This window comes from Azolla caroliniana, unplaced genomic scaffold (genome assembly GCF_043228905.1).
Source record: "Azolla caroliniana isolate FFs.n. ecotype wild unplaced genomic scaffold, voAzoCaro1.0.p SCAF_5, whole genome shotgun sequence".
Classification (NCBI taxonomy): Eukaryota; Viridiplantae; Streptophyta; class Polypodiopsida; order Salviniales; family Salviniaceae; genus Azolla; species Azolla caroliniana.
The window spans coordinates 6321850-6393938 of record NW_028230440.1 but is presented as its reverse complement, the minus strand read 5'-3'; the positions used below and the strand labels follow the sequence as shown (position 1 = coordinate 6393938).

Sequence of the window (72089 nt, the reverse complement as noted above, 5' to 3'; positions counted from 1 at the left end):
CATCAATGACTACTACAGATGCGGGACAAGGAAGTTTTCTTAAGGATATCTGAGAAGCTTGGGCAAAATTTCGATCCATGAAACATGAATTAGCTCCGGAATCTAAAAGTGCTAGGACGGGTACTGGGGGAGTACTTTCAGTACTAACAATGACTTGGGCTAGGAACACATTGCTAACTTGCTTGGAAGGAATGGAACCACTAATGGGCTGTACAGATCTAGGGTTGTTATCTAACCAAACGGCTCCTATTTTGGCTGGACTCAATCGTTTAACTCTTCATCTAATTGACTAAGGATTTCAAATTTATTCGAGATACTTGGGCTATTAGTACTATGAATACTATCAAACACTCTATTAGTACTATTAATACTATCAGACACTCCTAAGGGAAGAATTGACTCGGGTTTAGTACATGCTACAATTTGATTTACCTGTCTTCTTGGCCTATGGGGACAATTGATTGTGATATGCCCTGGTCCACCGCAATAAAGACATAATCGATTTGCACGTCGTTGTTACTTTTCTTCTTCCGATAACGAGCTGCGTCGACGCATGGTATCGATCTCCATCGGTGTCGAAGTATTTGCTTGAGGTATGTCTCGTGCAAACGGTTTAGCCGCGACTGCGGCGTAAGTGGGCTCCGGCCTAGCGCGTGGTATCTGTAATTGACGTTCCAAACGTCGTTCGAAAAGGCGGTTGTCACATCGGACTGCTCGACTGATTGCCTCCGTAAGAGACTTTGATTCTTCGGGGAAAGTTAGAAGTAGATCTTTGACATCGTTTCGCAGGCCATAGCGAAACTACTCCATTAGTGCTTGATCATCCCAGGGTATGTCTGAAGCGAGTAGGCAGAAATCCACCGCGTAGGCAGAGGCTGGACGATCGCCTTGACCCAATCGCCGGATCTTGTTGATCGCCGTCCTGATGCTATCGATGTCTCCAAAGCAGGCTTTGAACTCACTAATAAAATCTTCAAAGTTATTAAGCAAGGGCGATTGTTTTTCTAGAAGCGGAGCAAACCATGCTAAGGTTGAGCCGCTAAGCAATGTGCCTATTAAGCCGACTCGGGATGCATCAGTGGGGTATCGGGAAGGATGCATTTGGAGGACTAATCGTACCTGATTAAGGAATCCCCTGAATTGCAATCGCGTTCCATCAAATTTCACAGGAAGTCCAATCTTCGGCTCTTTATGAAATCCTTGGGGACTTGATCCTTGTTGTTGCAATGCCGCTTCGAGTTGTTGCACCCGTAACGCTAACTCCCCATGATGTTGCTGCGTTTGTTGCTTTTCTAGAGCGATTTGTTGCAGATCCCCTATCAACTGTTGGTTTTCTTGTTCCAAGGCAACAAATTTTTCTTTTAAGCATTGTAGCTCGGAGAAAACGGATTGATATTCTTGGGCGCTAACAGTAGCCATAGTATAGGGAAAAGGGTAGGAGGAGAAAATTGGTTCAAACTGTCAGGAATAGTACTAAAGCAGAGATGGAATTAGTACTAAAGAAGAGCAGTACTATTAGTACTAAGGGGACGGGACTGCGTAAGATTCCCGAGAGAGGAAGTGAGAAGAGGAGAGAGAGAGAGAGAGAGAGATAACGAGAATGAGAGAGAGAGAAGGATGATGACAACAGCTCTTATATTATGTGAAAAGATAAGTACAATCGGCTAAGAGGCTTAAGACTGGCGTTGAACCAATTTGGTTCAAAACAATGCCTTGTGCCTCCTTTTATATTGTTTTTAGGAATAATCCTGAAGCTTCTAGAATGTTCTAGAGAGATCTGGAATATACATCAATTTTCTATGATAAAGCATAAATGAAAATAATATCCTACAAATTACAATTCATAGTCTAATGGTAAGAGCTCGACCCATGTAGCATAAGGTCATGGGTTCGAGTCTTGCCATATCATGACAGCCAGAACCCGGCGTTGTTCGTCTTCGGGGCCTCGCCACCTCCGACCCGAATACCAGCCGACGCCGAATAGTGGACGGTCTCCGCGTGACGAGCCGCCGCCTCCTCCATCAGCCTTTTCATACCTCCTCACTCGATGTTCAGGTCCAAGGGCCTTCGGGTCTCGCTGGCGTGCACCCGACCGTTCCATAGGTACACCACGTTGCTTCTCATCGCCTCGGCGAAGTCCCCGCAGTCCTTCTGGATGTGGCCAACTGCGTCACACCACATGCACCTGTTTCCAGCCAGAGGTCGTCGGTCACGGGCCTGTTCGCCACCGTCCCTCCATGCTTGGGCGATCTAGAGATCTTTTATCATCCGCGTCAGTTCCTCCAGAGCTGCTCCCCCGGGCGGGCCCTTGACCATGCCGGTTGAAGCCGATCCGGTCTCGAGCCAATCTCGGGTCTCTTCCCTTCGCGTTGGTGGTGTTGGCTCGAGCTTCCTTGCTGCGACCGAGCCCGCCCCTATCGATCCTTTGTCAACCCATTCCCAGCGTTTGTCGAAACGGCCACAGACCCTCTTCACCACGGCCCAGTCGGTCGTCAGCCCGTCATCAGTCTCCAATAGGAGGCCTACTTGCTCCTGATCCCGCTCGTCAACTGACTTAACAAACAATAGGACACGACTTGTGTCCAGAATGGTCCGGTCAAGCACCGAGAGGCGCGCGAAGCGTTCCTCAAACTCCCGAAGGAGCACCGACGCGTTCCTTCCTTTGTCGGGGGTCTCCACCCACTCCATGAAGTCCCGCTTCGAAAGTCGAAGCGCATCTTCAAGCCCGTATTTTTCGAGGAGCCGACCTTCGAACTCCTCCCAAGTCCGGCTCTCGGCCCGTACCTCGAGCACCTCCGTATGGATACCCGGCATCGCCACTCGAGGGAATCCGGCTAGACGCCTCTCTTCCGGAATGTCCCTCATTACCATCTCAACTCGGTAGGACGCCAAGTAGCTCGTGGCATCCTTCCCACTAAACCGGTCGATCGTACCGACAACCGCCTCGATAGCCCTATCAAGGGCGCCGGTGCCTTCGCGCGCACTCACTATACGGTCCACAACCGAAGCCATGGCTTCTGCGAGATCCGACCCCCTCATCTTCTACTCCTCTACCGCCTGTTCACGTCGGGTTCACCAAATGGTGTCGCGTTGCTACGCGCGTGCGTGGAGAAGGGCGGGACCACGGGGGTCTTGGACTAAGGAGTAGAGGAGAAAAGGGATAGAGAGAGAGACACGCTCACACACGTATAGACAAAGAAGTGCACGGGAACACGCCCCAACAACACAGGAGACACGAGTTGAACGGGGAATAGAGTATAAGAACACCAGTGTATGTATTTAAATATATGTATGCAGACGACGTAAACGGTTACAACCGATCAGGTCGGCTAGACGGATACCGACGCCTGATCACCCATGCGTGCAGGGGAGAAAGATGGAGATTCTGCCGAAAGCACACGGGCGTTCCACGGAGTAGAATCAGCCTCTCGAGAACCTGCGCAAAGGAAAGCTATGGAGAATGACAGAGAAGGGCTTGGTCCCAGCCCGACAGCACTTCGTCCACCTTTCCCCCCGCGATCCCCCTCTCTTTTATATCTCAAGGAGGGAGACCGTTTTCACCCGTATACATCACATTAATTCTCTGTCCTTTCGGACAGAGATACTCCTCGATTCTCCCTATAGAATATTGCTACCTAGGATTTGACTTTTGTGCCTACCTATCTACTATACAACATGGGGCGTGCCCACGTGTAAGGGCCGGTTCACACACGCTACACACGGTTTGCGCCTGGGGACGGTTTTCCTCACGACAACGGATCGGCAGGTCGCTGACATCTTCACCGAGCCGCTCGGATCGGACAAGTTGCAGCACTTTTCAGAGATGCTTGACATTCAACATCTCGACGTGTCGCACTTGAGGGGGAGAACCATAACGGAAACGGGTAATAGCACCGGACAAGGAGCCGGAGAGGAAGAAAGAACAAAGGGGGGAGATAAGCAAAATAAGGAAGTCGAGCCAACCAAAGGAGAAAATCTCTTAATAGACTAATAGAAAGGAGAAAACCCAAGATTGGAGAAGTCTAGCTACAGAAGCCAAAGGGTGGATTTTATAGCTTTTCACAAGGGTGGTGGTTCCTTTCACACGAGGTGGCCCATTTGTTACAAAGATTCCTAATTGGGTTTACTCTATCCACCTTTTCCTATAGTATTGTTGAGCTTGGTGTCCCTTGTTGGTGCCATTGTCTCTACAATTGGTGTATTGGGTTTCGGATACTTAACAAACTAACGCCATGTTGGGTATAATGCACTATACTACATTCATGGTTTGCACCAAGAATTGAGAGAAGTGATTGAAGTTGGTCTTTTAGATTTCGAGTATGTTGGGTGCACAAATAGTTGGAGCAAGATGAAGGCCCCTTCAAATAGAGAACATAAAATAGCTTGAAATGATCACAATCACAAACCTCAAGGTGTACTTGAAAGATTATTCAATGATCATCCCTCTTTCTGGGATTGATGAGGTTGAGGTCATGCAACCTTACCACCACATACCTATCAAGTTTCCAACATCAAAGTATGTCTTGGAGTTCACGGGAGGAACAATATGGTGGTGATTGAGAATCCAAGAGTGCACAATAAGGGACAATGGAAGTGGAGCAATGTTTGTCAAGTGTAGCATGAAAGGTAGCATTGTGGCATTATGGCCTAACTCTCTCCACTACCAATTTCAAACACTACGAAAGTTTTATGCGATCAACAAAGCATTGATCAAAGATCCTAGAGCTTTCAATGAAAACCAAATTGTGGATCATAGGTTAATGTTGGAGAATGGGTCAAGGATCATGATACATGCCCATTAGGTAGGAGATGGAGTTCTAGGGTTTCAACATCATTGAAATGTAGATGCCCGCATATATGCATTTGAAGTTTGTAAGCTCCCAAGCCCTTGATTCTGTGTTGGCTTTTGGTGGGAAACTAATAATATGACGAAAGTGTGAACCCTTCAAGCTCAAGTTTATATGAAATGAACTTAGGGCTTGAAGGGGGTTAGGTTTTTGGGGAGCATGAATGAGAACTAATGTGCATTGCTTGTACCTATTATTATGAATTGGGAAGCTTCCAAATCCCACAATATGGATTAAATATGTATATTATTGTCTTTGTGCAACACATTTTTTATGATCATTCCCATTGTTTGTCTTTGTATTATGTAGTTTTATGGTGCAGAATCTATGACGATATGCAGCCGACCACAACCGGTTAACTGTGCAAATGAGGAACGCAGAGTGCAAGACAACAGAACAGCAAACGAAACAGACAATAAAGAGACAGAGACACAAGATGTTTACGTGGAAAACCCTAAAAGGAAAAAACCACGGGAGCCCACAGACTCCGAACTATTACACTACATATGAGAGGATACAAGGAGACTCGTAGGCAACAACCTCGAGCTTGTCTTCGTCTCACAGACGGCTACAACAGACTTACTTCTAACTCTCACACACTCTCTCTTACACAGTCAACTATATCTGAACATAACTTTACATAACAATGATGATAAATTATAATCATACCTAACTACTTGCCCTAAATATATTTATACTCAAATACACAATATGAGTTATTTACAAATATAGCCCACTGAGGGCACATTGAGGCTATTTACAATTATAGCCCTAAGTCGACTACGACCGATTCGGCTTTAGCCGAATTGATTATTACCTTATTTTCGGCCTCGACCGAATAGGGAATCGGTCGATTTTTCAGCCTCAACTGAGTTGTTGTCGACCGATTCGGCTTACTCTTCTCTCCGACTCATGTTCTCTTTCCCATCTAGAGGAACCTGTTTCCTAACAGAATCTTCATGTATTGAGGAACTAGGTCAAACATTTGAGTTTTGTTTTCCAATCAATATGGCAAGTCCTAAAGATTGAGATGAAAGTTGAAAGTTGGTTCAAAGGAAATACTCGTTTTTGGTTCCCAACAAGGTCTAAAGTGGAAAAGAAAAAGAGAGCCTGGCACCTATTGATAGGACAACCCTTTGTGTACACAAGTAGAAGTCAATGAATTGATACAACACAAAAATCGGTACCCAAAAAGGTTGTATTCCCTACATGTACAAACAATCGATGTTGGGTTGCGAAAGAATATCTTGGCCACACACCAGTATCTCAATAGTAGATGTATGTATCTCATTCAACACTCATAAGAAAACCAAACATCCATTATACATTATTTCAACACCAATGAATTTGCAATTTTTCACATCAATTTATTCATAGTTCACAATAATAAATAAAGGATGTTTTTTGGTACAATGATTCGTGCTCTTCCATCTTATCATCAACGTAATGTGTGCCATACAACATATTTGAGCTTCCATTGGTATATGAGAATGTGCCTCGAAAACTTTCACAATATAAAGATTTATTGTCTAGCATAACATTGCACATGACATTTGAGAACTTGTTAATGTTGGATGCGTGTTCATATTTTGTACCACATCAATATTGAAGAAAGTTTTGTTGACATAGTATGACGAAAGATGTCAAGTCACCATTGAATATGTAAATTATTGTTGGACTATTGCAATGGAAAACTCAAATTCATGATTGTTATCATTTGGAAAAAAGTTGAAAATATCAATGAACCGCATCCTGGTGAGGACTTGAGCGACCATGTGCGGTCCTCACCGGGAACTGGAACACCAATGGGCGTGAGCAACCATGTAAGGTCCTCACCAGACACGAACACCAACGGAAATGAGTGACTGTCGAGACTTGAGAATAGGAGAGAGAAAGATAAGATGACAATAGAAGGTATAGAGAGAGAGAGAGACAACACTAGAAATGGAAAGAGAGTTTATATTATAATTTATAAGAGAGCAAGGATTACAAAGAGTAGGCTAAGGGGCTACAAATTGGTGTTGAACCGAATGAGTTGTGATGAATGAATAGACACCTATTTATAGTCCTTATGGAGTATTCTAGAATGTTCTAGAATATTTTAGATATTTATGATATTTAATATAATCATGGAATATCCTAGAATGTTCTATGATATTTTAGTATTCTATGTAATAACTAATAATACATTTATTATAAGTTATAACTATACATCATATATGTTATTATAATGGTTAAAGGTCTAACATATAGACCAAGATGTCTTGGGCTCGAATCCTTGTAAGGCCAAAATATATGTCTCATGACAGTAGCAAAGGGCTACGCACAAACACAAGGAGTCGACTATGAAGAGACCTTTGCCTCGGTGGAAAAGATGACAACCATGCAGACCATGATAGCGCTTGCTACAGTGAAAGGGTGGCACCTCCACCAAATGGATGTCAAGAACGCCTTTCTTCAAGGCGAATTAGAAGAGGTATACATGGTACAACCACTCGGCTTCGAATCCAATATTCATCCAAAAGCCGTCTGCCGACTCAAGAAGCCTCTCTACAGCCTTAAGCAAGCACCATATGCTTGGCACTCGAAGATAACACAATATTTTCATCGAATCAGCTTCTGAATGTTCTGACAATTCTCTCTATGTAAGAAGCGATTCCGAAAGTCTGATTGTCATCATCCTATACGTGGATGATCTGGTCATTGGAGGTGAGCATCTAGTCGACATCAACAAGGTCAAGTCCCTCCTCTCTAACAAATTCGAGATGACGGACATGAAAGAGCTCCATTACTTCCTTGGCATTGAGGTAATCCAAACTCCAACTAGAATAATGATCTCTCAACGGCACTACATCCTCAACTTGTTATACAAGTTCGGAATGACCGAGTGCAAATCTGTGGCAACCCCAATCGAAACCTCAAACTGGATGTCAACTCCGGCACCACAGAGTGTGAGCCAACTCAGTATCGACAACTGATCGGGAGCCTCATCTACCTCACGATCACTCGACCCGACCTGAGCTATCCGATCGGCCTCCTTAGCCAATTCATGCAAACTCCACGAGATATCCATTTGGATTGTGCTAAGCGAGTGCTGCGATTTGTGAGTGGAACGATGGACTATGGCATTCTCTATAAGTCGACCACACCAATTCAACTTGTAGGGTACATAGATGCCGATTGGGCCGGCTACAAAGTCGATCGACGATCAACCTTTGGTTTCGTCTTCTCCCTCAGAAGTGGAGCCATCTCTTGGAGCAGCAAGAAGCAACCAACCATCGCTCTTTCGAGCACAAAGGCCGAGTACAGGGGCACGGCGGTGGTTGCATGTCTGACTTGCCAAGCTTGAGAGGGAGTATGTCTGAACCGGGTATCAGCCGAAGCAGACACCAAACAAGAGAGAACTGAATACCGTCTGAACCGGGTACCAGCCGAAGCGGACAAGCCGACCAAAGTTGAGCTTGAGGGAGCGTGTTGAGAATCAAGCTCAACCTAGCCTAGTGTGTGAACACACCCTTGAGAGTGTATGAACACTCAAAGGTCAAAAGTCACACCACTACTCTTTACACATTAACTATATGTCATAGAATCATATTCTATGACACATAACTAATGAGTTTCCACATTCCCCATGACTCATGAGCTTCAGTAGTTAATGAAGAGAGAGAGTGACTATATAAAGCACCCTTCTCCTACTTTGTAATAGGTCAGTTAATCTCCTTTGTAATATACAATCTTCTTGAGTATTTTCTATTATCTATCTTGTGTTTCTCTCTCTCTCTCTCTCTCTCTCTCTCTCACACACACACACACACACATCTCTAACCTATTCCGCTGCACAAGAATCACCATCGATTCTTTACTGTTTTCAATGTCATTGTCTCTATTTGTTGGGTTGTTGGGGCGGAGTGTCCTTGTAGGGGCTTATTGGTTTGGGATCCCAATAGTGGTTCCTCATGACCAGTGGAAGTACTAGAAAAGTTAAAGTAAGGTGTAGTTATGGTGTCCACGAACATGGTGGTACGTATTTGGTATTTACATGCCTTAGAAATGTCTATGTTCAACATCTCTAATCATCCTAACATACTATTGCAAAACCCAAGCACACACTTAGGATTGTTTGGATCTTGCCTAGCAACTCGTAGTAGGTCATTTGTCCTTGGTGCATTGGTTTGACCAAAAGTCAATCTCTTTGTTCAATGCTTTGAGATCGCATCTTCCTTGATGTGCATGAAATCCTCTAGGTCAACTCTAGCGAGGTGGATGTGTTGGTTGACCCATTCTCATGCAACCCCTATTCTCATTTAAAGTTATATTTTAAAACCAACCTCCAAGACTATTATTAGTTTGTGTTTGGGTGGTAGAGGAGGTGCACTTTCGGAAGCTTCTTGTGAACCTGGGAAAGCAAACCATTATTTGAACCTATCAGTATACTCATTTTCTTGAGTGCACATTTTTATATCAAGTCTACGGACAAATTACAAAAAAATTATGAGATAATTCTACATAATGGAACCTATTTGACTTGCGTATATATGCATGTACACACATTGTGTGTGTGTGTGTGTGTGTGTGTGTGTGTGTGTGTGCGTGTGTGTGTGTGTGAGAGAGAGAGAGAGTTCCATAGTGGCATCTAGTAAATTAAGAGATATATACAGAGTAATAAAGAGGTAAGAAATCGGGTTTCGATCTCAAGACATAATGCTAATAATGTAACAAATTACCACTAAAGCAAGTTAATTACAATAAAAAGAAATAGAGACAGAGAAAATATGTCTATTTTATGGGTGTTTTACTATATCTTGTCTATGTGTCTTTTTGTGTACTTTGTTTTTTCAATTAATATGATAGATCAATACAACAACTCAATATGACTATAACCATAACCACAAAGGAGTTATTGAATTTTTCCTTGCAATTTTGATATGAGGTATTCACCTCTATATGATGGTTCTGGTTACCCCAACATGATGGTTGGCATTGAGGTTTTCTAACCTCTACACAATTATTCATGTGAGCTCTACATGATGGTTCATGTGAGCTCTACATGTTGGTTGTGATCGATGTTTTTCAATGTCAAACTATAGTTGTAGTTTGTTTTTATGCATAATGGGAATAGTTAAGTGATCCACACAATGCTTTAACTTCACATGTTCATACGATGGCCCTAATGTAGTTATCTGCACGATAGAGGTGATTGGTTATGACCCAAAATCAAGACATGGTTCTTGTTTATTGTTTTGACCATCTGCACAATGGTTCAACATGACAAGGGTGTGGATGTTATGTGGATCTCAAAGAGTTTTTAAGAGAAACTCCCCAAGCTACAATTGTACCAATATGCTTTGTTGTAGGACTAAATAATTATAAGATGAGAATATAGTTATGACCTTCAACGATGATTAGTACTAATTTATAATTATGGTTATACTTAAGGATAATTAAGTTTATTAGAACTCAACTAATCATAATTAATGAATACTTCAAAATTAGCACATATGGCTCACTACTTGAGATTTACTAATGTTAAATCATGATGAAAAATAAGGACAAGGGCTAAAAAAGGATTAAGGTTGGGGTGGTTTATTCCTCACCTCATTAACATATATGTTGTCGTGGGAATTTATGAAAAGCTCACCGCTAGCTTTGAGAGGTGGTTCCAATCCTTGGCAATGGTGCCAAATATGAAGTGTCTTTTGATATCCTTATTGAAAGTTACATCTTACGGTGATGTTCTTTTTGGAACCATATTGAGATCAATGTACATGAACATAGCACTGTTTACCCTTTTGTTGGCAAGACTCATTAGGGCAAGTGTCAATCACTCTAAACCTACTAATGAGTAGGCTAATAACCGAAACATGCGTTAATCCATTGTTACATGACATGACACATTCACAAGATGAGAACTTACCACTTAGGTACAAAGGGACTTTTACAATATTTCTACTCTTGATAGAGGATAAAATAGACAAGAAATCACCAACTCAATCTAACTTTCATTAGTTCACAAAAAGTCGCAAGCTTAAATTAATCATGATAATTACGTTTAGGATTTTTTCTTTTTGTGTTATCTTCTTGCATTTTTCTTGTTGACTAAGAGATGGAAAATTGTTTACAGAATCATTCTTTTGACTAGGTCAATAGTTTTTAAGTCTAGATTAGCTTATTCAACAATCATGAGTATTGTACATTGCAAAAGAAACATGTGATTGGCTTTGAAATAAGTTATCTTCTTTGTTTGCAAACTTGTTTTGAATCCTTTGCTGACATGTCCATTGACTTTGTACTTTACATCCACCATGACCCAACCCTCCACTAACATAACTACTATTTTGATAATTATGCTAACCCTTGTTGGAAACATCAAGGATTATGAAAATTTTAAATTTTTTCTTTCACTTGCCTTTTTAAAATGAGAAAATCATATCTCAATGTTAAGCATCCAAAACAATTACATATGTACTTATTAATTTGATGTTTACTTCAAAATCCAACTCATAAGTTAATTGTAATATGTATAGAATATCAATAAAGCATGTGTATGATGCATTAATGTAACCATCTACGTAGTACCTAGTGATTAAGAATCCATGTTTTGAAATCGTTTCTAAGTTTAATGAAGTGGAAATTTCACATAAGACACACACATCATTGGTAAGTTGTAGAAGGTATTATGTCATAGAAAATAGTATCAACAAAAGCATGCAATCACCTAGTAGACATCTAAACTACATTCCAATATTTACATGATTATGATTCATGAATATCAATTATGTCAGGCAAAGAAAGAGAGGCTATATTGGAACTCACAATTGCCTTGTATGACTATGAGAGCTTAAATGAATTTATTTTCAACCATTTATTTCGTTGTTTACTAAAGGGAAAGGTTGTAGTTGTTGTATGAAAGTCATGTATCATGACTCGTGAGAAAGATGTAACAACTTATATTCATACTTCTAGACTAAGTATAAATCATATATATATATATAATGTCCATGTAAAGAATGAGAATGATATGAAACTATATAGCATCACAATTTGGTATTTATCTATTTATTCATATGGTCCTTGTAGACAATGATATACATAAATGATTTCATACAAAGGGCATTCCATATATATATATAATATAATATAATAGATAGATAGATATTTATATTTATATGCATGTATGTATGTCTGTATTGAATGATAAAGCTTATATCTCCATATTTCCTCGTCTCTTTTTAAAGGAATCAATCACATCCAAAACATAATGATGCCATGTAAAGGATTATAAAAGAAAACAAGAATCTTGACCTTCAAATGGGAAATTGCACCATTTGTCCTCTCTTCATGATCATCCTTCGACAATTATTGGGCAATAACCTTAGTGCTCATAAAGAGTGTGGCACACAATTCATATAAAATGGAAAAAAGAAGTATCAACTGTAGTGAAAGAGTGATTTAAGGTAAAGTGATAATATCCTTGGGAATTTTCATGAGCCAACCAACAACAAATCAAATGTACACAAGGTCTTGTTACATGTTGTGTTGTAAATTTTATCATTTGACATGCAAAACAAGTTGCAAAGACATGTTAGTTGACATGTTGTATTTTCAATGATGAATCATATCCTATTTGAAGTTAAAGACAAAACTCAAGTGGCGTTTTCCATTGTTTCCCCCCTCACTCTCTATCATTTAAAAACAATATCAACAATTGCCTCACTACATGAGATACTGAAGTATTATCACAATCACATTGGTTGCACATGCTCAGTTACTTTACTCATGCACATACATATATGTAAGTTCATTCATTGACTACACATACACACATAAAGTCGTGACGAACACGCTTGGTTAATTTGCACAAGCACATAGATGTAAGTGCATTGGACACACACATTAAAAGATGGATCATATATGATCTCTTATTTTACACTTGTATATAGGCTCAAGTTCATTGACCGCACCACACACGTGTGCACATACTCAATTGTTCATGATTTTCTCACTCACTTATCCATTTGTCACTCTATCCACCAAACTCATATAATTTTAATGTGATGTCATGCACCCAAATCATTCTATCAATGAATCAAAAGTTGATAATGGCAAGATAGAACACAATTTAAATTCCTATATTTTATACATCTTGAAGCTAGAGGACAATGACAATTTTGGCTTGTTTAAATTTTTTAACAAGAGTTTCCGAAGGCAATGCTTGTTACAATTTTGACATCATTTTGTTTATGCAAAATGTATTCATAACTTATCGCAAAGAAATCCTAGTATCACTCACTTTTTTTATCTCCTTCAATTATTTCAAAGGCAAGGATCTAATTCATGTAATAATCATTTCAAATTAGACTTGAATCCATTACATGCTTGCATACATATATCATGTACTTTACAAAGAAGATTTCATTCTCTGTGTGAACTTGACAAACTATTTTCTATTATGTTAGATTGGGTTCATGTGCCTCACCTTATCATAGCAAGGCTTCATTATACATGGGCTAAGTAATGGTTGTAAAGTTGGTTGGGGCTTGCTCTTTTTCTTTTAAGTTGATATCTTCTCTATTCCACTACATATATGATGTCATTTTGATTCTACTCTACCCTAGTTGTGAAAACAATCAACAAGGGAAATAATTAAAGCCTACGCATGAGCATTTTCTCTTGTTAAGCACCTTTTCATCCTCCCAAGACAATGTGGTTACCTCTCTCTCTCAATTGAATCACGAATCATGTTTCCTTTCTTGTGTATTGCTTGAGGAGTTTCATTCACACGTGGACCATCCCGAGACATAGTTACCTCTTCCTCTTCCTCGTCAACTATGGATCCTTTCTTATACATTGATTTTTTTTCTAAGACCCTAATTAGAATGTGGTTGACATTGAACTCGTTGGTACATTTCTCAACTTCCATTTCTTGAGAGTTTAGTTCTACCTCTTGTGATAAGTCCTTGCTCAAACGCAACAATGACATATCTTGGGATGATGAAGATGCTTTCCATGAACCATTCCAAGAATTGCAATCATCTTCGTGGGCGATTTCCACCTTGTTGTTACATTGTGATCCCAACCCTTCACGTGCGCGCCGCATTTCAAGGATTCGTCGATGTGAATTTGAATGAACATGGCTAACAAAAGTTGGACTACATGCAGGCCTATACTCTGGCAAGAGTCGTCCTGATTTGAACCTCACACCACATGCATTGCACAATGTCTTAGGTCCCAAGGGTCCTGCCCTCCATTGTGGCGTCTTGTGGACCAAGCAATGTGAGCACCTTCGAACTACAATTGTGGAGTCAATATCTTCAATGTCAACACAAGTCAAGCGTGCCTTTTTAGGCTTCTTCTTTAATGATGGCCTTCCAATTATTTCCCATTGTTGGAGTGTTGATGAAGTGTTGAATGTGTCATCGTCATTAGATGCAGTCGAGCACATTGTATTGTCCTGCGACACACTTTTGTTCATTGGGATCGGCTTCAATATATCTCTAGACCAAATTCTCCCTCTACTTCTTGCTTTTCTAGACCTTTTGGGATTTTCTAAGTGTGTGCAGATGTAGCTAAAATGATGGTGCCCAATTTGTTCTAGAACTGAAATAGGGCTTCTCATGTAGGTGTCTCTTAGTGGTGTCGAAGTGGACTTCGTGTTATAAGTTGGGGCATGACCTTCGGAGCTCACCAAGGATGCAAGATGAGTGTCCCCTGAGTAAGAGTTATCTTCGTTGAAGGTAGAGAGCCATTCGAGTTCATCAACAAGTTCATCAGGCTGCGAACAATATGACAATAAAACATTAGGTTGTCCTATAGGTTTGTACACAAATTGACTATGTAAACAACCTTCATATACCAAAACACATTGTAGACATACAAAACATCAAGTTCGCTACCATTTCCACACACACACACACACACAAAACCTCAAGTTCGCGACCATTTCCAAACACAAGAAAACCTCAAGCTATCAACCATTTTCACACACACAAATTTCACACATAAAACCTTCCTTCATCAACCATTCTCACAAAAAAAACTTTACCAACCATGTCCACACACAAAACCTTAGCTTCTCAACCCTATCCCTACATGCAAAACAATTACCCTATCCACACATATTCATTGATAAAATGAGCTTAGGAAAAATATGACAAGAAATACAAACAAAATATGGGGAGAAAAAAACAATTCATTGGTAATAAAAAAATGCAGGGGAAAGTTTTTGGAGAATAACAATAATAAAGGAATTGTAGAGAAGAGCACAAGGGAGATGGATGCTTACAGGGATGGATAATCCTTCTTCTTGTAATTTTGAGCTCTTGGCACCTGCACAATTCCTAGACTTGCTGTTTAATTCTGAAACAAAGCTGTGTGGAGCTTCACCTCCATCTCCTTCCTCTCCTTCTCCTTCTCCTTCTCCATCCCCTTCTCCTCCTTCATCTCCTTCTTCTTCAGTAGGGAAATCTAAGAGGTCTTCAATCTCAAAATTAGTGAGATCTTCTAAAGGTTTCATCATGCTTAGAGGAGGAGATGTGGAGGTAACACCAGCTAGATGATGAAGGTCCATGAGGTTACAAGGGGGTTTGTTAGAAAGCATTTTATGTGCTCTTGTTACATTCTGTTTCTGTTGTTGAAGGAATCCATGGTAACTCAGGAGACGAGGAGAGGGGGTAGCACTAGTAGTAGAAGAATAAGTCTCCATTAGAAGAAGAAGAAGAAGAAGAAGAAGAAGTTCAAACAAAAAGGGCAGAGAGACAGAGAGAATGGGTCTTTACAGAAAGAAAAAGAAAAAGAAAAAGAAAAACAGAGTAAAAAAAGAAAATGAAAGTACTCTGTTTTTGTTTTGGAATGAAAAGAACACACATGAAAAGAAGTCAATAAAGAAATGGTATGTAGCAATTATTAATAAATAAATAAAAAGCACTGTATTTATCAATAAATTTACATCTTTTTAAACTTTGATTGTGTGTTTTGTTTTATTATTTGGCCCAACTTTTTCCACCCCAATTTACAAAAAAAAAAAAAAAAAAGGGCCAAATCAAATCAGCCCCAAATTTAGCATGAGATTGCCTCTACATTTGGGGGTAAAGGGCCTTCTGGAAATCTCCCATTTTTCCTTTATTTTCTTCTTTTGCTTTTTTTTTTCTTGCCAAAGTCCATAATACATATCCCTCTTGCTTCTTGACTTTTCGTAGTTTCAATTTTTTTCTTTCCTCAAATTTTTAGGGTTTTTAGAAAAGTTCTTTTTAGCCTTTTAAAAAAAAGAATACTGTGGATTTTATGAAATATAAAACAAATAAATAAAAGAAAAGCAAAACCAATTTTAAAATGTCTAGAAGCCAATGTTTCTTGCTTGGTATGTTTTAAAAAAAAATTCTCCCCCATTTTAAAAATGAGGGCATGGTGATGATTTGATCCCTCTTTCGAAGGACACGACGAAGACTTCATTCGGTTAGGTGTATCGAATAAGAAATGTTCCTTTTCATGTAGATTAAAGAAAATTGAATACTTTTGGTGACTTGGGTACCAACACTAACAAATAATGTTGGATTTCTAATCCCGAGTATGCGCGTTCATGCCGAGTTGAGATAATGGACAGGTAGAGAGGAGCATAAGCTATTTTGAATTATCGAGAACAATCCCAAAAGGAAAAGTTTACTCTTGTAACAACATGCAAACTACAATACAAAAGCTTTTCTCTTCATATTAAGGTCTAACCTCGAAAAGGCGAGGATTGATAAATGTTAGCTATATGGATAGCATGATTAAAGTCATCCATATTGATAACATGATTAAAGTCATCCCAAGTCTAATATCAATATAAGTAGTTGGTTTCAAATGCATCAAGTAAATACCCTTGGAATCAAAAGATATTGCAAACACTCTCTTGGTCGTCCATTGCTCGATACATGGAGTTTTATGGATGCGTCTGCTAAGCAAAATGTGAATGTCGATATCAATGTACATCTTCACATATGGCTCGTACTCACTCATACTTGAATGGGAGTTGCATTAAAGAATGACCTACAATAGGTCACAAGAATTTATAATGGTGAAAAATAATGGGAAACTATTTAATATACTATTTGTTTCCATTTCTAGGTACCCTCTGCCCTTTCTAGAATTGGAAATCCATCTTTAATTATTTAATAGCAACATCCATTTATTAGCCTTCCCTCTCCATTGTTTTGAGAAGCCCAATTTGAAAAGTTAGCGCGAAGCATATATTCAAGATTGGAAAAGTAGGTGTGCCTTTTCACAGTCATGAAGGTCCCATGATATTTATTGTTATTCTCAATATCTATAGATTATTTGTAATTCGTGTATGTCACTTGCTATTTTTCTGACGATCAATTCATCACCGAAGTCACGAAAATAAGGCATTATGCATCAATGATCACATTGTGCTTTCATGTATTCCCTTGTTTTAAAATACAATATCTCTACTCTACTAAGAAGCATATAAAAGTCTAGACTATTAGAATGCGACTTCACAAAACATTTCTAGTTTTCCAATACTTACATACTTTTCTTGTGCATGTAACAAAACAAGCATTGTCAAGATAAACCGTAATGTACTCCACACGACTTTAAATGAAAATTGATTGAGTTGTGCATTGAATGTATCACATCTACCTAAAATGTGTCTCAATACACATTTGCCTAAAGTCTTATGCCACATAAACAGGCAACGGGTATTCAAAGATGTTATCCAAGTTTTACTCTCATCACTATTAGGAAAAGGGGAGGTCACTACAAGGGTTGATTCAACAACAACCTTTACACTTTGGATAAGGTTGCTATATCAGTCCACGATATTGTTTCTAAGTATTATGTGGGTGACGATCATGACTCTAGGTTAAACGAGTGGCATCAATGACAAATATTTATTTTATTAGCCTTGACATCGGCTTTAAACTTCTGTAAAAATTAATGCTTATATTTCTAAGATCTTATGGGTCAACACTTTAGCCATCAATTGTGTATGTTGTGACAAATATTGTGCCTTGTGGTTATGAACGCAAGACTTAGCACTTGTTGACATGTTTGCTTTGTTTTAACCTTTCGTTGTTGCGAATATGCTCTCCTGGAATTATTTTCCATAGCTTCATATGTGTTTTGAGTGTGAATGATTATTCTACCTAGAGGGTGATAGTTTGATATTAATCATTTTCTTTCTCAAAAGGACGCCATCTATACTCAAGGGTGATCAACTAATGTAAACAAATTTGAAGCCCATCAATTTCTCATATAAAAGTAAAAAAGACTAGCATGCAATACCATTTAGATAAAAGGAATGATATAATAGCAACAACATAAACTATTGGAAGACTTGTGTTTAAATCATAGACATAGCTAGTTGAGTGACAGAGAAGAAAAAGATACTTCATAGTGGATACATGTTATTGAGGTTATTATTGTCCTTGGAGGTCAAACATGACTTATGGAACCAATAGTGTAGCATTTTCAAGCAATGTGTGGATTTTATTAGCGACATGTATTTACTAATGACCGTTGCAATTGAGAGTGAATGTTGTGATGATTGAGAGAGAAATCAGATAGGGTTGTGGGAAAAACAGAACGTGGTTTGGTGCAAGATATGTGATATAAGGTGTGCCACATGAGCCCCATATGTCTCCCAAGCCATCATACATTGTCTTTATTGCAAAAACTCATGGGTACATTTGAACCAAGAAAAAACCACAATAGTTGTAGACTAGCAAGATGTGAGTCTTTGACGCAAAACTCTAAGAGAATTGTTTTTTTTTATATAAGATTTTCTTCAATAGTATTAAGAACAAAACGCCTGAAGGCTACAACTTGAACCTAGCAACCAAGAAGGTTACAACTTTCTTTATACATTGATATAAAATACGAGGATGTTTACATTTGTGATATTCAAAGAGTCCATGGAAGTCGATATTGCCATTGAGGCTCTTGAGCTACCATTGTAAACAGGGGCACCTTTTTCCATAAGTGAAGAAGCTTTTTCCTTTTCTTGATCATAGTATTTGGGGAACCCTGCATATTGTCATACTTTTTTTTGGACTACAGCCAGCAAGTTCTCCCATAACTCAAACAACACATCTGAGACATGAATGTCTACCCCATCATAAAGTCGTTTACATCGATATTTCCATAATACCCATAATGTTATTGTGGACATAGTTTTCCAATTTTGGACGGATCGCACCTGCTTTCGAGGTTGCTGGAAAGGACTAACTAATATCAATCTTCCATTATGTATTGTCATTGCCTCATGAACATCGTTTGCCTCATACAACATTAAACCGGAGTGTAATACTCCCCACATCGCTGATCCCCATGAGAATAAGCAACCTACATTTATTGTTAGGAATAAAGACACGACTTTCTTCCATACTTGTTGAGCCAAAGAACAAGACCATAAGACATGCTTGGTAGTTTCTTGAGGTTCATGGCAAATGGCACATTGCCGCAAATTGGGTGTCACATTCCCTTTCAATGTATGACCAACTGGTAGAGCCATATGCACTAATAACCATCGAAAGAGAATAAATTTAGTTGGCCCCTTGAATGACCATATCCATTTCCAATAGGTTCTCAAATGCAAAGTGGAAACACCCCAATTGGTCCAATGTTTTTGAGCCATTGGTATCTTTCCATTATGAGAGAGCAGTAATGATCTTCCAAGGTTTACTGAGTACTGAAAAAAGGGGACCTTTACGATCTTTTCCCCCAAGGAGTGTGACCAAAGCCAACCCCCTGGATCCCATGTTAATCTTGCAACTGGATCTTTTGAATATAACCACATGATATCACACATATTAGCAATTGATGGATAAGGATCAAGGATCCATTTCTTTCTGGTTTTAGCAACCACTCTAACTGGTGCACTTCGTAAGTCCTGTAGATAATTGCAATCAAAGGTATAAGATTGCAATCTATTGTTGTCTAGGACCTGAAAATAAGACACGCACCCATTAGGTGAAACACCCTTAACAGCCATCAATCTATCATTTGCGAAGCATCCAAACCATAGATATTCTTGCCTCGGTTGGAAGGTTGTTAAAAATGAAGAATATGTTACTGATAAGGTAGCCGTCATTATCTTGGCACCATGAACTGATTGTAGATGTACAAGTTGATCTTCTTGTGACATTTGTTAAAATTGAGTCCACGTTCTTACAGATGCAGCTGGCCCATTATCCAATTTACCCCAAGCAAGGTGAGGACGCAGGCCCAATACTTTTCCTGCATTATCCCGAAATAGAGAATTGGCAAGCATAGGTTGATTAAGTAATGCATCCCAGGTAGAAGGTTTGTCCTTTAGCAAAAATGATTTAATTGCATCCCACACTCTTATGATTCCTAGCAAAAATCTATTGGATGCAAGATTTGTCCTTGGTGTTTTCATGTCATTCAAGAACAACCACTTTAAAGAGGGTGACCATACTCCTCCTATCTTAGGAGTTAATTGCATTAACTGATTTAAAAACATTCCTTTCCAGGCTTCTGATCCTGGCAACAAGCCTCTGATAACAAACTTAGTCAAGAGAGCTCTTGACTGCATCAAAGGATCTATCAAACCCAACCCTCCATTAATTTTAGGTTGAATCAACACATTCCACGCAACTTTGGCTACTATAGGAGAGCCATGTTTTCCCCCCCAAAGGAAATTCCGGATCAAGCTTTGCACTTTTGTCATTGCTGATCTGGAAAATAGCCACACAGATGCTATAAACCACATTGATGCCAATAGTACTGTATTTGCTACTACAACGCGACCCGCAAAAGACAATTGTTGGGCATCCCAATACAATAATTTACGTTTTATTGATAATAGCAACGAAGATAACATTACTTCTGGCCTTAAATCTATTCCAACCATACATCCTAAATATCGAACTGGCTCACCACAATGAAGCCATCGGAAAGCATGACCTGGATACCACTCAGGATGATTTTCTGCACCAACCCAAAGGCCAACTGACTTATTCTAGTTAAGTGATGCACCTGTAGCATCTGAGAAAACTTGCAAAGCATTTTGTACCCAACCGAGATTACTGATCTCCCCGTCAACATAGAGGGTTGTATCATCTGCAAATTCAACATCCAGTACAGTGGATTGTGTAATAGGTAATACTAATCCTTTGATACCAGTAGTTGATGATCTTAGGTAGGAGGACAAAGCTTCCCCAAACAAGATAAAAAGAAATGGGGCAAGAGGGCATCCTTGCCTAACAGACCTGGATATAAGAAATAGTGTCTCGTATTCTCCAGCAAACAAAACAGAACTAGAAGCATGCCTGTAAAGGGATGAAACACCTTTTATCCATGCGGCTGGAAAACCTAATCTTGATAGCACTGCCTCAAGAAAGTCCCAATCCACTTTATCATATGCCTTTTCAAAGTCAAGCAACAATACTGCAAGTTGTTGTTTTTGTTGCTAAGCTAATGCAAACATTTCCCAAAACAAAAAGATATTATCAAAAATACTTCTATCTTGTAGGAAGCCACATTGTGTATCATGAATAATAGACGGCAATACAGGTCGTAGTCTAACTGCAATAGTTTTTGCCACTATCTTATACACAACATTAAGCAATGTTATTGGCCGCCACTTGGAGACTTCATCACATTGAGCATCCGATTTAGGAATCATATATATGATTCCTTCTGTCCATTCCTCAGGCATATTACCCGTTGAGAATATTAAATTAACTGCTCTAGTAATGAGAGAACCAATAAAATCCCAATAATGCAAATAAAAGCCAATTACTATTCCATCTTTTTCGGGACAAACATCCTTACCTAAGGATTTAGCCGCAACAAATACCTCTTGAGATGTAAACGGTTGTAATAACTGAGAGGCCATTACATCTGTAACCTTCTGTTCAATAGTTGCAAGAACAACTTGTTGCTTATAAAAATTATTTGTCGTAAAAGATTCAACAGACAATAAGTTATGATAATAATCCGAGACTATACTTCACATCTCAAAGCTATCTGATGTATAGGATCCATCAAGCCGCTTCAAAGAAGTAATAGAAAGAGGTCTAGCTTTTCGTTTAAATTGATTAAAGAATTCCTTATTGACCCGATCTTGCCTTTGAGACCAGCGAGCAACATTACGATGGTAAAAGAAACTTCAGCATGCTTCCTGTTTTTCCTTTAGACTGCTTTTTGCTTGTTGCAAATCACAACATAATATAGATGAAGTTGGATATCTTTCCAAAAGTTGTTGTAATGCAGCCAAAGCACGACGCAAGTTAGCAATCTCTGAATTGCAATGATAAACAGATGCTGAAACTCTTTCTATGAATAGAATCTTTGTATCAAGTATGGCATGAGTCCTATTGCTAAGCAAACAGTCATATGAGAAACTGTATTTTGACCATATTTGTATGATTGACATCCGATGGCTATCCTTAGATAAAATTGCAGGAGGGATACGCAATTGTGTCGAGTATCGCCTCTTAGTAAATGTAACCTGCAACTTCAGAGGGTCGTGGTCAGAGATAGCTGATCCTGGAATAATTCCTATGGATCCACATGCTTCCCAAACAATGCTACTAGCATAAAATCTATCTAGTCGAGACAAATTTGTAGCAACCAAGCTTCCATCTGATCTAGAAAACTGAAGGGATCCTTGTATACGTGAAAATGAATGCACCTTCCACAAATCCAACAACCCATAAGTAAAACAAAAGTAATCCCAACACTTAGCTTCCCATCCTGAAATTGTAGTAGTTATACCTCCCAGCCTGTCAGCAGCATCCTCAATCATATTAAAGTCGCCTCCTACCAACCAACAATCCGCTAAACTCACATAATCAGAAAGAGATAGCCATAACTTTGCCCTTTCGGCCGCAGAATTTGGGGCATAGAGATTCATAAGGCCAACCTTTTGGGATCTTATTTTTACAATCAGGAATTGTGCCCTTTTATTCATAATAGTAGCAGCTGACACAATGATAGACTGCAAATGTTGTTTAATTGCAATGCATAGTCCAGCCTGCCGGCCAATGGGGCCAAAAGCGGGAATCCAGAAGTGAGTCCACCATCCTGGTAAAATAGATCCATACTTCCGAATTCTATCCATACATAAGTGATGCTCTTGTAAAAAAAGAATTGTTAGTCATGCGACATGTGTAAAACTCTAAGAGAATTGTTAGTCATGCGACATGTGTAAAACGATTGGAAGTCCGTCTATATTCAAATTGTATGAAATAGATGAAGTATATATACGTCAATAGTATGCAAAGGGAAAATTGGATGATTGACCAATATTCATACAACCAACAAAAAGAAAATTAAAGTTAAATATTTTGGTAGTGAAGTGTTGTATAAAAGCCGCCAGAAGAAAACAATATGGTTGAAAACAACAAGATTATTATCACAATAAAAGATGTGTGTATTGTCTACTATATCTTCTCTTCCCCTCTATCATATATTTTCATGGAAGTGATCTTATTAATTTGGTGTAAGAATCCACCAATGCAAGCAATAGTATTCTATTGTGGTTTAAGTAGGTTTCCTCCTCATGCAAGTCATGTTACATGGAAGACATGCACAAGGATGCATCATGTAAAATAAAGTAGTGTAGGAGTTCGAGGAAGAACATCATTCAATGGATCTATCTTATCACTTCCTTCTGAATGACATCTGAAATAGAAAGACGACCTTCAGGTAAATGATAGATCACTAATTTGTAGGTACATGGATGAGTTGTTTCCAATAGTGTTTTTCACAACGTTGGGAGATTCCTTGTCAAGGTAGAATAGAATACCTAGTTGAAACTCACAACATTGGCAAAAATAACATATAACCCTTGGCAACCACAATAGAGTTGCACATTATAACATAGCAACATGTGTTTGGCCATTGTAGGGATACAATTGTCACCACTCAAGTAGCAACACACATTTTTTCGAAAAAAATGTTGCGCCAATGCACCAAACTAACCTCAAGTCACCCACAAACCATTAAGCTCAATTATCCAACTTGTTTGAGCATGCGGCCCTTTGCCCACTTTCATTTGGTGCCAAAAAGCTTTAAAAAATAAATTGTCATGTGAGGATAAGCTACAAAGTTGGTTGAGTGATGAATAGAGCAAAGAAAACATGGATTCACCACACAATGACACTAGAACTCTCATCAACCTAGAAAGTTCAATAAATAATCAAGAGGTCATTGACAACTTTGTGCCACCTTCCACTATGACAACCTCTTTCCTACCCTCTACATCACATTCTCTCCATATGAACTTGTCGAAGTACATTGAATTTTGGCCCTCAGATAACCAAACCACTAGCTAGTACAACAAACTCCCAATTGGCCACATTTCCACCTTCAATGTGTTGTATGAAACCTTTTTACTCACATGTCCAATTAGAAGCTCTTTGATTGGGAAGTGCATAACTGCTTTGATATGACACATGAGCTTTCCCACAATACCTACCATATATTCCTCATATGTTTTGAGCAACTCCAGTCTCCTACACGATCTCCCAACCCCGCAATACTTAAAGGTTATCGTGAAGTTTATAATTAGTTAGCCCTTTCAAACAAACATGTGCTTGATGGACTTCACCATCACCAACTTTCAACACCATGATGGAACGGATCTTAGATTTCGATTGGTTTCAAATTATGGTAAAACCCCTCCACAATGCACAACCTAGTGTAACACATCTACATGAGCGAAGAACTAGGAAGACGCCAAAGTATGCAATGCCAAAGTTGAACACTCCTCCATGGACTACCCACGATAAACTCTATATACTTTGGCCAACCAATTTGCTACTAGTACAACATGTTGGTTTGGAGGAAAAAACAACAATTGTGCACCAAGTCTAGTTTGGCTTGACAAATTGTCATGCACCACTTCTACCATGGAGTTTATTCACTAGTTGTGGCATTCTCCTTAGAGGTTCCCCTATACCCACCTACAAGTCAATATTCCTAGGTGTTGTACCTCATGCCGCAACAATTGGCGTCATTGTTCTATTGACGTACAAAGTTCTCTGTTGTCGATTCCTACGATGCTTATGTGCATCATATCCACCAAGACAAGCATAAGAGATTCCATCACGATGACCCATTACTATAACAACTTGTCGAATAGTGAGACATGTCGCCCATAGAAGGCATTCACCACAATCATTGTGATTGTTTGGCTTGTTGACACTATTACATAAAATGAGTTGTTGCTAACATTTTCACTCAACAAAGAGACCATCGTTTTGATGGAGACTGGAATTTATGGTTGAAAGATGAAAATTGAACTTTTTTTTGTTATAAATTTGGGTAATAAAATAAAATGGCAAAAATATTTGCACTTGCTTAAAACTACTACAAATTCTAACATTTCAAACATTGTGTTAGAAATTCAAACACTTCGTTTTCTCAATAGATTTCCATAACTTCTTAAGAAGTACCAAAATTCGTAGCAATTAATTCGAATTCCAGCAATTCATGAAGTGTTGAAAAATCCGACATTAGAAAATCCGACGGTTTTAATCGAGTGTTAGAAATTGTAGAAAAATATAAATGTGTAAACATCTTGGGTACCTTCTTGATGATGTTCTATGTATGAGGAGGGTAAGACTTGCTTTAGTCCACACCCGCCAAACCCTTGCCCCAACACGATCCTCCTGACCATATAAATAACAAGACCTGGGATTTACTGAGGCAATGAAATGCTCGGACAGTGCCGGCCATGTCTGAAGGTTATCTATGGATATTGCATTTGGATTCTATAATGTACATATATGTATATATAGCATTTGGCTGCACACACACACACACACACACACACACACAAAATAATAAGCAAAAAAACAAAACAAATAAAATAAATAAATAAAATAAATAAAATAAATAAAATATAGAAGTAATCATAGTCTATAGATGTCTTGAAAGGAGACTTGGAGCTAGGGATCGGCAACGGTTCGGTTTAGGCTTAGCTGGTTTGGCCTAATCCAAGCCAAACCGGCTAAGCCTAAACCGTTTACAGGATCTCAAACCTCAGCCGAGCCGAGCCGAGCCGGTTCACAAACGGAGTTCCTCTCTCTCTCTCTCTCTCTCTCCCCTCTGTGTAGTCTCTCTGTCTCTCCCCTCTATGTAGTTCCTCTCTCTCTCTCTCTCTCTCTCCTTATATGTTGTCTCCCTCCCTCTCTCTCTCTCCTCATTTGTGTAGTCTCTCTCTCTCTCTCCTTATATGTTGTCTCCCTCCCTCCCTCTCTCTCTCTCCTCATTTGTGTAGTCTCTCTCTCTCTCTCTCCTTATATGTTGTCTCCCTCCCTCTCTCTCTCTCTCCTCGTTTGTGTAGTCTCTCTCTCTCTCTCTCTCCTTATATGTTGTCTCCCTCCCTCTGTCTCTCTCTCCTCATCTATGTAGTTCTCCCTCCCTTACTCTCTCTCTCTCTCTTTCCCCTTGTCGGTTGTCTCTCTCCCCCTCTCTAAAGTTTATAAACGGCTTAAACGGTTTATCCGGTTTGAGCCGGTTTGGCGAGGCTCAAGCCAAGCCGAGCCGAGCTTAAACCGTTAAGGCAAGTTCAAGCCTAAACCGAGCCGAGCCGCCAAGCCGTTTTCAAGCCGGCTAAGCCAAACGGTTTAGGCTTGAGCCGAGCCGTTGCCGATCCCTACTTGGAGCCCTGTTTTGTGAGTGAAGTTAACCACTTACTTGTTTTGTATTTGCTTTGTTTTCTGGCTCAAGAGTTAGGAGCTTCCCTGATCAAAGCTTTGGAAATGGAATGGGAGGTCGATCGTTTTCGTCCTCCTCATATTCTCTCTGCTCAGGAATTCGCCTCCTGCATCGAACCTCGCAGCATACCTGTGGTCAGTAAATTCTTCTTCTTCTTGAAAACATTTGAAACAATATATTGTTTTCTCCCAAAATCTTGTTTTTTGTTGTTGTTGATGTTGGCTTTATTCTGTTTAGATATTTCCTTGCTATATATATGTGTGTGTGTGTGTGTATGCAGAGAATTGGCAAAGAATGGGTGGATTGTTTCGTTGATGCTTTCCGTATGTATTGAAATGATTTATGGATATGTTGATTTTTCATGATATTTTCATATGGTGATGTGTTAATGGTTCGTCATATATGCACGTGTCAATTATTCACGATATATGCTTGAAAAGTGAAGAAAAAATCCAGAAGATGGAACCTCATTTATGAAAATAAATAAATTTCTAACTTCATGTTGGGAAGATGAATGATGCACACCACGTTTCCTAAATATCTTAAGGTGAACAACTTTTGCATAAGCAAATAATATATATGCATGAAGTATGTGTTCACGATGTATGCATTTGTTAAATTGTGCACAATATATGCTTCATGTGGAATCTTTCTATTTTCTAGTTTCTGTTTCTGTTCCCAATGATCCATTTATATTTTTCATATTCGCTTTAATCTGGCTTAAGTTTTTTCATCACATGAAAAACTTTGTTTCCTTGTTAATGTCTATCCAATGCATTAAATCCACCTTTCCTGTCTTGGACCTCTCTTCTTGTTTTTGTTTATATCTTTCATGTTTACTTGTTCTGTGTTTGATGGATTAGGTATTTCTATTATATGAAATCTGTTTTCTTACGTGATGTTTCCTCTGTTTGTTCTTATTCGTGTAAAACCTTGTCCTTTCCTGTCTTGGACCTCTCTTCTTGTTTTTGTTTATATCTTTCATGTTTACTTGTTCTGTGTTTGATGGATTAGGTATTTCTATTATATGAAATCTGTTTTCTTACGTGATGTTTCCTCTGTTTGTTCTTATTCGTGTAAAACCTTGTCCTATCCTATCTTGGACCTCTCTTCTTGTTTTTGTTTATATCTTTCATGTTTACTTGTTCTGTGTTTGATGGATTAGGTATTCCTATTATATGAAATCTGTTTTCTTATGCGAAGTTTCCTCTGTTTGTTCTTATTCGTGTAAAACCTTGTTTTTTGTTCCCATATATAAATGCACAAACTGTGTGGTATTTTACTTCTTTGAAATGTTTTAGTCATTATGATTTTTTTTGTCATATATATATTTGTTTTTGCCATTTATTTGTGGATTAGGGCGTTAAACTTTTTATAATATGTTTCTTGGTTAAATATTCTCATTTCTGTTTATTTCATTATTGTGGATTAGCTGTTTGAAGGTTCTGTCACATCTTGGCCGGCATACATAAAATGGCAACCTCATGATGGTGGACTTGACTATCTCAAGGTAAACTTTCAACAAGAATTCTTTGCACCTCATCTTGAGGTTATGTTCAATGACTCACAAATATAAACAAAGCAGGTTATCCTAGAGAACACCGCAACCCTGAAATAGGAAAAAGTACTTTTAACAAACAGATGCAACATGATTTTACGATCATTTCCATTATCTAGGCCGGTTTACTTGGTTTTAAAATTTATACCAAATATAAAGTTACAAATAAAACCAAATATACAAAGGTAAAGAATGCTCTAAGCATGCACCATCTTTGTGAAGCCATGGGATTAATATCTCTTTTACTAATACTTTTGTGATTGACATTCCTTGAAACTGGCCTGAACAAAATTCGAGGGTAATGATTAAATCTTAAGCCATAACTAGCCTTCACCCAATTAACAATCATTGAACATATGCTTGAAAAGAGAGTAAGAATTTAGAAAATTTGGCACATACACAGATTGGCCCCATTGTTATTTCTTTACTAATTTAACTAGAATAAAAAATTACGAGAAGAAGAGTATTTCATCTAGTGCAACACAAGTCCCAAAATACAATGCCGAAATGGTATCCCAGACCTGTAATGCACTGAATACATTAATATCGAAATCACAAAGAGGATATCTTCAGAAACTCCAGTTTCTGATATCGGAAAACAGTGATCAGAAGCCCTAATTTCTAATCAGCCAACAGAAATTTTGATTTTTTAATTTTGAACATAGCTGATCAGAAATCACAAAAATCAAGTCGCTGGATTTTTTTCCCTGATATTCATGATAAATAATCTGATAAGATGCTACAAATGTCATCCAAAGGATCAAATATCCGTTCCTGTTTATATTATTCAGTGCATTGCAAGTGATGCAACTGTGCAAGTGATGCTTTCAACATCAGATGGCAATTTCTATGGAGACATCCGAAGTCATGAGAGAGTAAGTTTAAATCTTAAATACTGCCAGATCCTTGTTATATCATATCTTCATCGCATGCCCTGTTCTATAATTTTTACAGATGGCTCTTTCCTTTGGAGAATATCTTGATTATGCTTCGAAGTTTATGGATTGTGATAAAAAAGATAAACAATCCAGTGAAGGTCAACTTCTTGATGGAATGCAGTTATATTTAGCTCAGGTAAAGTATTTTGATGTTAGTTTTATTAATATTGTCAAAACTTTGGTTCATATATTGACAATCAAAACTTGATCTTTCAGGTGCCAATATTTAGCAAAGAGCAGCAGGAATCATCTCCATTGAAAATGCTATTACAAGACATTACAATGGTCATTTAATTTTTTAGATGTTTCTAACATTGTTGTAATCTTTGTTAAGTTTCATTTGCTGTTGTGGCCTTTTAGAGAGGCTGACATATCTTTTTTTTTCTGTCTGATGTTTATGCTTTTCTATTGTTGGTAGCCAAAATACTTGAATTCTTTATCCATCACTAATATCAATTTATGGATGAGTGCTCTTGCATCAAAATCAAGTACACATTATGACCCCTTTCATAATGTTCTATGTGTACTTGCTGGAACAAAGCAAGGTAAATACTATTTGTAGACTAAATTTGCAAAACTTGATAATAGAAAGTATACTAACAAGATTCTTCTTCCTCAGTTACATTATGGCCACCTTCTGCAACCCCATTTCTTTATCCTTACCCAGTTCATGGAGAGGCTTCAAATCATAGGTATTAATATTTTTGTAATTGAATAGCCTTGAAAAGGATTTTTTGTTTTAGCGTAGCATATGTTCTGCTATTTTAAAGATGATCCAGGCATTTGTTTTTATGCACATTATATATAGAGAAAAACTATGGACAAGATCCATGAGTTACACGTTCTTCACCAAAATGCCCCTAAGCATTTGTTATTTCCTCAAATGCCATTGGTTGCCCCCCCATCTTGAGCCATATATGTGGTGCTGCATCACTAATAGGATCAAATCCCCCTGTTTGTCAATTATGGTTGGAAAAGCAACAAAAGCTTAGATCATTTCGGGAAATAAAGCAAAATTGATGGGTGTTTGGAGTTTTCCCTCTTATATACATTAGTCATGTAAAGTGGTGATCATTAATGTTTGCCAACGATTTATTCCCAGCTCTGTTGATTTTGTCAAGCCAAATACTCTGTTGCATCCACATTTTGAACAGGCATATAAATATTCTCGAGCGGTAACCCTGCAGCCAGGGGATGCATTATTTATACCAGAAGGCTGGTAAAGTCTTCGTGTTAGTTTCCTATATAATGCTTATTCCATTGTTTCTTTTTCTCTTACAGATTTTATGTTTATTTCAGGTACCATCAAGTTGATAGTGATAGTCTGACAATAGGTGTCAACTTATGGTGGCCTTCAATGGTAATGTCAATGTTGGGCTCTCATATGGATGGATATTATTTGCGGCGAGTAGTTAGCAGGTTAGTCAGATTAAAGAAATGCTTTAGACAAATTTAGCAAAATGCCCCTCATTTTTCATGAAACTCCCAAGATATCCCTACTATAGTCAAAGTTCTTGAAACTTACATCCTTTTTTCTATCCACTCTTTCTCTATGACAACAGAGAAAGAATCTGTGACTACATATTTAACATCCTTTAAGATTCCAGAATGTTCTATAAGATCAAACTGTATATCCTAAAAGGCTGTCTCGTCTTTCAGATAAACCAAAATAAATGTAACTAAATTATTAAACCTAAGGTGATATTCTTGATCGCTGAGCATTTAACATCCTGAATTTCAATAGAATGAAACTTCTGTCTCTGAAAGATCTCCAACATGGGCTGATCCAGTCTAAAAAGATCTCCAAATTAAAGGAAGAACCTTTCGTGCTAGGTATTGATGGTCTGGCTTTATTGATAACAAGAGCTATGAGGCTATGGTGGCCTTCATGCACAAAAATTGCGCAATCTATTGTTAGCCCTTTTGAATGTCATGGTCGGGGTCCAACTTGTGTAGATCTTGGTTGACTTGTAGCATGCGGGGTAGTGCTGGAACTAAATAATGTTTTGAAGGTTCTTTGTTGATGAGGTTTTGTTGTTGTATTGTTGTCCATTAAAAACTTCTCTATTTCTCTTGATTTCTAGCAAAAAAAGTTCCAAGCATCATGGTTCTTTGTATTCCATTACCTTGCTTAGTTCAAAGAGGTAGTGTATCTCCCCCATCATGGCAAACATAGTTCCTCTGATTCCACATCCCAAATGACACAGCTGCCAGATGCATTCTTCCATTGCTTTGTGTGCCATATGCTAGAGATCTTTTGAAGACAAAAATTACAATATATCTGACTTAAGAATGTTACATGTACCATATTTACTTTTCTTTTTACTTAGCAACATTTATTTTGGTTTGTTGTTCTCAAAGACGAGACAACACTTAAGATGTAATCTCTTGTTTGGTCTTATAAGCTATTTTGGCCTCTTAAAAGATGCTAATATATCTTTCTTTCTTTCTAATCGATGTGAAGAGATCTTGAGCTGATATATTACACCATGGAGCACGTGAAAAAGGTGTTTTCATATAAGAGAGCCTGATGGTGAATCCATCTTGTGAATAGTGGAAAAAAGGGTGTTGTACTGGGCCATCTCAATACCAAAGCAACAATATATCAACTTTTATAGGCCCTTCCGTTCTAAATGCAGCTCTGAGGATCAACATGGAAACCGAAGTTGCGAATCCCTTTCACAATTGCAAGAAGGGAATTTTTATTTTTAAAACTTTATTAGGGTATTTTGTGAAAATTGGATAGAGAGAGACATTTGTAGAATGGTAGTATCTTTGGAGTCTCTGAAAAAATGAGGGGCATCTTTAGATTGTTGAAAATAGTAGGGATGAGGAATGTTTTGGTAAATTTTCCAGCTCTTTAAAATTGTCATCAAAGCTTACTTTGATCTCCTTGTTTGTTATTGTATCTACCTTGGATGCACCACAAAACAGCCTTTTAGATTCTGAGAAGGTGAATATATGCTCTTTTTGCACTATATAGTGAGTATATAAATTTATCACTCCACTAGCTAAATGAATGATTGCAATTTTCTTTTACTTCTGATTTCAGGAACGGATTATTGGTCTATCTAAGGCACATTTACTACAGAAAAAACAAGCCAATGATAGTGAAACAGATATTGAAGATTCTTCTATAAAGAGAACTGACTCCGATTCCAGTTTTAAGCAATCAGAACTGTTCCCATTGATCAAGAAGAAAGAAAGTAAATTTGCTGCAGAGAAAGAATGGCATATTTCCATAGACATCTTGACACCTTTACAGAAGCATTGCTTGAAAACCCTTATTTTGTCATGCACATCTGAGGACATGATAGAATATGGAAAAAAATCTGGCAAAGATGAATACATTCATGAAGCTCATGCTAGTTCCTATCCACAGCGAACGATCGACAAAAACTGTAAGATTCCGTTTAGTATTTCAGAGGATGCAACAGCCCACGTTTTCAGCATCCTTGATCCTCTATCACTCAAGCAAGTACTCTCTAGTATGGTGGTAAGTGTGATATCGTATTCTTGTAAGTTATGATATCACATTCTTTTGAGTCAAGATATCACATTCTTGTAAGTTATGAGATGTATGGTATCACATTCTTGTAAATTTATCATCTTGCATTCCTGTATGTTATTGCATGCTTTCTCAACTGTTTCCTTAATTTTCTGTAACTCTTATATACACCTTGTTATCTCCCTAGTTTTCCAACTCTTGCAATTGTTTGTTGAAAGCTTCATAGGCCTAATGATGTCATGGATTTCTTTGATTATTAAGAATGTTGAGAAAAGGTAGGGGAGTTCAGGTTGTTATTTTCTGATAACACTTTTGGATATTTCGGTTTAGGTCATTCACTGCATGTGTTTAAAATGTTTTAGTACCGAGCAGGCTTTCACTTGTTCTCTCGAACTCATATTTCTTACATGAGAGTCGGTTTGAGGAACTACATCTCCAAACTGACTGCTCAGTTGGAAGAGGAGCACCATACTTAAATAGGAGGTGTGGGAAAATACTTCTTTGTGTATCTTCTAGGTTGTGGAAAACATAGTTGCTGACTTAACAATTCTACCAAGTTGGAAGTCATGCAGATGAATGAGATAAAGTAATTTCCAATTTTGTGAATAATGAGCATTTTCTTAATTTACCATTTCCAAGTATGAAGGATACATTGGAAGTTAAAGATGTTAGAACCAACAGTTGAGGAGGCTCAAGAGATGCTATACCATTAGGGAGAAAGAGGATAAAAAGATTTTGTAGACTGCAGGGTTTTAAGAGATGTATAAAAAAAGATTCATGTAGAACCTATTGGCAAGGAAGAGTCTTCCTAGAGAGAAAACTAGCAACACTTTAGTTCAAGATCTAAATGTACGAATAAATAAATCCCAGGATGTTTGGTGTAGGTTTATGTGTATGTGCTGAAACTGGCCTTCACTTTACCCAGAAGGCATCAGAACACAATTATAGCTTTCACCCTACTTAATAATTCCAATCTTACATGAAGTACATACTCATATAGTTCAATTTCTTGTGTTTTGGGCCTGAATGTGGTATTGCAGTTCCATTTTCCAAAAACATTGGAAATGCTTGTTCTCCATAAACTTTCCCCAATGGCAGCTGAACTCTTGACCAGAAAATTCGATGAGATGGATAAACTTTGTTCTGAAGTTGATCAGTAAGTGTCAATTTAAGCTTAATTGTTTTGCTTATTGCGATAAGCTTATAATTGAATCTGCTATGAATGACTGAATATATTCGTATGAATCAGAGCACAGTTTTATAAGTCATTTTACAGTGTCTTTGAGGATCCAAAAATGGCCATGTCATCGTTTCTAGACGGCAAGGAGGCATTTGCAGCTGAGGTACATGTTTTTTTCATGCCATAATATTTGCAGTTTTAATACATTTTTACCAGCCATAATTTTTCACAAAATGTGCGGTGAAGTCAAGTGCAAAGGTAGGGAATATAGTTTGAATTAAATATTTTACATGGTCTTCTTTTCCAATACCACTGAAGTATTCAAAGATGCACATAATCATCAGTAGTGTTGGCAACATGGTTGTAATGGAAGTCCTGACTCTTGGGACTACAAAGTTGTGCTTTTGTAACATGTAATCTTTATGCCAACTTTTATTTACTTAAGAGGTGCATACTATTTGCAGGCATTGCACTCTGTTCTTCAAAATTTCCTTGGGTTGTGATGGAAATGATCACTAGTCCATTTATTTACTGCTGAGGATGGATTTCAAACATTCAACATGGAAACTTTCCACACTTAAAGAGTAACATAGTGTTACTTGCATAAGGTCTGTGTATAAAAAAACATCTGTGCATCAGAATGTTTTTCTTTATTTCTATGAAATATTACTTCCCACACAAAATATTCTGGACCATCATGTTCTATATGTTAAAAAGCAAGCCATTATTCATGCATCCATTATTTGAAGTGTTTTCTGATTCATTTTGCAATTACAATAAATCTCCACCACCCAAATTGCATTGCGTCAATGCAGTTGTTGGTTTTTGCAACTTTTGAAATTTTAGTAAAAAGAAACACTTACATTGGTCTTTAACAATTAAACGGAAGCTTATTGTGACATTTGTAGAAAATGCATAAAAACCATTTCATTATGGATACTTCTATTACCGAACATGTTCTTGCACATAGAAACCATTTCACACATTATATTTAATCTATGATATTCAAACTGATTTCGCTGGTGAGTATAAAAAACATAGCAATTAATAATTGAGGCATGTAAACAGGAAGAACTAGCTTTTAGTAATAATTATATGTTGCACTCTTCATTGATTTTAACACCAATTTTTTGTTGATGGAAGTTTACTTCCTCTATCTGTTGCATCTTTATCACTTTCAATTATGATAATGTTGCTATTGATTGGTGATATGTACAGAACATTCATATGGCCATAAAGATCATCATCTCATCCAGACGTAGGCGCCAAAGTTGGAGAATTACTATTGAGAAAGAATCAAAGGCAATATGATTCCTTTAAATAGCCAACAAAGAATGGCTTTTCGATAAATATAACCGTGGCACAAATCTTGTCTTTGTTTACTCCAATTGGCACGTACGTGAGATTCTGTGATCTTTTAATGCAAAAATCACAATAGAAGCATTATGGAAGGCATCTGCATGCTTAAATACATGCTTTGCTGTTAATGCTAAAGTCATTGTTGAAGGCGTCTTGTTAATTAAACATATAAGTCTTGAATAAGAAGCAATGGTTGTAATTTTCAATATGTGGAAGTCCGGAATGTAAAAGCTTATTTCTCAGGAATAATGTAACAAACATAAATTTCTCCATTAAAGATAATCATGATTTTACTAGAATACTTCTCTAGCTTGCCATAATTATTGAATGCTACTCAAGTTCAAATTACTCATTTTGTTTAAGAACAATGTAAAAGTTTTTGGGTTATGTGTTGGCCTATAGCTTGCTAGATATGGTTCTTATAAGATTATACAGTATTCATTTTCACATTCATGTGGTTCTGTTAGGAAGTGAGGAAGAGTTTTTACCTGATGGTGATATAAGCATTTATTGTTACGTGATAAACCATGGGGTTGCAGTGGATGGATCTGCAATATGTGGAGGAAATTAATTTTATGTTTACTGAAATGGTTCCCATCTTACTTATTGTTGGGAGTGTTGTAATCAAAAGGATATACACCAAGATAAAAGATACAAAACAGTACATAATGCACCAACACCAATTAATTGATGAACATTGTCACCAACCACCAAGCTAGTCAATAATGGAAATGTGCCTTGTAATGGTCTGAGAATAGAAACAATCAACCATGCTATTGATAAAGCAGCTAATTATTATGGTGCCAATATACCATGATTCAATTAATTCTTTTCAGGATCTATGAGAGGTGAAGTAAGAGTATCACAAGACGTCTATTAAGCATGAGTGGGCACTTCAGCCCAAGTTGAAGCGTATTGTGGGCATGGCTATCTAGAGTACCTTTTACTTATTTATAAGGCTTGTGTGGCCCTATTGTAGTGGACACAATCTGTCCGTTTAAAAATGTGTTTGCATTGTCATGGACGGCTTGCTTAGTTAAGATGTTGTTTGTGTGCTTTCGTGGTGGTGACAGAAAACCCGGCCCCACGACAAACATTGAACCTACACTAACACTTCTCTGAAGAATTGCAAAAATAGCACAAAGAAAATGCAGAAAGTATTTGTCCAAATTTCGGTGTGTATTATCATGTATGTGCATATGCTGCTATGCATATATATATATATGCAAACTTACTCTGATATCAATCACTAAATAAATAATTAAAACTCTTTTGAACAGAGAGAGCGCCATGGTGGAGCCACAACAGGACACAAGCAGCGATGGTATTCAGGTCAGGAACCAGAGCAAAAATCCTGCAACTAAAATAAACACGCTCTCTCCTCCTCCTCCACCTTCTCCTCAAATTGTCATGGACTCCGATGGTGGGCGAATGCACATGAAAAGTAATGATTCGCCAGATGCTTCATGGGGCGTACTCATCGCCATCTCTGAAAAAGCAAAATCTAGACCACAGGTGCATTGCCAAACCTTTAGCTCGTTTTTTGCATCCTTATTTTTATTTATTTATTTTCCAATTTGTTCATTAAGTTTTTGCATTTTTTTGTCTATTCAATGCGTTTCTGTTTGCATTTAATTATTCAATCTATTTTTTATTTTTTTCTCCACTTATTCATTAAATATTTTCCTTTTAATGGCTCAATTGATCTATTCTATTTCTTTTTTTTCCTTTTTTGGAGATTTTCTGAGAACACAAGGTTTTATGCATTCGTTTTTATCTTATTTTTTTGATTATACGTTTTATGCATACTATTTGGCATCTTGTAGTTTATTGTTTTGTTTTTGCAATTTGTTATTTAATTCTGGAATTTTTTCTCGCATTTTTAAAATTTTATGTATTAGATGATTTATCCCATGTCTGAAAAAAAACGTTGCACGCAGTCATTAAAATGTAGGTGAAAATTGTGAACTTTCCTGGTAGAATTGCCTGTAAAATAAACTAAATCAGATAGAATTTTTTAAATTTTGTATTAAAATTCCCATAAAGCTATGCTATTTTCTGATTTACTGTAAGTGTCCATAAAATGAACTAAATCAGATAGAATTGTATAAATTTGCTGTGAAATTCCAATAAAGTTATGGTATCTTTTTCTTAATTTCCCGTAAAGCAAGCACATTTTTTGAGCTTTGTAGATACAACAGAATCTTAAATTCTTGTAAAATTTTGCCATTTTTCTGTTGCCAATTATTCTGACATGAAAAGGAGATCTTTTTATGAACGTTATAAAGGAAGCCAAATCGGATTGTACCATCTAATGTTTCTTTTGAATTCCTACAAATTGATGGCCTTCTTTCATAATTTCTTGCATGAAAAGAAAATCCTCTTTTGACCATTTCATTTAATTTCCTACTAACTCATGCATGCAAAGGAACTCTTTTTCTTCCCTTTTTGCCTGATTATATGGTTTATTGAAAGATTGTGACGTAAAGGTGAACACAAGGTTTTTTCCCATCTTCCTGTCATGAGTATATACCACACCTAATGATGTTGAAAGTTGAAAGTTGAGATTGGTTTTCTTTTTACTTAGCTGAGCAAATTTCGTTTCATGCATGAAAACATGGAAAAAGGTACGTAGCTATCAACTTTCCAGTAGGAAAGCTCAAAAGTTCGACCTGACTCTTAATGAGTGAGGGAACCTTTTCTTGAACTTTCGATAATAGCTAATGGGCTCACTCTAACCTCTGTTAACACCTAATGATGTGGTATCTTTTTGCTCATAACTCATGATGTTCTTCTCAACTTTCTTCAATGAGGATTTTTTTGTGTAACAGGGCTCTCAAATTTTCCTACATGACGATGAACATGTTTTTGGGCGACTTGTAAAAGACCCATCTTACCGCTTTGATTCTGTGAATGTGAGTGGCAAACATTGCACAATCTTTCGCAGGAAGCTATGCATGAATGAAAATCGTCAAGGCTCTGAGATAATCTCTGGAGAGAATTGGCTTGTATATGTCAAGGATTCCAGGTTTACTTACTTTTTATGACACCTCTTTTCTCTTAAATTACCATTGTTATCACAATTCATTTAGTTTAAATGATAAAGCTGAAATTATATCTACAGCTCAAATGGAACCTTCATTAATTGCCAAAGGCTGAAAAAGGACAGCCCAGAGGCAAGGATTAAGGATGGGGATATTATTTCACTGGTGAATGCTCCTGAACATGGTGAGAGCACCTTTATATGGGAGAGCTAATATAGTGTGCTCAAATCTTATAGTTGTTTGTTTAAGTGTTATCAATTGTTCTTTTGCTTGCCTTAGTCAATAATCCAATTCTCATTTACGTGATTGATGGTCATCCTGCAGAGAATGCATTTGCATTTTTGTACCAGGAACTCAAATCAAATGCGCAAACTCCCATCAAACATCAGTCCAATGTATTTTCAGCTAATGCTTTGAAGCGCAAGTCTCTCCATGGTAATATACCCAGAAGATTTTTTCTTTTTAATATGGAGGTACTGCCAAGTTAGCTTTGCATAAAATCTACTTGAGACAATGAAATACTGTCCTTGGTAGTATGTTTTCTAAAATAAATCTTAGAGTCATCATATGCCATATTTATCTTCAGATTTTGTCAGATGTTATATTTTTTAACCATGCTATGCATAGAGTTGTTGATCTTTTACTTCTTCCACTGATAACCCCAGCAGAAAATACTGCATATGTAGTTTACCGAGCTTTCTAGTATTTTTGTCTCCCATCTTCCTCTTTAAAATTTTTAAACTTTTGCGGTTTTCTATTAATTTTGTGTTTCTTCTGTAATTTTCTAAGATTTTATTGCTAGTTTGGTCTTTTGATTATAATTTCTATATATATATAGATGTTAATAGCAATCATATAAAGATTGTTGCAAGGAGTACTTGAAGAAGGTTAAACTATCAAGCTGCAGAACAATGATCTTTCCATATAGACCATAGCGCGAAGTATATTAATTTTGTGTTTCTTCTGTCATTTTCTATGATTTTACTGCTGTTCATAAAAGTTATCAATGCAAGTTATAATATTGATTCAAGCTAGTTATGTGATTCAAACCAACTTTGTTTCCCATACTACTTATGCTACTCCATAAACCAGATATAGCTTCTACCTATGTATTTATAAATCTATATTTCTAGGTTTGTATTTATTCTGCTATAATCTTTTTGAAAATCTGATGAAATGTATCACAGAGAAAATCAATTGTTAATTTTCACAGATTTGTTTTCTTGCTTGTTTAACCTGAATACATTCCCTGCAGATGGAGAAGGTATTGGAGAGTATAACCCAGGTGATAATAAGCGTAGCAAAGGATTAGGAATAGGTGGACCTGATGGTCCAGTATCATTAGATGATGTAAGACGATTGCAGCGGTCAAATGAGGTGATTTTGTTATTTTTTTGAGCAAGATCTTTTCTATTATGAATGTGACAATTTATATGCATTGTGCTGGTAAATGCAGATGCCTGACTTTTAATTTGTGTATACACGTAGTGTTTTTATGGAATGTTGTGAGGACATGAGGCAATTCATCACAATTGTGTTTTGCATGTAGTTTATTGTTGATCATGTTTTGAACTTCGATTAAATTTCTTGGTCTTCCATTGGCATTAAGGCCTATGTATGGTTCATTAGTTGCACTGTTAGTATTGATTTTTGTTGATTTGTTATTGGAACAAATAACTTACATTTGTAGAGAAGCAGGAGTTACGGAAACAGTTGGAAGCACATCTACTAACCATAGATAAACTGCGGACTGAGTCTCGTGCTACTGCAGCACGGCATGATGCTGTGAGTTTTCAGTCCTTCACCCACATTGAAAGGATAAGTCTTCTCACTTGTAATGTTATGATGGGAGCTCATGTTTGTTTTCAGGAGATCAAAGAATTAAGGGAAACACTGTCGGCTTCTTTCTTGAATCAGATACAAGAGCTCCGTAGTGAGATTGCGAAGAAGGATAAGGAATTGGAAATTTCCAACTCCTTGTGTACTGAGCAGCAAACCCAGCTTGAAGATCGAGATCGGAGCTTAGCTTCTGCAATTCAGTCTCGAAAAGATGCAGATGAAGTGATAAAAAGGTATAAAATTTTGTTCTTGGTATGTGAACTGCTTTTATTGCTATTTAGTATAATGGTGTAGTCAAAGCCTGTCATCAAGAAAATGAAAAACTTAACTTAAGTTTTTCTTTTTAGATTCCTTTCCTTCATGTTGGTTTTCTCTTTCTGCTCTAAATCCCACTGGCAAAATCAGAAATTTTTGCAATTTCAAACAGTACACTACACACACATGTGTTATATTTTTATTTATTTTATGAAACCATGACATGTTTTTGAAATGGAAGGAAACTTCTAAATTGTGAAACATTTAATGTGACACTGAATTATCTTACTGAAATGTAACGTTTTTCTGAGGCATGGCACTTGTTTTGCAGTCAGAAGCTGAATATATTTGAATTGAAAGAGCAATTAGAAGATGAGCAGATTCAAAGAAGAAGTGAGAGGGAGAAAGCTGAGTCAGATCTGAAAGCTGCAGTAGAAAGAGTTCGTAGCGAAGCCACAGAAGAACTTAAGCGTCAATCAGAGTCTTCAACACAACAGCTTAGAGAGCAGTTAGAAATGATAAACAAGCTTAAGGAAGCAGATCAAGAAAGCCGTTCTCTTATTGAAGCATTACGCCATAAGCTGGTATTGCAGAAAATTTATGAACCTAATGTGTCTAAACATTATTACATTATAGAGCAGTTACAGCCATTCTCTCTCTCTCTCTCTCTCTCTCTCTCTCTCTCTCTCTCTCTCTCTCTCTCTCGCTGTATATGTGTGTGTGTGTGTGTTTTGTAAAGGAAAAAAGTGTCTGTCTCTTTGGGTTCACAGGATACTACGAGAGAAGCCTTGGTAGAAGTTGAACGAACAAGTCGGACATTAGAATTAAGGTTACAAGATGAAGAAGTTTCCTTAGTGGCTGCACGAAAGGTTTCAAACGACTTATATTAATTCATTTGTTGAAAAATATATCATATGCTCTTCTAATGAGGTTTTAATGTGAACATTCTGTTTGTGTGAAGAAACTTGTTGAAAAAGAAAAAGAACTCCAGTCAGCAACGCAAGACTTGCAGAATGAGAAGGCAAGCATTCTCTCTCTCTCTCTTTGGTAAAAGCAGACAATTATATTAATTGTATGTAAAATCCACTTAATTACAACACTTCCTAGTCTCCTCTCCTCTCTCTCTCTCTCTCTCTCTCTCTCTCTCTCTCTCTCTCTCTGGTAAAAGCAGACAATTATATTAATTGTATGTAAAATCCACTAATTACAACACTTCCTAGTCTCCTCTACCTATCATATGCCTATGTAGGGAGAGGGACGTTATGTAATGCTATTAAAAACCTGAATATGCATTTGAGGAAATGATCCCCACATGCTCTAACATCCAAAAATTCCACATGAGAATACCTTTAAGCTTCTTTATATAGACTTTCACCCCATGTCTATTATCAAACATGAAAGCATTACGCATATTCCAATTGTGTTGTAGACCCCAATAACGTCAAAATTGGAACAATATCTCCATCTTATCATTTGATCCATTTTGAACATATTGAGAAAAAACCTATTGTTGAGGTCTCAAACAACAACGGGTTAAAACTTGCCAAATGTTCGATAAGTACTTCCAAATGATACACGCTATAGGACATTTAATGAACCTATGTGTACTATCCTCCAATGGAACGGTGCAAAAGAAACAAGTGCTAGACCCTAGTCCTCGTCTCTTTAAGGCTGAACCTAATGGGAGCCCAGCAATCATGACTCTCCATATGAATACCTTCTCTCTCTCTCTCTCTCTACTCGCTTTCACATGTATCACGTGAAATGTAATATTTTTGGTCTTATAGGTCATGATCGGTATTATATTTATAAACTGAAAGGGAAATTGTTTCTCCCACTTGCACATGTGTTTGTGTACATGCATTGACAAAGATCCGTTGGCAATTGATAAGCAAGTTTTCTTTTCATTTGTGTTATGTTGGCTTTCTGATTTTCAAAGTCTTCTTATGTGCTTATATTGCTTGTACTTGACAATGCCTTCGTCATTATGTTTTCTGATTGAGGAAATTGTTTTATGTTTTAGGTTGCAAAAGAGGAAGCTTTGGCACGGCTTTCTTCTCTGGAAGCTGAAATGGAAACGGCAATTCATGATTTGTCAGTAGAGCAGCAGCGTCTACAGGGTGCCAGAGAACGAATAGTGTTGAGGTAATCTTTGTAAAGAACATAAAGTTTTTACTGCTGGTATCTATTTCTAATTGATTTTATGCTTGTTTATAGAGAAACACAATTACGTGCATTCCATTCAACTGCTGAAGAGGTTGCTGCCCTCCAGCAAAAACAACAAGAGCAATTGAAGGAAATGATGCGTGTTCTCGAAGATGGAGAAGAAGAAGCTCAAGTAATGGTCCGTGAACAATGTAATGGGTTAAGACCAGAGACTAATAAAGTGGAGCTTGACACTGAAACTAGGAGAAAAGATAGTGACGATGCCACGCAGCAGACTGATGAAAGTGGTGACAATGAGACAGTCAATAATGAACAGGAAAAATATATGAGTGATGCAAGTAGCCAGGCCACTGAAAGTAGTGCACATAGTGGACCAAACAAAGAGGCCATGAAACCATGTGAAGATGATGATACTCAAATAGACGAGTCTGTGAGTGCTCACGATTGTATGCCTGAAAATGAACACAATGAAACTGAGACTCAAGTTTTAGGCAATGGGGCAGATGAAAGTGGTCAAAACAAAGATTTTGGAGGAGAGAACACTCAATTGATGGTAGGAGACAATACACAATTGCTAGATATTGGGGTCAATGCAAAAGGTACAATTGATACTGATCTATTAGTGAATGGAAGGAGTGAGAATCTCCATGTTGTTCATTCAGGAGATGGAATCATAGAAGCTGGGAGCAGTAATATGCAAGGTAGAGGAACCATATTCCCGGACAATAATATAGATCTAAAGGAATGCAATGTAGAAGCAAGAATTGTGGATACCAAGCATGAGCTGGGAAGACTTGAAGGCAGGTCAAATGATGAAGGTGGAGATAGCATTGTAGATTCGGAAAAGCGTGTTCCGGTTATTACCCTTGATTTAATGACTTGTGAAGCTGCAGGCAGTTGGGCTTATAACACTCCTCCATCTGTGCATTGCAACAATGTTGTATGGCCTGAAAGTCATATGAAGATTGAAGGAGAAGATATGGGTGTAAGTGAAGTTCAACACCATGATTTTGATGCCAGTCAAGTAGGCGATAGTGCTCTTACCTACAGTAAAAAGGGAAAAGATCTTGGGAATAGCGAAAGCTCTCTAGCTTCTGGAAAAAATACTGCTTGGCATGAAAAGGAACGCAGGGATCTCAATGTGATGCTTGATATCGTTGCTCCGGACTTTAGTCGTTTACATGGATTGGTCCAAGTCATGGAAACAGCACCTGATTCTGAAGAGCACACAGAGGAAGAAGAAGAGGAAGAAGAGGAAGATGAAATGCGTGATAGTGATGATTCAGAAGAAGATGACTCTTCGAAACCAGTAAGCCAGTCTCATTCAGTTTCAGCTAGGTATTGAAAATCTATCATCATGTGAAACATTTGGCATTTACATCATGAAATATCTTGCTGCTGCTGCTGCTTCACCTCCATGTGAATATATATCCTTCCCCTTATGCTCCATTGAAAGTTGCTTTGCTTTTCAGTCACAATTTGTATGTTATTGACTGCACCATACTCCATGTCTTCAAAGTTTTTACATGATTTGTATTACCTGCTTTGCTTTGGACATGAAAGCTTCTAAAGAGATTAAGCTGCAATTCTTATGCCATGACCGTTGTATCACCATGTATACATTATAATCTGATTCCAAAGTTCTCAACTTATCTTCTGCCCCAAATTTCCAAGATCAAATAACTTGTTGATTGTTTGAATGTTGAGTTTTGTTTCCACAATTCTCCTTTTCTATTTATCTTATGTCTGTCTCTCCTTGCGCCAATGTCTTTTGTTTACATGCTAGTTCTTTTCAAAGTTCTACATCCTGGTTTATCTTACCATTAGGAAAATATTTAAATGATTTTGGAAACTGTCAAAGTGAAGAATTACAAAGAACTTGTGGCCACTCTACTATCACATCACAAATTTTCTTGTTTTTTTATAAAGTTATTCATGTACTCATGTTGTGTTCATCCTCTAGTGCAATGGAAAAGAAAGATGGTTGAACAAGTGAAAGATCAAGAGTGTGGAGAAATGTAAAACATGAGGTGGTTGATGGCCAAGCACCATGATGGTTGAGGCATCTATATTGCCATCCAATATTGTATCATCAATAACACTTTTGTTCCTAACATTATGCAATATTTCTTGCCTTTCCCACCTCAACATCGATCAACCACAACATTGTTAACAATTCAAACAAGACCACTTTGAAGCTAAATAGATTGGTTCTTCCCTCCACTTTTAGAGTGTAGGTGCATTCTACACATCAAAACAAAAACACATATGGTGTATATCTTTCCTTGTTGGTATTGCACAATGACATCTATTTTCCATTCCCAATAGTAAGAGTTTGAGATATTAGTATTTAACTTGAGATACAATCAAATGGGATCAATAAAGTTTAAATATGTAATAATTACCAAACGTACATGAAAAATGAAGTACATTTTGATGATCATTACTTGGAGTAATGGACTCCTTGTTTTCCACAAACTTTGCCACCCTAAAATCTACAAGTCGACCCTCCATGTTACAAAATCTTGCAAGATGTTACTTCTATTAACATTCTTGATCTACTACTTGTGGGAAAGAATCATGGTGAAGGTAACATAAACCTTGTGCAATAATAATGGGCATGTTTTTTTTCCCCAAAAATGGAGCTACTTTCCCATTAGTTAGGAGAGATTTTTACTGAAAGACTATACAATGTGGCTTATATATAAATCAGGGAATCATCCCTCGGCCAAGTTCAAGAATATGAGACTATGTACATATCCTCTTGTACATTCTAGTTAATGTAAGTAGGTAGGTACCTAGAGCTATAAACTAGTGACATTCATCGTAAGCCAGCATGAGCCCAATCCTCTGGCCTTCAACAAACGGAGAGAGGGTAGTAGGTGAGTAGGAAACAACTACCGTGGGGGCTGGTAGTTCCTTGAGAAAAATCCCTTGAGAGACCATTGGGGTTGGGCCAATGCCCTCTCTGCAATTCCCTTAACGCCTCCGACAGTTCTATTTGAGAAATGGAGCTGTCGAGCACTTGTTCCGTCTCTTGGGTTACCTTGGGGTGAATGTAGGTCATCACCCTATTAGCCAGCTCCGTGTTCTACATCAAATGCACTAATGCGAGTAGATTTCAATAGTATTGAGTTGCCATCTATAGAATCTCATCGTTGTCCCCCTTTATTGAGTCGTTCGGTTTGCATAGCCCTTGTATGAGCCCACCACCACCCTTGGGAGGCTTGCTTTTGAAGAAATGTTGATTGACTTTGTCGTCTGTTCTAGCCCACCATGCCGCAACCCTTCTAAACAACATTTGATTCTTCTCCAAATGTTCGTTCCCTCACCTTCGCCCTTGCCTCCTCCAGCTTATCTCCAGACCAATTGCAATCTGGGTCTCCCTATAAAAGGTGTTGCGTCACCACCACGACCTTCCTTAATTTTGTTTCCATGGCTCTAACCTACTAAAGGGCCCTCTTGGTTTCCTATTGTAAAAAGGAGGAGGAGAGGGCCAATTTTTTCTCCAAATCCTTGTTGGTCGATTCCCCTACAATGGACTTTGACCATATTCTCTATAGACTTGCTTTCACCTTTGCACTCTTCATGATCTTCGGGGATTTTCACATTCAAGAGATTCCCCTTGCTACCAATGGGTGGGTTAAGGTCTAGCCTCATTGCTTGGTGATAAGATAAGGTAAGTCTTGCCAACATAGCGAAGGATCCCCCCATCTCTTCTCGTATCAAGCTGAAATATATGTGGTCTATCCGTGCGAGACTGCAACAAATACAAACTTGTTTTGCATCCCTCGATTGTACCACAAACCCTGTACCTAGGGTAGTCAAAGTGTGAGTCTTTGAGCAAAAACCTATTCTCTCTTTCTCTTTCATCCTCCCCTTCGTTGTTGTTACAAAGAACACACCTTGTATTACCTTTAGTTTGTTTTGTTCCAAGTTTGAATCATATACTTATGAAAAGACTATGAAATACCTACGCCTTGTTCTTTATTTTCCCCAAACACCCATTAGTATTTGTTGTTTCCCCTAATGCTCTTAGTTTAACATAAAAAATATATACATATGTGCTTTGAGTAGTTACATGATTAAGTAATCCCTCTTTTTCTCAAATCTATATGTGTTATTTGAGCAATTATAATATTGATGATAATTCACTTTTCATATCTTTCGAGGTTGAACAAGTGTTATGTATGTAGCAATGGGCACAGTTCGATTTTGGTTGAAATGTTGAAACCAAGCCAAACCTTTTAATAAATTTTTTAAACCAAACCGTTTATGGAAAAGTTGAAACCAAACCGAACCATTTAATAAAAAAATTAAACCTAACCATTTAAATCAAAATAATTAAACATCTAAATAAACAAACATACATTAAATTAAATTAACATTTAAGTTAAATTTATTAAATCAATAAAAGAAACTTTAATTGAACCATTAAATTAAATAAATATTTAAGTTAAATTAATTTTATCAATAAAAAACCATTAATTAAACCATCAAATTAATAAACTATTAAGGTAAAAAAAAAAAACCAAAAACCTATAAACATTTAAACCAAACCTATAAACCCGAGTTTTAGAACCAAACCAAACCATTTATCGAAAATCCAAACCATTACATTTTTTTGAAACAAATAAACCGTTAAACCATGGCTTAACGATTTGGTTCGGTTTGAGCCGAAACCGTGCCCATTGTTATATGTATGTACTATGTATAATATATATGAGGGTAGGTCATTAATATTTATGAAACATAAGTGAAGGGCATGTTCATGGATGTTAGAAAGGGAATAATATGATCGGATATGAGGTCTAGCTACCCTCATAAATAACAATGGGCCTAGTTTCGGCTCAAACCGAACCGAACCATTAAGCCATGGTTTAAAGGTTTATAAGTTCCAAAATAATTAAATGGTTTGGTTTGGTTTTGAAATAGGGGTTTATCTATTTATAGGTTTAAGTGGTTTGGTTTATAGGTTTTTGGGCTAACTTTTTTTATCCCATAAATGTTTATGTAATTTAATGGTTTAATTCATGTTTTTTATTGATTTAATTCACTTAACTTAAATGTTTATTTAATCTAATGGCTTCGTTAATGCTTATTTATTGAATTAACTAATTAAACATAAATGTTTATTTAATTTAGTGTATTTTTATTTATTTAATTTTTAAATTAGTTTGGCTTAAATGTGGTTAGGTTTAAAGTTTTTATTAAATGGCTCGGTTTGGTTTTAACTTTTCCCTAAACGGTTTTGATTTAAATAGTTTGGTTTACCTTTTCATAAACGATTTGGTTTGGTTTTTGTTTTATATAAATGGTCTGGTTCAGTTCAATTTGGTTTCAAGGCGAAGAAACCGAACCGAACCAGGCCGATTGCTACTCATAAAACAAAGGGAAAAGTACCAGGATACCCCTGGAAGTTTGTCTATTTACCAGAATGCCCCTGGACGTTCCAAATTTACCAAACTACCCCTATGTCCAAAAAAATACACTTTATAAAGTAATTATACACTCAAATCTACAAGCCCTATTTACCAGAATACCCTTAAAACACAAATTTCTTTACTTAAGAGATTCTTTGGGTCCTTTGTACTTACTTTATAAAGTGTATTTTTTTGGACATAGGGGTAGTTTGGTAAATTTGGAACTTCCAGGGGCATTCTGGTAAATAAACAAACTTCCAGGGGTATCTTGGTACTTTTCCCTAAAACAAATTATATCAAAAGGCTAAAGTCTTGACACACAATAGTGCGAGCTAGGCTTTCGTCATGACTATCATGTTACCTCTTCCAAGGCATTAATCATCCTAATATCCATCAGTATTGGATGTCGATTGTAGGTTGGCCATGTCTTGAACGTAGCTTGGGGTTGGTTGAGAGGGTTGGGTTCTTCTATCCAATATATTCACATTTCTTTTACTTCAATTTGGTCTATTGATTAGTAAGAGATTCTTAATAAGTTACCCTATATTTTATTACATGAGTTGTGTTTTGATGTTTCCATAGACTCACAAATTATGAATAGTGTATGCATTCATTTGTATTTTGCTTGAATGTTGATTATCAAATGGGATTCACTTCTTTTTTACTCAAAGATCATATCATGCTTAAGTTGATAAAATCAACTTACTCCATATCACTTCTTGTCTACTCAAATTGAAAGGTAGATGTAAGTCCATAAAGTGGATTGACTTCATATCAATTCTTTTCAACTTGAAGTTCACGTCATGCTTAAGTTGATAATGTGAATTTATTGACTTAAGTAATAATCTTTAATAATGTTAGAAACCATTGCTCGATTTGATTAACCTAAAAAGATTCTTTAGAAGATCATTTGCTCAAATCATTCTAATTGTGAAAGAATTAATTCAAAGACTTTCAAGTTAAAAAAACATGAGATAAACTTGACTTTGGTAATTAACAAAGATGCATAACTATTCATTGCATAAAGTTAGACAAAAGTATGAAGTTTGCATCATATACTTATAAGTTCATTGATCTACTAGTTAATTATAGAATGCAATGTTGTAGTCAGTGGATCCATAGGGACAAGCATTGGTACGATCGGGCCCACCAGGAAAAAACCCTTGGCAAGTAGAGGGGGATGGGACAAGACAAGATTGTGAGGCACAACGAAAGTTGGTAGGTGTAACCTTCATACCAAGGTTGAACCCTGCAAGTATTGATAAATCATAGTAGTCATTTCCCCAACCACCACCAATGGTGATCTCAAATTGACTGACCCCAGTGGGTGGTCCAGTGTTGCATGGGCCACATTCATCTTTGATTGCCCAAAGTGTTGCTGCACGCCAACTAGGTGTGGCAAACACATCCCATGCTTGGCCAGGTGACAATACTTGGCAGCCTCCACCCACTTCATTAGGCACCCAATATCTTGCACATATTCTCTTTGTTGCATAGTTCACCAAGTGTAGGTTCGTGCATCTCACTCCTAACAATACAAAACATTGCACCATTAATCAAAAGCAAAAGTAATCAATATGTGCTAATTGTGAGGGATATTTTCATACAAAGGAACGATTTTAGGGTATAGTTTATGGAGAACTGTAAAGCCTCAAATTTGCTACAATTCTGACATGATGCTCCAACCATTCAGAAACAAATCTTGATTTGCAACTACTCATATTGAAAAGGAAATTATGCATGAATTTCTATCATTTGAGTGTAGTTAATAGATTTTGTAAGAATGGGGTAAATAAAGGTGGCACACTTACTAACTTGGAAAACAAATTAGTAGTTAGTTGTTCTAATAATGATAAAAGTAGCCCGAATATAGCAATAATGAGTGAACCGACCTCAAAACCTTAGCATTCATAGATGTATAATAATGAAAGTGCATCCTACATTGATCTCTGTAACATTAGCTAATATTTATGACAAGTCAGTAGCTAAGCCTATTCCAACACAATAACAAGCTAGTTTTCATATTTTCGAGATAAGAATACTATGTTTTTAATTCACAAAAACGAAGACCATGTGGGTGTGGGTGTTTGAGAGAGAAAGAAAGAAAGAAAGAAAGAAAGAAAGATATATTAACGTCTTCTAAGGCCAAATTTGGCCCATGAGACAAATAGGTTACAACAAAAGATGAGTGTTTATCCAATCATCAAAACTAAAAATAAAAGAAAATAGCTTAAGCTAAGAAAGTTCTAGTAGTGTATAAAACTTTGCACCAAGCCTAATCTCATTTCCACCCAAGTCTCTCAAAAAGAAGTGGGAGGTCAAAAGTTTTTGGTGTGGGTGTGACCCATGGTCCCGATGCATAGAGTGCCCTAGCCATGGCTTCTAGGCGGTGTAGTTCACGTTCCCTTATTTTCGTTATTGCTTCTACATCTCGTCGAGTTGCTTTGAAACCCGGCATCCGAGGGCGTTTGGTTCTTCTTTGATTTTCTGCTTCATCAAGGAGAAGTCCGAGTGGTACAGGTGTGTCGACATTCATTGTCTCCCCCTGTTCCTGAAAAACTTCATTTGTTATATGTTGGTAAACATTAGCAACATTATTATCAACGTTTTGTAATTTGTTCTCTCTGTGGTGTTTCAATTCTAAGATGTATCTACCTAATTTCTTTATATCTAGTGTATCTAATAGTTTAGGGAGGGTGGGAGAGGAACCAAGTATGTCTTGGTATTTTGCCCTTATCTCGGCATAGGTGGGGCATTTGCATGTAAAATGGTACTCATCCTCTATCTCTATGTGGCATAACCTACATATCCTTTCCTCCCTAGGGACTCCATTAGTACGTCCATTCTCAATCTCAAGTTGGTGAGATGATATTCTAAGTTGACCAATGGCAACCCTTAGTGCATGTGGTAAGAATACATCTAGATATTTTGGGCGCGTGATAAAACCTAACTCAGAGAAGTGCATAAAGTGTTCTTTATAGTACGACATTTTAGATGGGAGTGGCTCTAGTGGGGTGATCCATTTATACCGGGTATAAATTTGCCATATTTCTTGGCGTATTACTTTATTACGGTCCTCATGAGAGAGTAAAGTGTTATCATTCGTGTGGTCGTACTTAAGGGGGGGGAGGTTAGTAATGTCTAGACCGTTGGCAAGAAGCCAACTCACCATCATGCCATACCATGAGCTAGTATAGCCGGACTCATACAATGCTCGAGAAGCCTTAAAGGCTTGGTGTGATATTCTATCAAGTGGTTGGTTATGTATCCTGTGTATAAAGACTACCAGTTGAAAAAGTGCTTCTACTAACATAGGGGGTAGAGTGAACTCAGCCCTAATAATGTCATGTGGGACCGACGATTTGCTTCGGAGTTGGCGTGATAACATCATCACCAATGGTCTCTCTAATTGCGTCCACATGAAAGATGGTAGTCCTGGGGCCCAAACCGCTGATGCATACATGAGAGAGGGAGTCACTAATGAGTCAAAGAGCCACCCTTTAGTTCGTGGCTCTTGGAAGTATGCTTGGTGGCATTGTCTCTCGAGGAGTGAGAGGGATGCATGTCCTCTTGTAAGTCTATCCTTCGCTGCTTGTGTCATCGAAAATTTACCTGAGCGGGCACTGAAAGTGACTCCGAGATAGACATATGATCCAACCACCTCAACTGGGCTATGGGAGATAGTTAGGTGACACTTAGCCCTAACTTGGGCCGACGTGTGGAAGATAAGGACTTTAGTTTTCCCTAGATTCACTACCAATCCTCGTTGTGTGCAAAAGTCATCTAAGGCATTAAGGTGCCTTTGTAGGTCGTGTTCGGATTCAGAGAGCAAAACTATGTCATCTGCATAGAGCAAGATACGCACCTGCGTATCTCCAAGGACTACTCCATTGCCTCCCTTACGAGCAATAAAATCTGTGATCTCATCAATGTAGATCCCAAAAAGAGTCGGAGATAAGGGGCAACCTTGTTTTACACCAATAGTGCTAGTGAAACTATCGGATATGCCGCCTGGGCATCGAACACACCCGGACACTTGTTCATATAGTGCGTAGATGGCCCAAACCATGTCATCTGGTATCCTCAAGCTCTTAAGCCTATCAAACAACCGCTCTCTAGGGACCGTGTCAAAGGCTTTGCGGAAGTCCACAAAACAACAATATAGTTTCTTCTTGCGAGCCTTAGTCTGGTCAATTAAGCATCTAAGTGTGAAGATATGGTCAATAGTGGAGAAGGCTCGTCTAAAACCGGCCTGTTCAGGTGCACGAAGATTTAAGGTCTCCATATACTCGCTAAGCTCTGCCTCCATTACTGCACCATATAATTTAGCAAGGGTATGACCTATCATAATGGTCCTATAAGTATTTGGGTCCATGGGGTCCCCCCCCTTATGTCTTTTAATGTCTTTTAATAGGAATAAGCTAATAACTTAATAAGTCAAGTACTTGGATATGAAAGCTATTATTAACAACAGGAATACACATATTAAGAAAAGCAATTAACACAGATTTTAACTTTTTAAGGTACAAACACAAACTATGAGTGAATATTTCACAAGTAGCACCAATATTGTGTATGATAGTTTAAACCTATGTAACTCCTATAAATGGGGCTATTAAGTACCATTGTAAAGAGAGGTGAAGAATAACAAAATGAAGAAAGACAAGAGTGAGGAAGAAAAGGTCATTATTGTTTTGCCTTAAAATTGAGCACTCATTTGAATGCCTCATGGACTTATCTAGTGTTTAAAAGCATGGATGAAAAGAAGTGGCACAATGACGGATTGTGTAAGGAAAGGTTGAGATGCTCCTCTTTCTTTTCTTTTCTTAACAAGTGAACTTTACTCAACCCTCACTCACTCACTCACACACACTATCTCTGGTGAAAACACACAATTATATTAATAAATGTGTGTGAAAAACACTACTTACAATTGGTGTCATAATAGAGTATAGTCTCCCACTAACTACATGGGTAGTGGAACATGGTGAATTGCCAATAGGGAAGACAAATATTCCACTAAGGTAAGAATTTGCACTTCCTCAAATAATGAAAATTGTTGTATTAGTACTCCATGCCTACCATCAAATACAAAAAGCATTGCGCACAATCCCAATTATGACATTATCCCCAATACCTCAAAAATAGGAAAATGATCTTCATCTCTAATTTTGGGTCGACTTATGTGAATTGTGCAAACACCCACTATCTTGGCGTCAAGTAACATCGTGACGAAATTTGCCAATTTTGAGAAATGCAACTCCATATTTGAAAAGCAACCATACATTGTATGAAATGATGAGTACTATCTTCCACTTGAACAATGCAAAAGAAGCAATTGCTCATTTCTAGTCCACATCGCTTTAGAGCTAATCCCAAAGGCAAAACCCCAATCAAAACTCTCAAAATGAAGACCTTCATTACAAGTGGAAATTTGAATGCCAACTACGTTTTACGACGATAGGCATCAATGAGCCTAAACAGAGCAATGATACAAGAGATTAGTAGTCACTTGTAAAAACGGTGTTTGACCACTAAACATTAATCAACCCATGGTTGAAATAAAGGACATTGCATCAATGCAATATTTTGTAGTTGTTGCCAAATAAACCCATAATTGGGTTAGTATTGTCAAAATTCTTTGAGGTCGAGCTTCAACTATACCTCCCACCTCTATGACCCTCGAACGAAACAACTGATTAAATTGAAAGAGCAATCTCTTTTCCAAGCCAACATAATAACTAAGAAGACATAAGTAACTCTTTGCTAAGAGTTACACTGCTTTGTTCTAGATGATGGTTTCCATACAAATAATGAGAGCACTTCTTGCATGATAGAATCAAGTGTTAAACAAATGAAGAATAGGGAATCCTAAGTGAAATACATATGTTCAGTAATTGTCACTATGACGCCTAAATTGTTGTCCTCCCATGTGTTAAACCCTTCTTTTCAGTGAAATATTGAACAATAGATATCTATGGTTGTGATTCTAAACACAAGTCTTGCAATAATGAAAATCTACGACCCATCATATGCATAGATAAGTTCAATATTCCATGTCCCCCTAAGCATTTAGGGGTTGTTGACGATTCCATGCAAACATGTGATTCCTATCTTATCCCTCTTCCTCCACAACAAATATTGAACAACTTGCAAAACAGAATGCAAATCCTTCTTTGTCCATGGCAAAAATGGCAAGTAATGTAGTATCATGGGTTCTATAATACATTGTACAACCTTCAAGTATAGTACATGAAATGGCCAAGATTGTGACTTCCAATACATTAATTTACCCCTTAAATTACTAGACAGTTATTCAATCAATTGACTATTCATAACATTAATTGCTAATGGATACCAGAAGTACCTAAAAATAGAGTCCTTCCTAACAATGAATCCTTGGCATCCTAGACATTCAAAATCTCTTTCATTACATGATATGAGATTGGAGTTCCTCTAATGATTATGTAATTTAGAAGCTAATGCAAATGGGTTACATACATGCTCGTAGAAACATGAAAGAGTCATCAACCAAAGCATGTGCTACCAATTGTCCTCTTGATGGAAGGTGTAGACCCATAATGCCACCATTTGTTGTAAGCCTTAATAACATCATTAACAAGGGATGAGTAACAAAATATGAGGTGACACATATGTGGTCCAAAGCCCATTGTGTGCATTAACCAAGAAACAAAGGACCAATTAACATGATCATAAGCTTTCTCTAGATTTAATTGCATCGTAATCAATTCTTGATGAATGTGTCATGCATAATCTATGCCGAAATAAGGGCAAAATACCAAGACATACTTGGTCCGTCTCCCACCCTCCCCAAACTATTAGATACTCTAGATATAAAGAAATTAGGTAAATACATTCTAGAGCTAAAACAATACAGAGAGAATAAGTTACAAAATGTTGACAATAATGTTGCTAATGATCACGAACATGTAACAAATGAAGTTTTTCAGGAACCTGAGGAGACAACGAATGCCGACACACTTGCACCACTCGGCCTTTCCATTGATGAGGCAGAAAACCAGAGAAGAACCAGACGTCCTCACGTGCCGGGTTTCAAAGCAACTCGACGTGATGTGGAAGCAATATTGAAAATAAGGGAACGTGAGCTACACCGCCTAGAAGCCATGGCTAGGGCACTCTCTACACTGGAACCCACATCAAGACCCTTTGACCCCCCACTTCTTTTCGAGAGGCTTGGGTGGAAATAAAATTAGGCTTAGTGTATAGTCACTTTCGAGTATACTACATATTGTACACTACTAGAACTCTTTTAGTTTAAGTTCTATTTTTTACTTAATTTTATTTTAGTTATGATGACTGGATAAAAACTCTTTTGTTGTAAACCAATTGTCTCATGGGCCAAATTTGGCCTTAGAAGACGTTAATATATCTTTCTTTCTTTTCTTTCTCTCTCTCGTGCATATGAGAGATAGACTTTCGTATTTTTTCAATAGCACTATTGGTGTAAAGCAAGGATGCCCACTTTCACCAACTCTATTTGGTTTATGCATTGATGGATTGGAAGAAATGGTTGCCAAGTTTGTAAAAGAAGAATATGTTGAAGAAGTTGCCATTGGGAATGTTGTCATTATGTTTTTGCTATGTGTGGATGTGTAGTGATTTTTGCAAAAACTTTAGGAGATACACAAAAGCTTATGAAGGCATTAGAAAAAATTTGCATGCATACTAAATTAAGTGTTAATAGCTCTAAAACAAAGATTACATTTGTGAAGAGCCAAAAAATAGATAAACCATGCATTATGTACAATAACGAGCCACTTGAATGTGAGTAAAGCTTCAAATATCTTGGCCTTGAAGTTTCTTTAAATCATAGATGGAATGAATGTGTTACACACCGCTTAGAGGGGGGAAAACGATCATATTATGCATTTGAGAACACATGCAATCATGGAGATATTAAGTGTTGGGTCCTCACGAAATACCTTTTTGACACATTGGTGAACCAATACTTCTCTATTGTTGGGAAACAGGTCCCTCCGGATGGGAAGCGAGAATAACAGTGCCTATAAACAAACTCGGCCGAGGTCGATAGGCCGAGGCCGAGACCGGATGAGGAGTACCCGGCTACGGAGAGCCGGATGATACAGACCCGGTGAAGACCGGATGAGGAGTACCCGGCTATGGAGAGCCAGATGATACAGACCCGGTGAAGACCGGATGAGGAGCACCCAGCTACGGAGAGCCGGATGACGCAGACCCGGTGAAGACTGGATGAGGAGCACTCGGCTACGGAGAGCCGGATGGTGCAGGCCCGGTATGAACCAAATGAGGAGTACTCGGCTACGGAGAGCCGGATGGTACAGGCCCGGTATGAACCGGATGAAGAGACATATTCGTAAATATGTTTCTAAGAGCCCATTGAGGCTACATTTGTAAATAGCCGAAAAGTCATATTAGTATAAATATGGCTTAGGGCAAACCTTTTAGATAGTGTTGGACGTTGTGATTTTTCTTGTTGGTGCAAGAAGTGAGAGTGCGTAACTGTACAGAGGTAGAGAGAGAGACGAGATCGTTGCCTCTGTTGTAACCGCCGCCTGTGGCGAAGATTGTGAGCACAAGGTCGTTGTCTCCGTAAACTCACTGTTTTGTACATTCTTACATAGTGACAGTTTGCAGCCCGTGGGCTGCCGTGGTTTTTTCCCCTAGTTTGGGGTTTTCCACGTAAACCTCCTGTGTATCTTTCTCCTCTTTGTGTCGTGTTCTATTTCCCGTTTTTTGTGTATGAAACGAATCTCGGTTGTGGCCGAGCGTTGCGCATAAGGAACGTTGGGTTCCCGACATCTATGGGGTGGAAGTATGGGGCGGTAGCATCCCTAAATCTACTTGAAAAGAGTTTGGAAATGTCCAAAAACATTTTCTTACAAAGTTTTTACAAGTTAAGAAACAAACGACATACACCCTCCTCGTTGAGACGAGATCACTTCCCATTGAGATCATGGCCATGGAAATGGTTGTTGAATTCAAACTTTCGATTCAAAAAAGTCCCTCACATCGAATTCCTAGAATTGCATGGGAATCAAGCAAAAAGATTCAAAAGACGCATAAAAGCAAAATTTTGTGTTCCGACAATGGATGCAAGATATGGATTTTTTTTTTGGTAGATGAGGTGCAACACACTTGTTTCATGATGCATCACTAGATTCCTTTGTAAATGAGGTCTTTTTGCAACGCCAACGTATCATGACATGGGTCAAATGTGGAGGCTCACGCTTCACACATTATACTACACATGTTACACCTAACTACAAAATCATATTCTTCATGGAATGGGGAAACCATTGTCGTGAAGATGTACGACAACCGTGAGAAAATCGGGGAAAAGGGGGCTAACGGTTGTGTACAATGTGTGTGTATATAAGGGTTTGATGTGCACATGAGTGAGTGGGAGAAGGTATGGTGAAAAGGTAAGAGAGAGTGTTGTCCATAGGCCAAAAATATAAATACATTATGTAAACTCGTCGTTAGGTAGAATAGTAGGTGAGGAAATAGGTAGAACTAGAAATAGTCGAGTTTTTAGCCCTCACAATCAGACGATGGCTCGGCTCTGTCTAAAGAGGAAAACTATATAACCTGAGATATGCATACCTCAAAGGGGAGAGGATATAGATTATTTAGTAAGATTACTATCGTAGCACTGAGCTCTGCACAACCTGTTTCCGGCTGAGTGTCGTGTACTGTAATCGTTGTGAGCTTTTCATTTAATATAAATCTCGCTCTTACTGTTCCTTCATCTGTGTATTCTCCCCGGTACTTGCAACCGAGCTACGTCTATGCCTAACGGGTTGTAGCCCGTGTACGCTCCTCGTTCTCATATCGTCTTCTCAGTGTAGAAGAGGCTTCCACGTAACACGATCCCTTGATATCGATAGCCTGTGGTCTCATCGAAGGTGTTTCCCTAGAAACGGCTAACACAATTTGGCACACCCGGTTACAACTGTAAGGTCACAATGAACTACGTAGGAGGCAAACCCCAGCCGCCATTACGGCGCCCAATCGCATCACGCGGTCTCAGCCATCTGCCCGACGCCCTGAGCTAGTCGAAGGAACTTCCGACTCGGCGCTCACTGACCAATCATTCTAGGAACTATCAGAGGCTCACCGGTTGCAATCCTCGCCACCCGATACCCAGTCGCGAGTTGATTCCGCACCAACCTGCCCGCCAAGCCCTCTAGAGGTCACCCAACCTGACCCTAACCCTTTTTCGGCTTTACTTGAAGACCCAGATCTTGATACCATGCCTTACCCTTACCCACGATATACAGATGGTCCCAACGCGGAATCACACACCCGTGCTTTCGTGTCCACATGGCAGGCCAACGACTCGACGCAACGGTTATCGGCTGCCAAAATCGAGTCCTCCAAAATCGCAGAATTTGCTCTATCCCTCGATGGACCGGTTGCTCGATGGTATTCCCGCTTCGACGTGGGGGAGGTCACAATGTTTCAGCACGTTGTCGTGAAGAAAACCGCCCACAAGAGGAATCGGAGGAACAAGGCGTGGGAAACGGCTCTACACACACGCGCGCGCCAAGAAGTACCTAAGGACGAAGTAGGTACATACGAGGATCCTAGATGGGAAGATTCGGTTGGTATGCAGTCAATGCCAAACGGCCTCTTGACGGGCTATAAAAAGGGAAGAGGAAGAAGAGAAGTGGCATCTCCCGCGGAGAGGACGAAGTGCTGCCGAACCGATTTCGGAGCTTCTCTCACACTCCGGCTTCTCTGTCTTCTGCTCCATCGCGTACCTGTGCAGGTTTCGAGGAGGCTTGCGCTGTTCCGTGGAACGCCCCGAGTGCGTCCTGCAGCACCTCCGACCTGTTTTCCCTTTCTGTGCGTCGCGACATACAGGGGTCGGCATCTGTTCGCTGCCCCGTTCGTTTTCGTTAGTATCTATTTTGTGCCCCACCGTGGGTTGTAACACTTTAGTCTGTTATTTTCTTGCATTCATAAGTACATATCTCTCGTTGTTGCGTCCATCTGCGTCGGCGTGTATTTGTGATCTCTGTTTGTTGGGCCGTGTCCCTGTGCAACCGTCGGTTCTGCGCAATCGGATCTTCGGTTCTGTGTAATCGGGTCTCTCTCTCTCTTACCCCTCTTTCTCTTGCTCTTCGGTTCGAGACCCCCGTGGTCCCTCCTCCTTTCTACACGCAAGGGCGTAGCAACCCCGACATCTTGGTGAACCCGACGTGAAAGAGGCGGCAGAAGAGCAGAAGATGAAGGGGGCGGATCTTGCAGAGGCCATGGCTTCGGCCGTGGATCGGATAGTAAGCGCGCGCGAGGGCACCGGCGCCCTCGATAGAGCTATTGAGGCGGTCGTCGGAACGATCGGTCGATTCACCGGGAAAGATGCCACGAAGTACCTGGCGTCCTACGGTGCGGAAATGTTAATGCGGGACATTCCGGAAGACAGGCGTCTTGCCGGTTTTCCCCGAGTAGCGATGCCGAGCATCCACGCGGAGGTGCTCGAGGTGCGAGCGGAGAGCCGTACCTGGGAGGAGTTCGAAGGTCGGCTCCTGGAAAAATACGGACTGGACGACGCGCTCCGGCTTTCGAAGCGAAGCTTCATGGAGTGGGTGGAGTCCCCCGGGAAAGGGAGGAATGCGTCGGCACTCCTCCGGGAGTTCGAGGAGAACCTCGCGCGCCTTTCGGCGCTTGACAGGATGGTCCTGGATACAAGCCGGGTCCTGCTGTTCGTCAAATCGGTTGACGAGAGGGATCGGAGTCACGTGGGCGCCCTGCTAGAAACCGAAGACGGGCTGACAGCCGACTGGGCGGCGGTCAAGAGAGCCTGCGGCCGTTTCGACAAACGGCGAGAATGGGAGGATGACAGAGCAACCGGGTCGGGCTCAGTCGCGGCGAGGAAACTCGAGCCGGCGCAGCCGGTGCGAAGGGAAGAGACTCGGGAATGGCTGGAATCCGGTTCAGCTCCGACCGGCAGGATCAGAGGCTCGACTGGAGGAGCTGCGTTGGAGGAATTGACGAAGGCGATAAAGGACCTCCAAATCGCGCAGGCCCGAAGGGAAGGAGGCGAACCGGCTCGCGACCGACGGCCGGCGGCAGGAAACAGGTGCATGTGGTGCGATGAAGTCGGCCACATTCGGAAGGACTGCGGCGACTTCGCAGAGGCGCTGAGGAACCGGGTGGTGTACCTATGGGAAGGCCGGGTTCACGCCAACGACACGAGAAGGGCCCTAAACCGAAACGACGGGCGAGGCGGAATGAAGAGGTTGATGGAAGAGGCGGCGGCCCGACATGCGGAAACCGTCCACTACTCGGCGTCGGCCGGTATTCGAGTCGGGGGCGGCGAGGCCCGAAAGGGAAGCAAAGCCGGATTCTGGCCGACGATGCTGGAAGGCCTTGCCGGTGCAGGGCTTAAAAAGGAGGAATCGGACCGTGCGGAGAGACGGGTACGGGAGATGACCGGGTGGAGCGACCCGGTCGAGGAAAAGACGGGCTTCGTGGAAGCCGCTTGCCGGAACTACGAGGCTCTGGTAGAAGAGAAGCGGGTGGGGAAACCCGGGACGACCGGGCCCTCACAACGATACGAGACCCGGTCCGGGCCACGACGGGACGAAGCCGGCGGGACCGGTACGCAAGATAAACCCCAGAAGGGCGGATACCGTCTGGGGACGGAGATAGAAAGGACCACGGACTTACGGAAGGTCCTGGAGGAACGGATCCTCGACAGCAAGGTGGAGCTGTCGCTACGGGAGGTGCTGGGAATCGCCAAGAAGGAGTTCCACGACTCCATCGTGGACTTGGTGAAACGGAAGAGGCTGTCGACGGAGACAGAACCGGAAAGACCGGTGGAAGTGCGGACGACGCACCTGGACGACATGGCGCTGGAAGACGAGTGGGCGGAGAGCCACTATTCGCGGCCACACTGGGCCCGAGCGACCACGGAAACCCCGGTGAAGATCGGCGATGTCCAGGAACCGGTGATAGCTTTGGTGGACCACGGATCGGAGATCAATTTGATGTCCATGGACTTCTATAAGAAGGGCAAATGGCCGATCAACACCAAGCACGGGTGGAAAATAAGGGCAGCAACGCGCGCCACCGAGGAACTGCACGGGGCCTGTCCGAATGTGCGAGTCAAGATCGGCGACGTCGAGATTGACCAGCACTTCTTCGTGCAGGAGACGTCTTCGCATCCGGTCATACTGGGAGAGCCGTACATCACGGCGGCGCGAATGGAGACCAAGGTGCTGGACAACGGTTCGGCCTATGCGCGGGTCAAAAGCCAGGACGGGCGCCATTCGGTCCAGTTTTTGACGGTTAGGCCGAACCACGAGCGTAACCGCGACTCCCTCGGTTCTGATAACCGAGAGGATTTTTAGAGAGGGCTGCCAAGGCGTGGGGCCGCGACAGTCCGGACACCCCGGGAAAACCCCACACCTGTACGATAAAACCGAAGAAACCTTGTACCATAGGTAGGGAATTTTGGTTCTCCGACAGCGGAGCGTGTACGATAGTCGGCATCGGAGGCCGAGAGAAGACAAAGGCGGAGGGGAGACTTCGAGCGTGCGGAGTTCTCGGCCCGGACGAGGGAATCAACGGAGCCGTGGAGGCGGTCTCATTCGACGACACCTTGGGAATGCTGGGAAAGGTAATCGAAGAAGGCCTTAACGAAGACCGGACGGTACCGGTGTGTTCCGGGGAAATGTACGGAGTCATCGCGGACTTCGGTCGAGGGCTCGAGTCAGTTCGGACGGCCCACGTAAGCACCAAGTACAAGACTGTGGACCGGAAGGTAAGGCCAGTCGCGGCACCCTTACCGGAGGACAGCGCGTCGAGAATCAAAGGGGTTGCATCGGACCCTAGTCTACGAGATCCGGCCTGCATAGGACACACCTTCACCGACGAGACGCTCCGAGAGCTCAAAATCGGTGGGGGCGGGTTCCTACTGCCGGCGGAGGAAGACCGGTTTCGGAGAATGCTCGGAAGGCACGGGAAAGCCTTCGCATTCTCGCCGAAGGAAATTGGGTGCGTTGACCCGACGATCGTGGAGCCGATGGTGATATTCACGGTACCGCATGTACCATGGAATCTCAAGCCAATCCCGGTTCCGAGAGCTCACATCCCGAAGTTGATGGAGCTGCTGAGGCAGAAAGTTGATATGGGAATTCTCGAGCCGTCGAGCGCCCCATATTCGAATCGATGGTTTACCGTACCGAAGAAAAACGGTTCGTTGCGCTTCATCCAGGACCTGCAGCCGGTCAATCGAGTGACCATTCGGAACGCAGGGATCGGACCGACCATAGACGAGTTTGCGGAGGCCTTCGCCGGAAGGTCAATTTACTCGGTCGGTGATCTATACTCAGGGTACGACCAGTTCCAGCTAGCCGTGGAGAGCAGAGACATTACGACGATGCGAACTCCCCTCGGCCTAGTTCGGATGTGTACACTGCCGCAAGGAGGGACCAACTCGGTGGCCCACATGGTGAATGCGATGAACAAGGTTCTGAGGGACTGTATCCCGGACATCACCATGCCGTTTCTGGACGACATCCCGATCAAGGGATGCCCGGTGGAAGAAAAGGAGGAGACGATCGGGCCGGACGGATGCCGGCGATTCGTGGCGGCGCACATCGACGACTGCGAGAAGGTGCTGCAAAGGCTAGAGGATGCGAGACTCACCTTCTCCGGGGAGAAGTCGGCCTTCGGGCAGTCAGAAATCATGGTGGTCGGACACCTGTGCGGACCATATGGCCGGAAACCGTCTCCGGCAAAGGTAGAAGCCATCTCCGCGATGAAGCCCGACTGCAGCTCGGTCACGGAAGTACGGAGATTCCTGGGGGCATGCGCGTTCTACCACATGTGGATCCCGCATTACGCACACGTCGCGGAGCCACTGTACGGGTTGCTGAAAAAGGGGCGAAGGTTCGAATGGCTAGACGAGCACGCGGAATCGGTCCGGAAGCTGAAAGAGGCCCTTGCAGCGGCACCGGCACTCCGGAAGGCGGTTTACGGGAAGGGTACCCCGGTATTCATAACGGTGGATACCAGTCCGACCGGGATCGGATGGGTCGTGAACCAGGAAGACGAGGACGGCAATCGGTTTCCGATCCGATTCGGCGCGAAAGTCCTCAGTGAACGGCAGCGAGGATACGCCCAGGTTAAACGCGAACTCTGGGGTATTGTTTCGGCGGTTAAGGCTGACAAAGACTACCTGATAGGGACAGAAGTGATCATCGAGACGGACTGCCTGCCGATTCTCGGTATGGTTTCCGGATGCGCGACTCCGGACCTGGCGATGCTCAGGTGGATAGCGTACATCAAGTCCCTGGACCCGGAAATACGACACATTTCCGGGAAAGACAACGCCATGGCCGACATGCTTTCGAGGGCGAGGTTCGGCGACGAGGGCGGCATGGTTTCGGAAGACGAAGAAGTCGGCGTAGATTTCTTCGAGGCGGCATACGTAACGACCGACGGGATGAGCACTCCGGCGCTTAACGAGTTTGACGCGAGCAAGTACGACGGGGAGTGGCTGCAGATCGGCGGGTTTTTGAAGACAATGACGCCCGATGCGTCATGGACGAAGGACGAGGCCAACCGGATCCGGAAGAAAGCATATCGATTCTTCCTCCGAGATGGGCATTTGTGGAAGCACCCGAAGAAGAGGAACGGCGTCCCGCTCCGGGTGGTGGCGATGAAGGAAGAACAGGAGGAGCTACTGGCGGCCTACCACGACAGCCCTTGGGCTGGACACCGTGGAACATGGGCTACGTTTGAGAAACTGAAGGGGAAGTATTGGTGGCCGGGGCAGTACCGGGACGTGCATCGATTCGTGACAACTTGCGAGAGCTGTCAGATGCACTCCGTGGTCCGACACCGGGACGAGCTTCACCCTACGTACCCTCCGACCATCCACTTCAAATGGATGGTAGACCTGGTGACGATGCCAATGGGGGTAGGACAGATGCGGTACCTGGTCCTAGCGCGGGAGGATCTGACGAACCAGGTGGAAGGCCGGGCCCTTCCGAACAAAACGACCGCGGCCGTATGTCGGTTCCTAATCGAGGACGTGATATGCCGGTACGGGTGCGTCGGGAAGATCGTGGCTGACCGAGGGGAGTTGGACGCCGAGGAAGCCGCGGAGCTGTTCGATCGGCTGGGAGTCAAACTCTCGCTCACCACTGCGTATAACCCGGAGGCGAATGGAAAGGTGGAGCGCGGACACGGACCGATCGTTAAGGCGCTGGTTCGGGCATGCGGAGGCCAGGTCGGCAACTGGCCGCGCCTTCTACCTTATGTTTTGTGGGCAGACCGGACCACGCACAGTTCGGTAACCGGGTACATGCCGACGGAGCTCGTGTTCGGCCAGAAGCCGATCATGCCGATTGAACGGACGATCTCCTCGTGGGCAACGGTCGACTGGAGGGACGAGATGAGCCGGGAGGAGTTGTTGGCCGCACGCATACGACAGCTCGAGCGGAGACCGGAGGACGTGGCACTGGCTACGGAGAAGCTCCGGGTGGCGAGGACAAAGAACAAAGCCCGGTTCGACCGAACGCACCGGCTACGACCGAAGAAAATCGACGAAGGTGACTGGGTGCTCGTCTACGACAGCAGCCTCGACAACCAGCACCGAGCAACGCGGAAGTTCGCACGGAGATGGTTCGGGCCGTACACGGTACAGAGCGCCAACGACAACGGGACGTATCATCTGGCGGAACTCGACGGTACGAGAATAGCGATACCCGTGGCCGGGAAGAGGATCAAAGCTTTCAAGAAGCGGCACGACGACGAACCCGACCCGATTCTCCTGGACAGCAGCGACGACCGATCCGAGGCCGAGGAAGGGCCGGCAGGCGAAGATTAAAGGCGGGCCGGTTTTCTCCGTGCCAACTTAACTTGGCGCATGCCGGTGGATGCGCGGTTAGGTGGGGGCGGATGTCGTGAAGAAAACCGCCCACAAGAGGAATCGGAGGAACAAGGCGTGGGAAACGGCTCTACACACACGCGCGCGCCAAGAAGTACCTAAGGACGAAGTAGGTACATACGAGGATCCTAGATGGGAAGATTCGGTTGGTATGCAGTCAATGCCAAACGGCCTCTTGACGGGCTATAAAAAGGGAAGAGGAAGAAGAGAAGTGGCATCTCCCGCGGAGAGGACGAAGTGCTGCCGAACCGATTTCGGAGCTTCTCTCACACTCCGGCTTCTCTGTCTTCTGCTCCATCGCGTACCTGTGCAGGTTTCGAGGAGGCTTGCGCTGTTCCGTGGAACGCCCCGAGTGCGTCCTGCAGCACCTCCGACCTGTTTTCCCTTTCTGTGCGTCGCGACATACAGGGGTCGGCATCTGTTCGCTGCCCCGTTCGTTTTCGTTAGTATCTATTTTGTGCCCCACCGTGGGTTGTAACACTTTAGTCTGTTATTTTCTTGCATTCATAAGTACATATCTCTCGTTGTTGCGTCCATCTGCGTCGGCGTGTATTTGTGATCTCTGTTTGTTGGGCCGTGTCCCTGTGCAACCGTCGGTTCTGCGCAATCGGATCTTCGGTTCTGTGTAATCGGGTCTCTCTCTCTCTTACCCCTCTTTCTCTTGCTCTTCGGTTCGAGACCCCCGTGGTCCCTCCTCCTTTCTACACGCAAGGGCGTAGCAACCCCGACAACGTCCAAACAAAGTTTCTAGAATTATTTCACCGCGAAGTTCCGAAGTGTGAACTGCTCCAACAGTTCTTTTCCATGAGCCAAGAACCTCGCGAGATGGTCGCCCAGTTCACGATCCGGTTTCAGGATCTCTACCGACAACTGGCCGATGATGTCTCCGCTCATCACATTCTGGATACCTTCCTTTCCAGCCTACAGGAGCCTCTACGGACGACTCTCGCACTTACCAATTTCTCGAACCAGACAATCAAGCAAGTCATCACACGCGTCTTTGCCATCGATCGGACACAACATACCACGACTTTCTCCATGGGCTCTTTGCAAAGCACTCTTCCTCTGGAGGACAACCGGTTCCGACAAGCCCTCTAATGCACAACCTGTTCGGGCTCAGGCCATCTGGCTCTCGAGTGCCCTCACCGGCCACATTGTCCAATATGTCAGTCCCGATCCCACACGGTCGAACAATGCGAATACAACATGCTCAACTGCACAACGACGGCTCCGGTTCGCCAGATCGAGCCTCGAAATACTTACTCACGGTAGGACGAGCGTCAGTCACATCGACATTGGGAGAACAACCGACCATGATCCCCAGATCGTCAGCGCCGCGACGACGACCACTACCGCCACGACAACCGCAGGAGATTGGACGACTGTCGTGACCAAGACCGCGATGACCAATATAGAGCAAACAATGAGTATGACCGGGATGACCAGTACGATCAGTGGTATTCACAAAACGATAGAAGAAAGTCTTACAGAGGTTCGCGGAACAACCGACGGTAGAACGACAATCGTCGTCAGGACCCCCCTCCAAACGTCCCGCACAACGCATCACGGGCCAACATGCCTACACAAGCGGCCGAGAACCACTCACAACCTTTCCCACACACTGAGCACGGTGACACTAGCAACTCCGCATCTGTTACCTGCTTTAAGTGTAACCAATCCGGCCACTACGCTACCCAATGCCCAACCACGGACCGCGGCAAGGCCCCGACCGTGAATACTATTATGACTGACGTTCAACACGTCACTACACATAGCAAGACCCAAGCCAGCCAATGACAAGAACAAGATGACGTCCGACAAGCAGCCAAGGAATGGATTGCGACCGCCAATAAAAGCAACGTGGAACGGATGCACACAGAGATGCAAAACGTGACCATCGGCGCACCACCGCTCGCAGGACCATCCACCGCGGCAAAAGATGACCATCTGTGGGAAGCCCTTACCAGTTCTAGGATCTTGCTGCCATTGCATAATCTTTTACTGCTCATGCCGTGCTTTCGGGATACCTTGGCTACGCTCACAACTAACGACAAATCGGTCACATCCCCTGTTAACCTAACAGAGCCAAAGACGGGCCCACCCATCATGGATTCCCAGAATCCAGCCGTGAAAATCATGATTAAAGGACGCGACCTTCATGGATGCATAATCGACGGTGGCTCCGGCGTGAATGTCATCAGCGAGGCCACATGTCACACACTCGGCCTGAACCAATGGGAACCTTGCCCCTTTTGGCTTCAGATGGCCGATACGCGATCGGTTCACCCCATCGGATTAATCCGCCACCTGGATTTCACGTTAGGCAGCCACATGTTCACTATCTCGGCAGTCGTGTTACGCCTCAAAGCTCTGGGCACTTACCCAATGCTGCTTGGCTGACCCTGGTTGCGCATAGCAAATATTAAACAACATTGGCAGCGGAATATGATCTCTTTCCACCGGGGGAAGACTAAGGTATGGGTAATAACAGAAGAACACCTAACCACGCCCCCCAACACCACACCCTTATACGCTGTCGTGAAGATCCGTCACTACGCGTAGATCGTGAGGCGGAACCGTCGGGGTTCTAGACCGGAAGGAGTTGAAGTTGGCGCAAGCTTTAGCGAGAAACTATTTAAGCTAGATTGAAAGAGAGATTAAGATTGAGCTCTTGATTTTAGATTTTAAGAAACAAGTTACACGATCAATTCAATAACGAATTTTCTTCTTCTTAATTTCATAACAAAAAAAAGCCTAACCCTTCTTTTTTTTCATCCCTTCTTTTATAGATGCTCTCATGCATATGATGCATGTGAGGGTACAAGACATGCATAAAATGCATGTTTGCCATTTGGCGCTCATGTATTACATGTGGTGCATGATAACCATGTTGACCACTCATTTTAGCTCTCATGTATGAGAATTTACATGTAAAAGTACAATGATAGAAACATAAATTCAACTAAATGTCATGGCTTAGTGGTAAGCTAATTGACTCCTAACTTGGAGGTACAAGGTTCGAATCCTTACTTGCCCTTGTTGTATATGTATATATATATTTATATATTTATATATATATCATCGGCTCCGCTGCCGCCTCGCCGGCTCTGTCGGATGCAGATTCCGCCGGATCATCGATCGTCGGTTACCGTCTGGTTCCGTTTTGGTTGGCCAAAACCTTTATGAGTGGCTAAGCCACCTCCACTCTTAGTTCAAGTTACCTTGAACTCTCTATGCTCCACACATAAACACAAAGATAATAACTTTTGCTCTACGTTATATATGGTGAGAGGCTTATTCGTCCTAGCTATGTGGGATATCTCACAATTTTCTCTTTTTCTTTCGCAACTTCTTACCCACATAAGTTGACACTTAGATGTCCATTTCTTATGTAGTAAAGTGCATCTCTTCAAGATCTTCGTCTTTTGTACTAAGATATTTAAACTTACTTAGAATTAGTATATTCACTATTATTGTTTTATATGATTGACACTTGATTTCATACGTCTTATGTGATTTTCACACCATTGCCGAAAATCTTCACGACAACACGGAAAGGGTACACATGCTCGACGGCTTAGCCGACGAGAAGGTGGATGACTTCCTGGAATATCATCCCACTATCATACCCCTCTTCGAAATAAACGTCATCTCGGGTTTCGACACACCACCAGACGAGGATGTCACAGCAAATTCACTTCCCTAGGACGAGGCCGATTCCACAACTATCGTGGAATTATGACAAGCTCGGGACGCGTTTGAACGAGAACTGACCATCTCCCAGCGAGTCAAAACATCAACGCTCGAGTCACTGAACCTCGGCTTCGACGAGAACCCACGTACATTACAAATCGCTAATAACTTACCAGTCGACGAACTGTCAACCGTGATACTTCTGCTCACGGAGTATCAGGATGTATTCGCATGGTCTTACACTGATATGAAGGGATTGGATCCTCAATTTTACCAACACCAAGTACACCTCCTGCCGGACACTTGGTCGATCCAACAATGACAATACCGTATGAACCCCAACTACGCAGCTAAGGTCAAAAACGAAATCAACAAACTCCTTCGAGTAGGCTTTATACGCCCAGTAAAAAGAGCCACATGGTTAAGCCCAATCATCATCGTCCCCAAGAAAAATGGGAAAAATCTGCGTATGCGTTGATTACCGCAAACTCAATGGGTTTCCTCTTCCGTTCACGGATAGTGTCCTCGACACGGTGGCTGGTCATGAATGCTACAGTTTACTCGATGGGTTCAGTGGCTATAATCAAATCAGAATGCACCCAGACGATCAGTAGAAAACGACGTTTGTCACGGAATGGGGTGTCTTCGTTGCCGAGGCAATGATGTTCGGATTAAAAACGGCATCGGCCACATTCCAACGCATCATCACAGAGATTTTCAACGAGTATATACCGGTGTTCATGCAAGTGTTCCTCGACGACTTTGTCGTGTATGGCCAGCGGCTGGAGCATATGACCCAGCTACGCCTCTGTCTCGAGTGATGTCGACAAGCTCGGTTGAGCTTAAATTCGGCAAAATGCGCATTCTTGGTGACAAGCGGCAACCTGCTCAGGCACATAGTCCTCCAGGAAGGTATCGCCATGGACCTGGATAAAGTGCATGCCATTCTGAATGCTCCTGCGCCCTCTACTGCGAAGGCTCTTAGTCGATTCCTAGGCCAGATCAGATGGCATAGCCGGATGTTACGACACCTGGCCGATTTCGCGACTCCATTACACGCGACTGTGCATTGACTTCCATCTCACTGGTCTTCAATAGAAGACGAGGCTTACGAAGCCTTGAAGTTAATGCTCTCCCACGCCCTTGTTGTACAACCACCAGTCTGGTCGGATATAGCCATAGGCAATGCGCTCATGCAGCGCACACCACCAAATTGGTACCGGCTAGTGTATTACGCTAGCCGACAACTCTCGGCGGCGGAGAAGAACTACTCAACAATGGAACACGAGGCCCTCGGTATGGTCTACAACATCAACAAGTTCCGGCATTACCTCTTGGGCCAGAAGTTCACATTCCACGTCGATCACTCGGCTCTCCTCTACTTGGTTGATAAGCATGCTCTCACAGGTCGCCTGGCCCGATGGATGCTCCTACGACAGGAGTTTGATTTTCAGATCCAGCACCGGCCCGGAGTCCAACACGTTGTAGCTGACTACTTGAGTCGTCTCGAGTCAGGAGAACCAGCCGAGTCCACGTACGATGATCTACCCGACACTGCCCTTTTTAGTCTCGCAATGGTGCCAAATGAATGGATCATGTAGATGACCCATTTTCTTAGCACCGGCCTTCCTCCCGACCACTTGACCCTCGACGCTTGGAAATGACTAGCAGTTAGGAGCCGAAACTTTTGTTTGGTTTCCAACACCCTCTACCACAAAGGCTCGGACGGCATCTGGCGCCGTGCAATCCGTCAATTCGAGAAACACGCAATCCTCCAGGAGGGACATCACGAAATCTCGGGGGGACATTACGCTGGAGAGGCCACGACGAGAAAAATATGGCAGAGTGGCTTATGGTGGCCCACAACAAAAAATGATGCTCATGAATTCTGTCGACAATGCGACCTGTGTCAATGCATGGGACAACGGTGTCGCGAAGTTTCGCGCGTGCGTGTAGAAGGGTGGGACCACGGGGGTCTTGGACTAGGGAGTGACGGAGCGTAGGAAGTCGTGCTTCACCATTTCCGGGGCATCCCAGAAGCACACCGGAAAGCAACCGAAGGGAGAGAGAGAGAGAGAGCAGGCACGCAACATTGACTCTCGCACACACGCACACAGCACCGACCCAACTCGCACCCTCATGTACATAAGCAAGAAAGAAACACTAAGACACACACACGCACACCAACAGAGACACGAATATGCACAACCAAATGTATATGTATTTACAAGACAACGAGATTCAACACGTACTTCGAGCCGAACCTAGGTCATGTAGGATACAACTGTTGTCTACTGCCAAGCCGCCGGTCGGGGAGCTCTCGGGCTTGTTGCGTCGAGCGGGGTCTTGCACAGAGTACAGGGCAGAAAACTGAAACGCTAGATGCTAAGGCTCAACGCACCGAAGGACGAAGAAGAAGCAGAGAAAAGAAACGAAACCGAAAATAAGGGGAAAGAAAGAGGAAGAGAGAACGTTTCTTCCTCTAACGGTATACCCTACGAATGCAAAAATGGGCAACCCTCTCACAAGAGGCGCTCCATTCCTTTTATAGAACAAGGAGGGAGATGCGCTACAATGTGGGATAAATCCCGACTTACATGGGATTCTCTGTCCCAACTTGACTCCTACAATGTACAAGGGTGAGTGCACATGCTGCACCCCGCCGATGTAGCCAATATTTCCCAGTTTCCGCCTCTGGCCGAAATTCTTCACGACAACGGACCGAGCATGCCCGGATGCCGCACCAACCCATTCTTCCGTTAGAGCCATTTCAAAAGTGGGGGTTAGATTTTGTGGGGCCTTTCAAACCCGCCGCGGCCCACACCGGTAACAAATACATAATAGTGGCCACGGACTATTGCACAAAATGGGTCAAGGCTAAGGCACTACGGGACAACACATTTGCATCCACGGCAAAATTCGTATACGAACATCTATGGATGCCCAATTGAGCTCATTAGTGACCAAGGCGGGCATTTTATAAACCACATAATTCGCGAGCTCACTACACACTATGCGGTTGTACATAAGAAAAGTACACCGTACTATCCTCAGGAAAACGGATTGGTGGAGTCTACTAATAAAATTTTGCAAACAATCCTGAAAAAGATCGTCAATGAGAACCGCACCGATTGGGATGCCAAGCTCTAGAGTGCATTATGGGCATATCGCACCACATTTAAAACTAGCATTCAATCTACACCCTTTCGGATGGCCTTTGGTTTGGAAGCAGTCATGCCGATCGAGTTCCAAGCTCCTAGTCTCCGAGTTCAAGTTAAGGAAAGGCTACCCGAGGCCCAATCAAAGCAATATCGGCTCAAACAACTCCTCGAACTCGGCGAACATCGAGTGACCAGCATGGCTCAACTGGAACAACGCCAACGACAACGCAACGCCTTCGTCGATTGTCACCGGAAAGGTATGGAGAAAACACTGACCATCGGCAAACCAGTATTGGTCTTCCAAAATCGACTCGGTGCTATGCCGAGGAAATTACAATTCCGGTGGACAGGCCCCTTTTGGATAATTGACGAATTTAACGGCACATTCCAACTCGACACACTTGCCGGAGACATCGTCAAAAGTTGGGTAAATGGATTCTGACTTTGACCTTACCATGGGAATACCCGAGATAATCCCTTAGCCGAGTCCCATGGCAC

General features: G+C 41.0%; 4 protein-coding genes across 9 annotated transcripts; 2 read left to right on the top strand and 2 right to left on the bottom strand.

Moving 5' to 3' along the window:
- Positions 1-13173: 13173 nt before the first annotated feature.
- LOC147863944 (GATA transcription factor 6-like) lies at positions 13174-15607 on the bottom strand. The gene is made up of 2 exons (XM_087320204.1): positions 15130-15607; positions 13174-14619 (listed from the first exon to the last, which is right to left on the bottom strand). Exons 1-2 carry the CDS (start codon positions 15547-15549, stop codon positions 13555-13557), a joined length of 1485 nt encoding a protein of 494 aa, XP_087176330.1. The 5' UTR covers positions 15550-15607; the 3' UTR covers positions 13174-13554.
- Positions 15608-26483: 10876 nt separating this feature from the next.
- LOC147863943 (2-oxoglutarate (2OG) and Fe(II)-dependent oxygenase superfamily protein) lies at positions 26484-35286 on the top strand. 5 transcript variants are annotated; one of them, XR_015529790.1, is made up of 15 exons: positions 26484-26671; positions 27970-28047; positions 28887-28970; positions 29050-29169; positions 29250-29318; positions 29452-29578; positions 29653-29725; positions 30136-30252; positions 30333-30452; positions 31968-31986; positions 32086-32529; positions 33582-33697; positions 33791-33884; positions 34186-34329; positions 34940-35286. XR_015529790.1 is itself a non-coding variant. In XM_087319581.1 (14 exons), exons 1-14 carry the CDS (start codon positions 26587-26589, stop codon positions 34222-34224), a joined length of 1575 nt encoding a protein of 524 aa, XP_087175707.1. In that variant the 5' UTR covers positions 26484-26586; the 3' UTR covers positions 34225-34835. The 5 variants fall into 5 exon arrangements, 4 of the variants coding, with proteins under 4 accessions (XP_087175707.1, XP_087175706.1, XP_087175708.1 ...); XM_087319581.1 differs by lacking the exon at positions 34940-35286 and having other exon boundaries at positions 27980-28047; positions 34186-34835; XM_087319580.1 differs by lacking the exon at positions 34940-35286 and having other exon boundaries at positions 34186-34835.
- Positions 35287-36348: 1062 nt separating this feature from the next.
- On the top strand, positions 36349-44041 carry LOC147863942 (uncharacterized). Of its 2 annotated transcripts, XM_087319640.1 has the most exons (12): positions 36349-36595; positions 37912-38108; positions 38205-38308; positions 38449-38559; positions 39380-39501; positions 39823-39909; positions 39994-40196; positions 40550-40802; positions 40989-41087; positions 41180-41239; positions 42242-42363; positions 42436-44041. In XM_087319640.1, the coding sequence occupies exons 1-12, from the start codon at positions 36371-36373 to the stop codon at positions 43727-43729; spliced, it is 2877 nt and encodes a 958-aa protein (XP_087175766.1). In that variant the 5' UTR covers positions 36349-36370; the 3' UTR covers positions 43730-44041. The 2 variants fall into 2 exon arrangements, with proteins under 2 accessions (XP_087175766.1, XP_087175765.1); XM_087319639.1 differs by having other exon boundaries at positions 39823-40196.
- A 4736-nt stretch (positions 44042-48777) lies between these two features.
- LOC147863941 (pathogenesis-related thaumatin-like protein 3.7) lies at positions 48778-52515 on the bottom strand. Its single transcript, XM_087319961.1, has 2 exons — positions 52431-52515; positions 48778-49335 (listed from the first exon to the last, which is right to left on the bottom strand). Exons 1-2 carry the CDS (start codon positions 52492-52494, stop codon positions 48890-48892), a joined length of 510 nt encoding a protein of 169 aa, XP_087176087.1. The 5' UTR covers positions 52495-52515; the 3' UTR covers positions 48778-48889.
- Positions 52516-72089: the final 19574 nt, after the last annotated feature.

What these genes read in the sequence shown, in the direction of transcription:
- LOC147863941 (XM_087319961.1), bottom strand. Translation starts at nt 52,494, where the DNA reads ATGACCTTTTCTTCCTCACTCTTGTCTTTCTTCATTTTGTTATTCTTC. An exon ending in CTTCACCTCTCTTTACAATG is followed by an intron (nt 49,336 to 52,430) that starts GTACTTAATAGC and finishes TTGTATTGTTAG; the next exon opens with GAGTGAGATGCACGAACCTA.
- LOC147863944 (XM_087320204.1), bottom strand. Translation starts at nt 15,549, where the DNA reads ATGGAGACTTATTCTTCTACTACTAGTGCTACCCCCTCTCCTCGTCTC. An exon ending in AAGAAGGATTATCCATCCCT is followed by an intron (nt 14,620 to 15,129) that starts GTAAGCATCCAT and finishes TATTGTTCGCAG; the next exon opens with CCTGATGAACTTGTTGATGA.
- LOC147863942 (XM_087319639.1), top strand. Translation starts at nt 36,371, where the DNA reads ATGGTGGAGCCACAACAGGACACAAGCAGCGATGGTATTCAGGTCAGG. An exon ending in AAGCAAAATCTAGACCACAG is followed by an intron (nt 36,596 to 37,911) that starts GTGCATTGCCAA and finishes TTTGTGTAACAG; the next exon opens with GGCTCTCAAATTTTCCTACA. An exon ending in GATTGCAGCGGTCAAATGAG is followed by an intron (nt 39,502 to 39,822) that starts GTGATTTTGTTA and finishes GTAGAGAAGCAG; the next exon opens with GAGTTACGGAAACAGTTGGA.
- LOC147863943 (XM_087319580.1), top strand. Translation starts at nt 26,582, where the DNA reads ATGGAATGGGAGGTCGATCGTTTTCGTCCTCCTCATATTCTCTCTGCT. An exon ending in GTGGACTTGACTATCTCAAG is followed by an intron (nt 28,048 to 28,886) that starts GTAAACTTTCAA and finishes TATATTATTCAG; the next exon opens with TGCATTGCAAGTGATGCAAC. An exon ending in TATTACAAGACATTACAATG is followed by an intron (nt 29,319 to 29,451) that starts GTCATTTAATTT and finishes TATTGTTGGTAG; the next exon opens with CCAAAATACTTGAATTCTTT.